We start from the raw sequence: 72,089 nt of genomic DNA, 5'->3' as shown, positions 1-72,089 counted from the left end.
TCTTGAGCGTCTCTAACTCAGTACTGTGAGACCTCAGCCAGCCCCAAATCTGCTCTCAGAGATTGCACATGCGGTTCACTGCTCAAGCCCCAAACCCTGCTCCAGATCCAGCGTTGGTGCCACAGGCTCCTCTTGTCTGAGAGGCAGCTGGTTCCCGGAGAGCGGAGAAGCACAGCCGGGCACAGGTTGCAGAGGTCTCAGCTGAACCAGGGACCTGGGACACCCAGCACTCCCAGACAGAAGAATCCTGCGCTGACTCCTTCCACCATTTAAAAGTGAAAGCTTATGAAACACAACCCTAGCAGACTCTGCTCTGCCCTCTGGATGGTGCACCCTAGTTATCAGGAAGCAAACAGCATGATCAGAGCCACAGAAACAGGGCAGGTACAGATACACAGACCCACTCTGCAGGGGGACACACAGAGACACAGACACCATATCTTTGTTGAACAACTGCCACTCTCCAGGCTGGCTAGCTTCTAGACCAGAAGCAAGGAGTGTGTGTAGCACAGCCAAGACAAATACCTAGCCCTTTGCACAGGGCAGTTCACTACCAAAATACTCTATGTCAGTTTCTGAATACTAATGGCAGGAGCCTTTGAAAAGCCCCCAGTGCAGCTGCTTTGCCTTTCTTCACCAGGAGATGACCCAGGTGCTCCCACAGCATGGCAACAGGAGGGTTAAGCCTGAGCTTCACAGAATCTTCCAGGACCAGCTCCAGGACACTGGCCCTGCCCCAAGCTGAATGGACAGCACCCTGTGGACAGCTTCTTAATACTATACTATCACACAAGGCCTGGGTGCACCATTCAGCCCCTCCTCACCAGGCCACAGTGTGCAGCAGGAAAGGCAGATTCCGTGGTCTCTGAAGGAACACCATGGAGCACTAGAGCTTCCTTTCCAGACCCTCCCTTCCTGCAGTTCCCCATCTCAGTAAAGGACACCTGGGGTCACCCAGTTATGCCTGCCAGACTCTGGAGGGTCATTCCACCACACACACCACTTTCCCACCCACTCTGCTGCCAGTGCACCAGAAAGTTCAAGACTTTTCTCTAATCCATATCCATGGCTACCTTCCAGCTCCACACCCATCTCACTTACCCCCTCACCCAGACACGGTGTCCCTGCTTCCCCATGGGCGTCCCCTGCCCACCTCCAGCCTCGCCCTCTCAAGTTCATTTTCCATCCAAGGTTGTAACCTCTCAAACCATCTTATATCAGCTCTGCTTCACCCCTTCCCTTGTTTGCTCCCTCAAGCCCACCCAGTGCTCGGGTGTTCATGTGTTAAGTGACTGGTGTTAAGACACCAGTTTGGGCTAGAGCCTCCCTGGCCCCACTTCTGCCAGGTTGTTGTCATTATTGTCTTCATTCTATGGGTGAGGAAACCAATGTCTCAGGGTTCCACAACCACACACCCAGCAAAGCCTCTCGCAGCCTGTGTTCACTCTCAATTGTTCTGAATGATCCACTCTATCTGTTTTCATGAAGCAAGGACTGACGGACCCGTTGGTGCATGGGAGTGATGGTTTCCACCCAGATGTCTGGTCTGAGATATTAAACTCTGAACAACCTGGGGCTTCTACATATACCTGAATACATCCCACATTATCATCCCCAAAGGTCTATTCTGCAATATCCACTTAGACTCAGGAATATTGGGAAAATCCATCTCAAGTGAATCAAAACAGACAAGGGACAATATCATCCTCCAGGTCCACCCTCCACTGCCACCACCAATCTCTGCCCAATGGGGAGATTCCTTAAGGCCCGAGAACATAGTGGAATTTTGCAAAAAGTCAGAGGGAAGGAAGCCAAATTTTATTGAGTACCTACTAAGTGCCAGGAACTGGACTACGCAAGTTGTACTTACGACACTTCAAGTGTCCTCAAGCCCAGCCCAGCCCCAGCTCCACACAACTCAGGGTGAAAGAGGAACAGGAAGGGGACCTTGGACTCAGACATGGCCCGGCATGATTGGGCCAGAAAGCTTATCTTCCCTGAATGCTGTCCCTGGATCTCATGTTGGGAGGGGAGGGGAGGGAATGACAAAGCACAGGGAAGGTTTTCCTGAAGGACGATGGCGGGACACCTGAAGACGTTGCAGGAAGAACACCAAACAGCAGACTTCACTGTCTTCCCCCCACTCAGCAGGCTCCAATTCCAACTGCTTTATCCACAAACACTGTTCATTCATTCACTTATTTGCGGAGCATAACAAGTAACATGGAGGACATAGGGAGATGGAGAGAAGGGAGTTGAGGGAAATTGGAAGGGGAGATGAACCATGAGAGACTATGGACTCTGAAAAACAACCTGAGGGTTTTGAAGGGGCGGGAGGTGGGAGGCTGGGGGAACCAGGTGGTGGGTATTGGGGAGGGCACGCATTTCATGGAGCACTGGGTGTGGTGCAAAAACAATGAATTCTGTTACTCTGAAAATAAATAAATAAATAAATAAAACACTGCTCATTGTCCATGAATGACTTTTCTTGCTCAAAATAAATTATGCTGATGGAAGTAGGATTAATATTATACTTTCTACTTCCACAGCCATATAATACATCTTATGTTTAGTTGCTTCAAGTTTTTTTGAGCAGTTCCAGAAAACATGCCATAAAACACGGGCTACACTAAAATGAAGTGTGATTTCATAATATGCCAGTTGGAGGAAAGGATTAAATCCACTTATTACAGACATCCAATAAAACGAAGTTTAATTTAGGTTTGGCGACTGGAGAACTGTCATTTTCTTTTAGCAAAACCATATTACCATGATTTTTCATGCTGTTTAATGAGATGTTTCTTGGCCAAATCACTTGAAGTAGCCAACACCTTTTTCACGTAGGTCAAGATTTATTAACTTGAATTCTAACAGTTCACAGATGGGCAGTTAGAGACCCTTCCTTAGTATTACAGCAGGTGGCAGAAGAGCACAAGTGTTTGGTTTCTCTTCCCAGAGCAGCCCTGGGGACTTAGACCAGGCTCAATATAAAAAACAAGTAGGGGTCTAGCAAATGACCACGGGCAGCATGTACTAAGCCCCTCAGCTCGGGGCGTGCCCCACACTCCAGGAGGAGGATCCTCAAGTTCAGGGGTCCCAGGGAGCTCAGAGTTCTCTTGTTGAACTCTCAGGGCAGACAGTGCATAAAGTGTTTCTTCTTCTCTGCCCCCTTCCCTTGCCTTTTCCTTCCCCCACTGTCCCTTCCTGGTCACAGATGTCCTACCTCAGAGGACCCTGCACTGTGGCTTCATAGCTATGGGGTCCTCCAGCCACAGCCCACAGGGCCAAGCAGCCTTTCACTCACCCCTTTCACCCCCACCATCTCGGCCACAGGAGTCACAGGTGAGCGTTACCACCACTGTAGAAGCAGGGTAACAGGCCCCACCAAGCTGCCTGGGCTCTGGTCTCCCTGAGAACCAATACACACCCCGTCAGATGCAAACATGGTTGGATCTCTTTGGCGTCTGGTGTGCTGTGCAGGGGAACCTTTGTTGGGTTTTGAAATCCTACTAACTTTAAACGGAAAGGGGGAGACAAATGGGAGAACTCATTCTGCCATGATGCTGACCTCATTCTTCCCAAGAATGATGGTTTTATCCATTCTTTCTGTAATTACATGGGCAGCTGGTCCACTACTTTCAAAAGATTCCTCTTTTTTGTGTGGATAATTCATATCACATCCATACCTTCCTTTCCTCTCCATTTCAAAGAAAATATACCCATAGCCCATCTAACAGTAATCCAGTGTCATAAAACCACAAGGTATACTGGAGGAAGAGATGAACATGTCAGAAAATATATTAACATTCAGAATATTTAAAATATATACAAAAAACCCAAGGAGTATATTTATGACTTTATTGTTGGGATAAACATTTTGATAAACTTGAAGATTCCTATATTAACCTTTCCCACGTACTGTGAGCAGTGCAGGGCCCTCCTCCAAGATACAGTTCAGTCTAGATGTTTGTATCACTCGGTGTCCGGTCAGGAGGGAGAAACCACATCACTCATTTTAACATGGAATTTTTGATATAAGGAATTATTAAACAAAGGTTTTAAAGAAGTAAAAGAAAGCTCTAAGGAAACCAGAAGTAGGAGATACAGGAAGTAGACGCTACCTCTAAAAACAGAAGACATTTGAGAGAATAAGTCTGATGCTCTGTTTATTGGAGAAGGTGGAACTGGGGTCCTCAGGTAGGGAAAGAAGTTCACCAACATGCCACAGACCAAGGCTGCTGGGCAGGAAAACTCTCACTAGAGTACTGGCAAGATTCCCTGGGAGGCAACCTTCTAGAACTGCTACAATGTACCGTTGTAGCCTGCTACAATGCCATAGTCATTTACCTAAAGTCAGAGAAGCTAGGTCTTCTCCAGGCCATTGGCAGTAGCATCATAAGATCAAGGAGTGAAAACACTGAGAGTGAGACGTCTGGGTGGCTCAGTGGGTTAAGCATCTGACTTCAGCTCAGGTCATGATCCCAGAGTCCTGGGAGCAAATCCCACATGGGGCTCCTTGCTCGATGGGGAGCCTGCTTTTCCCGCTGCCTGCCACTCCCCCTGCTTATGCTTGCTCTCTCTCTCTCTCTCTCTCTCTCTGACAAGTAAATTAATAAAATCTCTTTGAAAACACAGCAAAAGAAGAAAGCTTTTTCCCCAGCTATGTCTTGCTGTCTGTATTCCCTCTGGTGCCCCCTAGGAATTCACAGTGCTGACACAGCCAAAATCTGACTTGTATATGCCTCCGTGGATGAAACCAACTGAAAAACAAAGAAGGAAGGCCCAGAACGCTGGCCTCCTTTGAAGATTCTTGGGTGAAAGCGGTCAGATTCTTACTTCGACTCAAGGTCCTCATGTAGGAAGTAAATGTTTAAATTTCGAGGAGAAACAGGCACATGTGGTGCTCACGTACTTCGTGAACTCCTAGCCTCCTTGCCCTTATCACCCACTGCCCCATATATTATTGTCCTGACCATTAAGGCTACACTTTCCTCCTTGCTTTGTGCTTGTGCTTGGAGTATTGATATGACCCTAATTAAACTGGAGACAAAGCTTGGCATGAGGCCTTTCGCCACTAAAGTGTCTGGTCCCCAGGCCTCTCCTTTCACCTAGGAAGGTGTCTGGAGTAATTTTTTCATTTGCCATCTCGGGGTTTTCTAGCCAAACCCAACAGTGCACTGACTGACAAAGGCTGTGCCAAGTGTGCCACATATCAAAAATGAAACGTTTCTGACATCCAGTATCAGCAAATCTACAGGGTAGATTTGAATCAAAAGGCAAAGAACGGATAATGGGCAGATTTCACACCTTCAGATCCTCAGCTTCCCCATACACCATTTTACTCATATTGGAGCTTCTATGTGACAACACAACAACTCCACCTTTTCACCTATCTACATGGCTACACTTACAAGTGAAAAACTTCTCACTCTTTTCCCAAAATGGAAAAGACAGGCAGTCCCAAGCATTGAATTGAGCAGTTATATTTAGTTTCTTCAGTCCAGCCACAATCATTTGATTATTCTGTTACCTAGAGATTATATTTGAAATATTACCGTGGACAACTTGCATAAAATCACACTGGTAAGAAGAAGGAAGAAAGAAAATACATAATTAATACAAATGACATGACAAGAAACAAAAAATATACAAAACTACCACAGTCCTTGTCCTACTTTTGGTTACAGGCAGGAACTGAGATCTGTGACTTCCTTCTTCCACTTCAGATTCTGTGTATTCTCATCTCTCCCAGAAACACAGCAGGTCAGAGTTCTGTACCTTGGAAGTAGACACACATTCATTCCTGAAGGTCTGAGTCCTCAAGAGTCTGGCTTCATTGTGTTTCCTGTGGGTTCCATCCACCTTTGAAATTGGACTAGAAGTACTGAGAAGCTGTACATAGATCCTGGAACTGTGCTCATGGTCAAAGCTTTCTTCAATTCATCTGGGGTCTGAAAACGCTCTTCTTCATTCACATCTTTATTCTGATAGCAGTTCTGTTCTCTCCAACTGCTGTTGACTCACAAGGGAACCCAAATTCTCATCTTCCCTTCCCTGAATTAATGCAGCACTAGTATTTCAGAAATAATAGATATTTACTAAGGTACATCGAGATAAGTAGCTCTCGGGGCGCCTGAGTGGCTCAGTTGGTTAGGCATCTGCCTTTGGCTCAGGTCATGATCCCCGGTCCTGGGATCGAGCCCCACATTGGGCTTCCTGCTCAGTGGGGGACCTTCTTCTCCCTCTGCTCCTCCCCCTCCCTCTGCTCCTTTCCCTCCCTCTGCTCCTCCCCTGACTCATGCTCTCTTAAAAAAAAAAATAGATAAGTAGGTCTCGTCCATCCCAGAATAAGAAAGATATACAATAGAATATTACACTCCACTCCTCTTAAAGTCCATCAACCATACATTTCTTCAGAAATGTTTAGATAGACAACATCTCTAGTCAGACTACACATTTCCTAAAATAAAGCTGGTGACTCTCTCATAGACTCTGGGTTTATCTGCACAACACAAACTGCATAAAATAAACACCAGTTAATTCTTCAGAGTAATTCAGACCTCATCTCATTTCATATCAAAACAATGCAAGGACTCCATGAAATAATGTTCATGATCAAAAGAAACATGACTTCCAGTAGCAAAATTCAGTCTATCCCATATATGCTCAAACAGTCAACATTTATCTTCTAATACCTGAGCATAGGCATGAACTGACTATTCTCATAACCACACCCCAGCAGTCTACACCCAGAAGAGAAGGGCAAGACACCAGGTCTTCCAGGACTAACATCAGAGCCTATAACCTCAGGGATTCTGCAGCCACCATGAGGAACCCTGTTGGGACCCTATGGGGACAGAGCTTCACGGCCCCAGGGGAGTAATGGGGATTCAGCCCCTGGGAGATCACCATCAACACCACAGCCTGAACTGAACCCCTGCCCTGAGAGGCTCACAGGCTACTCTGAAGAACAAAGAGGGTTGTTAAGGGGTACAGGGGTCTGCACAGGCCCGCCCACCCCAGAGCAGATGGGCAGGGATACATCTCCTGACCTCAACCTGAAGTATGGAAACAGAGTCCCAGACGCTAGTGGGAAGGAGAAAATGTGGAGCCATCAGTCATGTTGTAGAATGAGATATCCCCTTCCTTCAGGTCCAGGAAAACCCCTACCCTGTGGGGAATTGGCACAAGGAGTCCTGAATTATCAGGCAGGGAATGGAGTTTATGTTCATACATCCCCACAACCCAGAACCCCTTTTCTGGGGATTCCTTGTACGAGCCCTTCCTCTCCTCTCCACATCTCTCTTACAGACCCCCAGAGCCCACTCACTTCTCCATTCCTGATCTCCACCACCCAGTAACAGCGCCCTGACTGATGCCCTCCTGAACTAAGATGCTACACTGTTTTTCTGGGTCCTTAGTTGTATACTTCCAGGTCACACAAGACTTTTCATCAGAAACAGCCAGGTTTGGATCTGCAGACCCTGGATCCAGAGTGACAGACACTGCAGAGAGAATTGCCAATCATTTGAGGTCTCGCCTTTCCCTACAATAAAGCACACATCAACCACCCCCACCACCAGACACCTAGATGCATGTGGGCAGGGTTAAGCCTCCTGAGATTAGAATCTTGTGACTCAAGCACACACCCCACCAACCAGGAGAAGGAACTAAAGACTGATCCGGGAGGACAAGACTGGACTCCAACACTGAAGGGTATCTCTTTAGCATCTGAAATCATCCACACCCACCAACCCACCTACATGACTTTCACCACCCCATCTGCACCTGCCACCACTGACGGGGCCAACATCTGTGTCACCACAGCAAGCTGAGGAGAGGTAAGCCACCCTGGAGCAGCAGTAGGAGGACCCAGAAAGAACTCAAAGTAACTCACAAGGCAGGAACTTCTCCTTCCGCCAATCTACAAAAGAACCACATGTTTCTTCTTAAGGCTTTGAGAAGTCTGAATACACTGGGGTCTGTATCTAGTCTTCTGAAATACACTGATGCAAGGGTTACAGGGAAATATCTTTTGGAAACATTCCCTGATGCATTTATTACACACACACACACACACACACACACACACACACACACACACACACGGGCATCACCCTACAGCCTTCCCATAAGAGCTAAGCCATAAAGCTTAACACCACTGAGAGGCTGTGTAACAACCTGAAAAGAAGAATCTATGCCCAGATTCCACTCAAATTATGTTTTCTCAATCCTTAGCCACATATCCATCATGAAACTTAGGTTTTCTTGAAAAGAATGGGGGAGATCAAAATACAAGTACACATGGCATACTTTAAAACACATACTTTAAAACACTGGCACCTGCAACAGTCAGTTGAGTATCTGGCTCCTGATTTGGGCTCAGGTCATAATCTCAGAGTGGTTGGATCCAGCCCCCCTATCAGGCTCCAGGTTCAGCATGGAATCTGCTTGAGATTTTCAACACTCCACCCACTCCAATGGCTCTAAATAAATAACTAAATAAATACAATCTTTGTTTTAAGATTTTATTTATTTGAGAGAGAGACAGTGATAGTGAGAGACAGCAAGAGCAGGGAGGAGAGGGAGAAGCAGTGTTCCCACTGAGCAGGGAGTCCAATGTGGGGTTCGATCCAACAACCTGGGGTCATGACCTGAGCCAAAGGCAGCTGCTTAAGAAACTGAGCCACCCAGGGGCCCCTAAAAAGCTTTTTTTTTATTCAAGAAAAAAATAGCCAAACTGTGGAAGGAACCGAGATGTCCTTCAGCAGATGAATATATAAAGCAGATGTGGTTCATATTTACAATGGAATATTATTCAGCCATCAGAAAGGATGAATACCCCCCCCCCATTTGCATTGACCTGGATGGAACTGGAGGGGATTATGCTAAGTGAAATAAGTCAAGCAGACAACGATCACATGGTTTCACTCATATGTGCAACATAAGGAATAGCATGGAAGACTTTAGAGGAAAGAAGGGAAAACTGAAGTGGGGGGAATGAGACAGGGGACAAACTATGAGAGACTATGGACTCCAAGAAACCATCTGAGGATTTCAGAAGGGTGGGGGTGGGAGGATGGGGTATCCTGGAGATAGATATTAAAGAGGGGACGTGTTGTAATGAGCACTGGGTGTTACATGCAAATAATGAATCACGGAACGCTAAACTAATGGTGTACTGCGCGATGACTAACATAACATAATAAAAAATGTTTTATCAGTATGCTTCATGGGAAAAATATTTTAAAATTAATTAATTAATTAAATCATGCACATCAATTCAGCAGAAAAGGGGAAATGCGAAATAGGATTCTTTGATCATCACTTTGCACATACATCCCAAGAATCAGCGAGGCCCTCTAAGGAGCCTCACACATCTGGACTCCTGGTTTCCTTCACCTCTGGCTTCCCTTTCTCTACATTGACAGTTTATATCCCTGATCGTAAATAGAAACAGGCAAAAAGAAAAAGCACATATTACACAGGTTCAAAGGGCCCAGATTCTTAATCTACCCCAGTACTAAAGGAACCTCTGGATAACTCTTCATTGCTTTAGGATCCCCAGACCACTCTCATGTCCCCACACCACTGGAAGATCAAGATGAGCTCATTATCAGAGGCAAATCTGGTTACATGATTACTTTCAAATAGCTTAAAACAAGTATAAGTCTTCTCAGAAAAATCTCAAACAGGTATCAGGAGTTTATTACTTTTCATACATGCAAATACCTTGCACGTCTTCTTGTATACTGCCTCTTGTATACTTCTACCACTCTTATCCCCCAATAATCTCTCCAAAGGAATCTCAAGCTCTCCACTTTCCTTCTCCACTCCTCCGCTTTTCCTAACACATTTTTTCTTTCCTGATTTTAACTCCACTTTTCCCTAGTAAAGAATTTTAGCTCTTCTAGTTTTCTCCTTTTGCATCTTCACACTTTGCCTCCAATAAACCCAACCAAGTTAAGCCCATCAGGTAAGAGCAATATTCTCCTAAAAAGAGAGATAATGGTTGTGAACAATTATCAGTAGCTGTTTTTAAAAACACATACATATCACATATCATAATGTTAAATATTTAATATATAATATATATTTAATAATTAATATGATTATAACATATATAAGTTATTGCTCTTCTTACACAACAATATACAAAAGATGTTGTATATAATTGCAGGTGGTTCACAGACCCCACCTCCAGGAATCCATAAATATCCTGGTGGTGCTGCATCATAGATTCAGATCACCTGCTCTAAAGTATTTAATTCCTCAACACCTAAGGAGGCTTAAAGGAAGAAACCCAGTTCCAACAGGGAGTCAGAGCATGAGGAAGCAAAATAAAGACCAACATACCAGAGGCTTAGCAAGAAACAGGAAAATCAAAACCGGAGACCCAAAAAGTAGGAATGTCAGGGTAAAATGGATTCAGAACCAAGAACCCACCTAGGAAGACCTGAGTCCTAAGCAGGCAAGCTTGGTTTCTGAAATCCTCTACACACAAGAGTTTCTGATTTATAAGGTCACTATCCTGTTTCAGACCTCTCTGTTGTCAATGCACCAATTAGAAGTATAAATTGAGCAGTGGGTTCAGAGGGTGTTGGTAACCCTAACAGTGACCTGCAGTAGAGAGTGGGTCAGAATGGAGGCAGATCCATGTTCCCAAGGACAGTCCTTACAGTGTTAAGAGAAGGAAGACAAAAGTGACAAGAGTAGCAGGACACCAACCCATCCTGGTATAGGGTCTGTGACATAGAAGGTGGCTGAGTTGAGCCTGGGGAGATAAGGTAACAGGAAACTGAGTAGCTTACCTGCATACAGATGTGCCTTCCTCCAGACTGAAAGGGAACACACCCTGGTGAGACCTCAGTCAGAACAAGTCTGCTCAGCATTCATCTACTGACACTTGCCTCCCCTCTGGGCTAAAGGTGACACTAACTGCAGAGTGGGGAGAGGCTGGAAAGGAAATGACCTCCTGCCATGTGCTGACAAACACTGTATAAAAAATTACAGAGATAAAATATATGAAATTCCATAATTATAAAAACATCATTACTACACCTGGTGATTTTGAACACAGAGATATTTGAGAAATAACCCAAAATGAGAGTATTTCAGGTAGGGATGTGATGTAAACTCTAGAGTAAAAGTGGCCAATCCTTCTCAGATAACACAATCACTATCTGGGGACATTGACAGCTCATTCCACCACATTCTCACACATAGTCTGTACAGTCCTTTACCCATCGCTTTGTGATCACAACTTCAAGGAACTGGAGAAAACACACTCTCCCTGGTTGGTGTTATGGAGCTAAGGTCACACTCCTATCCTTAGTGACCCCATTAATTTATATAGTTCTTTTCTTGAAATCTCAAGCAGCTGGCTTTTGGATTCAAGTGCTAACAGAACTAGTTGCACTAAAGGCTAAAGAGCTAGCAATATGGCACGCAGGTCAGCATTGGAATAAACCCAAGGTGCACGACAGACTCCAGGAACCACCATCACCCCCAGGTTTCCGGGAACTGGGTGGGAAACAGTGGCCCAGATTGGAGAAAGCTCATGGAACAGGGTTCTTCCTCCCACCAGCTTCTGCTTCTGCCCCAGAGAAGGGTCCACATGTTACTGCCTGAAACAAGGAAAGGGGACATCTTGACTTAGGTGGAACAAAAACGCAAGGACACCTGGACAGGTAAACAGATTTCCTCCAGTCTGAAAGGCAACACAGGAAACAGGCGAGCTAAGAACCAGAATGTCTCCTTCAAAGAAGACACAGAAACTTCTAGAGAAAAAGCAGAACTTACCAAGATCTGCTTGGAGTTCATCTGAAAGAGAGTGAGAAATAAGCATGAACCCCCATCGCTAAGAATACCAAAGATTGCACCTGACAAACCCACAAGTGCACATGTCAGTATCCTAGAAGTTATAGCTCCAGATCCATCGAGCCTCCACAGCTCCATGTCCTCTCTGGACCTCCTCAGCCACTTGCTCCAGGGCAAGGGCCCTCCGTCCACTTTTCCTCCGCACCGGCTGCCACACTCACAGACTGTGGCCACTTCACTGCTTTACCTCTGGCTTTCAATGCCTCCTCCTTTGCCCGCTGGTTCTCGTCCTTTTCCCTATGGAGTTTCTCCCATTCCTTCATCTCCTGGCACTTAGCAGTTTGTTCTCTCTTGGTGTAGTAGGCAGTCCCAAAGAGTAACAGTATCAACAAGGACAGGATCACCATGAAAGCTGACATCCAGGGAGAAGTCTGGGGAAAGAAGTCCTCCGTGTCCAGCCATATACACAGTCAGGACAGTCCAGTATACACAGTCCATATCCACAGCCCAGAACAGTCCACTCAGCACACCTAGAGACTCCCAGTCCCTCCCTATGGCCCTACTGGGAGAGGGAAACAGCACGCACCTGGGATAAAAATGGCCATTGCTTTCTCTTGGCTCAGGATTGGGCTAAGAAGGAAGCAGGTCACATTCTCCAAAGAGCTATGTTTCACCACCGGCGCAGCCTCCACACTGAACAGCCCTTCAGCATTTTGGACATGAGTCTCAGAAATGTCAAGAACTTCTCTCCACTGAGGGCTCTCCACTGTACCTGGGGCTTTGGGAACCACCCCGACGCCTTACACACCACCCGGACCCCTTCCTCCTCTGGCCCTGTGATGAGCACTGGAGCGTCAGAGACCATACCTGCAAGAGAGAAGTGGGAGAGTACAGGGAGGTCTCCCAGAGCCCAGGGATGCAAGCAAAGCCTTCCTGGGCACACCTTCAGGGGCAGCATTGCACTCTGGGGGCTCCACTAGGGAGTGATCACGGCAGGGAGCAAAGCAGGGGTCCTACCACAGAAAACAAACAGAAGGAGCATGGGGACCTATGGTAGGCAAAGAAGGCAGGTTTCTTCTCCCTAAACACGAGGGTGGGAAGTCCATTGTCCAGACTGACAGAAGGAGGAATTTGCTCTCAGATTCCATCCTTCTCTGCTCTTCTCACCTCACACACTCTCCAGGTCATCTGCACACACACTGCCACTTGGTACATCCATTCACCTTCATAAAATCTAACTACCTCCTGAGCATCCTCCCTAATATCCACATACCTGAGGGTTACCTCTGCCTGAATTCCTCACAGATGCTTTAAACTCAAATCCTGAACAGGTTCATACTTGGTCCCATCTTTGATAGCCTGATGATGAAAACATTCCAATCCTTCAGCCTTCCTCACAGCCAGTTCACCCTCAGCCACATACTGTTAGTGCCTTCACACACTGCTTCTAGGCTCCATCATGTGACTTGGTTCAGCCACTGAGAGTTCAGGGAATATGACTCCAGCAGTGGTTGGAAACTGCTTTTGCCATTTGCCTTGCCCTCTCCCATGAAAAGGACATGCTCAGGCCAGCACTACCTTTCTAGCTAAAGTTGTCCTAGACCAGCCAAGAGCCAGCTAAACAACACCCATGTGAGCAAACCCAGCCAAGGACCACTGTCAGGACAAATAAAAATTAAGGCAAAGAGGCTTAATTGTCCCTGTTGAAAATAAGGGAAGAGAGTCCTTTCCTTTTTTTTCTTTTTTTTTTTTCATTATTTATTGTGAAGTGGGTGCTTGTGACTGTGGGTGCTTTCTCTCCTCTTTGAAACATACATAAGTCCATTGAAAAACATGGATAGGCCTTTTGCCAGCTTTGTGATCCAGAATGTCTTTCTCAAAGATCTGGGAAACTTCTCTTTGAAAGGCTCACTCAAGGAAGACAATACCCCTCTCTCCTCCTTCCTGTGCCAGGGTAAGGACCTTACCTCAGTGGGCACCAGGATCCTCATGTAAAACCACTTCCTGTTATAAAAATGGGAGAATTTGTTTTTCTTCTGGATGAGGACAACTAGCTAACATAGATGGTCACCCTATTACTATGTAAATCTAGGGTGAACTGTTTGTGACAGATGGTGCTGTCATGTCCACTTACTTGAGAGCTAGTAACCATCTATCCTGAGAACATATGTGTAATGAGCTGTGTCTGCATGGCTATGGAAAAGAGTGATTTTCTTTGTCTTTGCATCTCTTCAAAGATTGCCTATGATACACATCACATTTTGGTAAATCTAATTCTACAATAAAAGGGTTTTCTTTCCCATTGTCTGTGTGAAGGAGATTTCTCTGAGATTTCCTTTTAATTATATTTCCCCAACATGACCAAAGATGCATGAGCAAGCCCAGTTAAGAGTAACTGAATACTGCTACAAATGGCTAACAAACACATGAAAAAATGTTCAACATCACTAGCCATCAGGGAAATAAATATCAAAACAACATTGAGGGGTGCCTGTGTGGATCACTGGGTTAAGCCTCTACCTTCAACACAGTTCATGATCTCAGGGTGCTAGGATCCAGTCCTGCTCCTGGATTTCTGCTCAGCTGGGAGCCTGCTCTCCCCCACCCCATCGCCTGCTGTTCTGCCTACCTGTGATCTGTCTCTCTCTGTCTAATAAGTAAATAAATAAAATCTTTTTAAAAATAACACATTGAGATACTACCTTATATCAGTTAGAATGGCAAAGATTAACAAGGCAGGAAACAACAAATCTTGGAGAGGATGTGGAGAAAGGGGAGCCCTCTGACACTGTTGGTGGGAATGCAAGTTGGAGAAGTCACTTGGGAAAGTAGTGTGCTAATTCCTCAAAAAATTAAAAATAGTACTACGGGACTTCATAAGCGTCTCTAACTCAACAGTGCAAGATCTCAGTTGAACCCAGGTCTGCTCTCAGATTGCCTCAGCAAGATGCTGCTCTGAGCCCCACACCCTGCTTCCAAGTCCAATATGGGTGATGCTGGCTTCTCTTGTCTGAGAGGTAGTGGTTCCCAGGTAAGTGGAGAAGGAGAGCCTGGCACAAGTTGCAGGGGTCTCTCCTGAAACAGGGACCTGGGGCACTAAGCACTTCCAGATTGCAGAATATGCCCTGTACCGACCCTTTCCACCATTTGAAAGCGAAAGCTTACAAAACACAATCCTAGCAGACTCTGCCCTCCCCACTGGATGGTGCACCCTAGTTATCAGGAAGGAAACAGCATGATCAGAGCCACAGAAACAGGACAAGTACAGGTACACTGACCCACTCTGCAAGAGGACACACAGAGACAGATTTAGCAACAATTTATTGAACAACTACTACTCTTCTGGTCACCTAACTGTTCACTACTAAGATGACACCATGTCTGTGGGTGTATCTCAGGTGCAAGAGCCTTTGTGGAATCACCAGTGTAGTTACTTTTCTCTTCTTCACCAGGAGACCACCCACATCATCCCACAACCTGTCAACAGACAATTTAGTATTGGGCATCAGGATCTTTCAGGAAACTGTCCCGGCAGAAGTAAATGCACAGTGCTGTGTGGCTGCTTAATACTTTACTATCACACATGGCCAGGATGCACCATTCAGCCGCTCCCTGTCAGGTCACAGTCTGCACCAGGAAATGTGGATTCTATGGCCTCTGAAGGAAAACCATGGAGCACTAGGGCTCTACTCCAGCCCCTCCCTTGCTGCACTTCCTCATCTCAGTAAAGGACACCTGGCTTCACCCGGTTATGTCTGCCAGAAACTTGAAGCACATTCCTGACACTCCACATTCTTAGGCTACTTCCAACATACTAGAAAGTTCAAGAGTTCCTCAAATTCATATTCACTGCCAGCACCTACCTACAGCACACTTATGTCCTCCCTGGTCCAAACTGGGGGTCCCTGCATCCTGCTGAGTTTCCCTACCACCTCCAGCCTTACCTCCTCAAGCTCATTTTCTTTTCTTCTCTTTTTTTTAATGAAGGCCCATAGAGTGTGCTTTCACCAACATCACAGATTTGATATATTCCAAGGCTTATACAACCATTATCTCAACTTAGGTTTACAACATTTTCATCACAACAAAATCAATTCCTGTACACATTAGCAGTTATTTCCTATTCTCTCCCCTTTCCTCATCCTCTCCTAGGGAACTAAGCAATCAGGAATTTACTCCTGTTCATTTTCACTCCAAGGTCATGATCCTCTCAAGTCAGCTTATGTCAGGTCACCTCATCCCTTCGAGGGATCCCCCTGCTAATGAGATGAAAGGCTTCCCCCTCTTATCTATAGGGATCCCCCTCTCATCTATAGCTCTCAGGTCCTGTCTTTGTCTCTGACATCATCCATCACTTACCCAGTTGGGTGCTCACTGGCCTGGGTGAATTTCTCCAGTTCATGGAGCTTCCCCAGCCTCAGGCCTTCTCACAAGCCACTGAATGTTTCTCTCTCTCACTCTCTCTCTCTCTCTTTCTCTCATCCCTCAAACTGGTTACCAATGCAATCTTGCCTAATGTTATATTCCTCAGCGGGGCCTTCACCAACATGCTCATCCCCACATGTGCCCCATACACGTGTTTGTTGGGGGTTTAGTGGCACCCTGTTCTCCTCCACAATCCTGATGTGTGTTCTTCTCTGAACTGTTTGAGGCATCCACAAAGGGAGGTACTGTGTGCCCTGGTCACGTGTCTAACACACAGCATTCAGGAAACTTTGCTTGAGCTCATGTGCAGAGGAGTCATTTCAGCAGCACATTGGCTACCCAGCCCTGTCCAAATTTGGAAAACATTTCAGTTCACTGAGAAACAAAAAGACTGTTAACTCTGACCTAAACAAGTCAGGCCCTGGGCGGATACAGCAATTCCACCATCTTCTCCACTCTTTTTTTCTTCCTACCCCAAACATATATGCAACACTGAAGCATCACCAGAATAGAAACTGAGATTTCACACCTGACCTTTGTTTGCTCCCTCAAGCCTACCCAGTGCTCAGGTGTTCATGTGTGACTGGTGTTAAAACACTAATTTGGGCCAGCACTCCATGGTCACACTTCTGCCAGTTTCCTGTCACTACTGTCTTCATTCTACAGATGAGGAAACCAAATCTCTCAGTTTCACAATCACGCACCCAGCAAAACCTCTCCCAGCCTTTTCACTCTCAACTGTTCTGAATGATCCACTGTATTTATTTTCAGGAAGCAAGAACTGAGAGACCCCTGATGCACGGGAGTGATAGTTTTCTGCCAGGATGTTTGGACTGAGATATTCTGGGCAGAACCAGGACTTCTGGATATATCTGAAAGTATCCCATGTTGTCATCTTCAAATATCCATTCTGACAATATATACTTAGACTCAGGAATACTGGGGAAATCCTTAATTTAAAAAAAAAAATGGGATGAACAGGAGCCAGTATTTACTTCCAGATCCATCCCCACTGTCCCCACCACACCCTGGCCCACAGAGAGACTCCTCAAGGCCTGAGAGACATTAGGGAAATATTATTAAAAGACACAGGGAATGGGCACCTGGGTGGCTCAGTCAGTTAAGTGTCTCCCTTTGTCTCGGGTCATGTTCCCAGGGCACTGTGTTCAAACCCAGCATTGGGCTCCCCACTGAGCCTCTCTACTTACTTGTGCTAGCTCTCTTTCTCAAATAAATAATTTTTTCAAAAAATTCTCCTATTAAAAAAAAAAGACAAAGGGAAGAAAGTCATATTTTATTGAGTACCTCCTAAATGCCAGGAACTAAACTACACAAGTTGTATTCACAAAACATGATTCTCACACATGCAAACAGAGATGAAGACGTCAGTCCTGCCATCTACTAACCTTTCATGCAGGAACTTCCGGGAGGAGGGAGGGCTAGAGCTGCAGAAACACTGCCACCCACACCCCTACACACCTCAGTTCTCAAGCCCAGCCCAGCCCCCAACTCTGTACAATGTAGGGTGAAAGAGGAGGAGGAGGGGACCTTGGACCCAGCAATGATGCAGATGATAGGGCCTGAAAGCTTATCCCCCTGCATACCCGCCCTTGGACCCTATGTTGAGAGGGGAGAGGAAGGAATGACAAAGCACAGGGAAGATTTTCCTGAAGGATAGTGGAAGGATATCTGAAGACATCATGGAAAGGAAACAAAACAAAAAAAGGAGCAAACTCTACTGCCTCCTCCAGTTTATCAGGCTTACGTTCTGGCTGTTTTATGTACAAACACTGTTCACTGACCATGAATGAGTTTTCTTGCTCTAAATATAGATTATTCTGATGATAATTGAGTTAATATTAGAAAGTATTATACTATCTACTTTCACAGCCTTATAACAATTCTTTTTTTTTTTTAATTTTTATTTACTTTTTAAATTTCTTTTCAGTGTTCCAGAATTCATTGTTTATGCACCACACCCCGTGCTCCATGCAATATGTGCCCTCCACAATTCCCACCACCAGGCTTACCCACACCCCCACCCTTGTCCCCTCCAAAACCCTCAGTTTGTTTCTCAGAGTCCACTGTCTCTCATGGTTCGTCTCCCCCTCCAATATTTGTTTTAATTCAATTATTGACATATAGTATATTATTAATTTCAAAGGTTGAATTAAATAATTCATCAATTGCATATAACACCCAGTGCTCATTACATCAAGTGTTACCCTTAATGCCCAACACTCAGTTACCTCTTCCCCCCCACTGCCCTCCCCTCCAGCAACCTTCAACTTGTTTCCTTTAGTTAAGAGTCTCTTATGGTTTCCCCACTCTCTGATGTTTAGTTGCTTCAAGTGCCTTTGAAGCAGTTTCAGAGAATACCTAAGCCAGAAAACTAGGGCTAAGATAAAATGAATTATGATTTTATAATGTGCCAGTTGGTGGAAAGGATTAAACCCACTTATTAAGAACATGAAATAAAGTTTAATTTATTCTAAATTTTTATTAATTTTTTAATTTGAGTATACTTGACAATGACACATTCATTTCAGGTGTAAAACATAGTGATTCACAAGTTAAACATTATGCTATGCTCACCATGAGTGTACCTCCCATCTAACCGGGAGCCTATCTCCCTCTCTCCACCATTTTGGCCCATCTGCCTACCCCACCTCCCTCCTGCAACCATGGGCTTGTTCTCTGTGTTTATAGACCTGATTCTTATTTTGTTTGTTTGTTTATTTGTTTGGTGTTTTAGATTTCACATATGAGTAAAATCATATGATATTTGTCTTCCCCAGTCTGACTTCTTTCACTTAGCTTAATACCTTCTAGGTCTATCCATGTTGTCACAAAAAACAAGATTTCATCATTTTCTTGGCTGCATACATAATATTCCATTGGTTATAGACCTCCTCCTCCTCCTTATCCATTCGTCTGTCAGTGGACTCCTAAGTTGCTTCCATATCTTGGCTATGATAAATAATGCTGCAGTAAACATAGGGATTCATACATATTTTCCAAATTAGTGTTTTCATTTCCTTTGGGTAAATACCTGATGAGAAAAAAACAGAACAAAGGCTCGACTTTGCTGCAGCTTGAAGTGTCCAGGCTTATAGATGGTAACACTCCTGCAGCTCCCTCAAGGACTTCCTTTCATGCTTTACCGCTATAGCTTTGTTCTTCTTAGTGTTGCTTCCCTGTGACAGTAGTAAATAATCTTATCTTAACAGTAGCAAGCCCCTCAAGGTCCTGGAAGTCTTGCTTCCAAATTCCTTAGAGACTTAACACTATTGCTAACCACCACTAAATAAAAATATATATAACCAGTTGCATCTCACAATACCCATGCAGGTCTTTCTGCCCATGGGTCCTGTCCCTGTGCTAAGCATCTTTTTGCACCAAAAACATTTCAAGAATTATTTCTTGACTGTTTGCTCACTGGCCCCACATCAATACCCATAGTAATATTATTGGATCACATGGTCTTTCCATTGTTAATTTTTTGAGGAACTTCCATACTCTTTTTCACACTGGCTGTACCAATTTACAATCCCACCATCAGTGTACAATTGTTCCTTTTTCTCCTCATCCTCACCAATACTTCTTATTTCTTGTATTTGTTTTTGCCATTCTGACAGGTGTGAGGTGATCATCTCCTGTGGTTTTGATTTGTATTTCCCTAATGATGAGTGATGTTGAGCATCTTTTCATGTAACTACTGGTGATCTGTATGTCTTCTTTGGTAAATATCTGTTTAGGTCCTCTGTCCATTGGTTAATCAGATTGACAGGGGGTTTTGAGGGGTTGACTTGTATGGGTTCTTTATATATTATGGATATTAATATCTTATGGGATAGATCATTTCCAAATATCTTCTCCCAAAGAGGGTTACCTTTGTTTTGTTGATGGTTTCCTTCGCTATGCAAAAGCATTTTATTTTCATGTTTTCCCAATACTTTGCATTTCTTACCATATCCCTTGTCTGAGGAGACATATCTAGAAAAATATTTCTATGGTTGATGTCAGAGAAATTATTCTCTATGTTTTCTTTTTCATTTATTTACTTGAGAGAATGAGAAAGCAGAGACAGAGCACAAGTGGAGGAGGAGGGGCTGAGGGAGACAGAGAAGCAGACTCATCCCTGAGCAAAGAGCCCAAAGCAGGGCTTGATCCCAGGACCATAAGATCATGACCTGAGCCAAAGGCAGACTCTGAACAGATTGAAACATGCAGGCACCCTTCCGTATTTCCTTCTAGGAGTTTTATTGTTTCAGGTCCACTGAAATATGTCTTTAACCCACTTTGACTTTATTCTTCTACACTGCACCACAAAGTGATCCAGTGTCATTCACTGATATGCAGCTGCCCACTTTTCCAAGCATCTTTTTGGAAGAGACTCTCTTTTCCCCACTGTATGTTCTTGCTTTCTTTGTCATAGATTCATGTGCCACAGATTTGTGAGTTTATTTCTGTGCTCTCTATTTTCTTGCATTAACCTAGGTGTCTATGTTTTTCAAAGTATTGTACTGCTTTCACTACTACAACCTTGTAGTATGTCTTGAGATCTGAAATTGTGATACCTCCAGCTTTGTTCTTCTTTTTCAAGAATGCTTTGGCTATCAGGGTCTTTTGTGGTTCCATAAAATTTTAGTATTGTTTGTTCTAGTTTTGAGAAGAATGCTATGGATATTTTTATAAGGATTGCCTTGAATCTATAGACTGCTTTGGGCAGTAGGTATGGACATTTTAACAATATTAATGCTTCCAATTCACAAGTGTGTATATCAGTGGGGAGTCTGCTTCTCCCTCTCCCACTCTCTCTGCTTGTACTCTCTCTCTCTTTCAAATAAAGAAATAAAATCTTTTTTAAAAGAATAAAAGGGGATGCCTGAGTGGCTCAGTCAGTTAAACAGCTGCCTTTGGCTCAGGTCATGATCCCAGGGTCCTGGGATAGAGTCCCACATCGGGCTCCTTGTTCAGTGGGGAGCCTGCTTCTCTCTCTGCCTCTGCCTGCCACTCTGCCTGCTTGTGAGCACTCTCTCTCTTTCTGAAAAATTTAAAAAAAAAAAAGAATAAAAGGATGTTGAATTTTGCCAAATGAGTTCTTTCTATATCTTTTGACATGATCATACAATGTTTTCCTTCATTATGTAGCTGAAATTTGTCACATTGATTGACTTGCAAATATTGAACTATCCTTGTGTCCCCAAACTAAATTTCACTTCATAATGGTGAACAGTCATTTTAATGTATTGCTAAATGTGGTTTACTAATATTTTCTTGAGGATTTTGCCTCTATGTTCATTTGGGATTTTGGCCTGTGTATTCTTTTTCTATGATGTTTTTCCCTGGATTCAATATCAGATTAATTTTGCCCTCATAGAATTTATTTGGAGTTTTTTCCTCTTCTGTGGTTTGGAATAATTTGAGGAGAATTGTTGATAGCTCTTCTGTAAATGTTTGGTAGAACTCACCCATGAAACTACCTGTCTCAGACTCTTGTTTTTGGTAGTTTTTTTTTTTTTTATTACTATTTCAATTTCAATTGTAATAGGACTGTTCAAAATTTTATTTCTTCCTGATTCTATTTTGGAGGATTGTATGCTTCTAGGAATTTATCCATTTCTTCTAGGTTGTCCAACTGTTGGCAGATAGCTTATTATAGTGTTCTTTTATAATCCCTTGCATTCTGTGCTGTCAGGTGTTCCTTCTCCTCTCTCATTGCTGACTTATTTATTTGGATCCTTTCTCTTCTTGAAGAGTCTGGCTAACAGATTTTTCAATTTTTGTGTATCTTCTCAGACAACCATCTCTTGGTTTCATTGATTTTTAGACTGTACCATTTATTTCTGCTTTGATCTTTATTAATTCATTCCTTCTAGTCACCTTGAGCTTCATGTGTACTTCTTTTTCTAGTTCCTTTATGTGAACAGTTGGATTGTTTATTAGAGCTTTTTCTTGTTTCTTGAAGTAGCCTGTATCCATCAGTATTTTCCACCTAGAACAGCTTTCCCTATTTCAAAGACTTTTAGTATTGTGTTTTAATTTTCATTTGTTTCCATGTACTTTTTTTCCTCCTCTCTGATTTCTTTTTTGACCCACTAGTTGTTTTGTATCATGTTGTTTTGCCTCCACATGTTTCTTTGGTTTCCAGGTTTTTTTTTTTTCTTGTGATTAAATTCTAGTTCCGTCAAAAAGAAAACCTTGTATGATATACTTTCAGATATTTTATTTTATTTTATTTTATTTTTTGGAGACAGAGTACATGAGCAGGGAAGGTTGAGGGGCAGAGCAGATAGAGAGGGAGACAGAGAATCCCATGCTAACTCCATGCCCAGTGCAGCGCTGAAAGGGGGCTGAATCTAATGACCCTGAGATATGTCTTGTGCCAAAATCGAAGACTTGGAAACTTAACAGACTGAGGCACTCAAGTGCCCCACTTTCGATCTTTTTAAATTAATTAAGGCTTATTTTGTGCCCTAACAAGTGATATGTTCTAGACAATGTTGCATATGTACTTGAAAAGAATATGTATCCTCTTTTGGTGGACTGGACAATTCTCTATACATCTCTTATGTCCATCTGGTCTAATTTATCATTCAAAGACACTATTTCTTTATTGATTTTCTGCCTTGATAATCTATCAGTTGCTGTGGGGGGGGTTAAGGTCCCCTCCTATTTTTGTGTTACAGTGCTTTTCACCTTATGTCCATTAATATTTGCTTTATGTATTTAGTGCTTCAGTGTTGGGGGGCAGATGTTTAGGATTGTTATATACTTTTGTAGGATTGATCCCTTTGTATTAAATAATGTCTTTCTTTGTCTCTTGTTAAAGTCTTTGTTTTAAACTCTATTTTGTCTGATTTAAGTATTCCTACTCCAGGTTGCTTTGTATTTTTTTTTTGTTTGTTTTTGTTTGTTTGTGTATTGTTTTTGGTTTTTTCTTCCAATTGCATGGTGTATGTTTTCAATCCCTTAACTTTTAGTCTGTAAGTGTCTCTACATCTGAGATGAGTCTCTTATAGACCCCATACAGATTGATCTTGTTTATTCAATCATTCTCTACACTTGTCTTTTGATTGCAACATTTAGGCCATTTAACAGTTAAAGTAATTAATGATAGGTAGGTATTTACTACCATTTTATTACTTGTTTTGTGGTTGTTTTTGTTATTCTTCTCTGTTCTTTCTCCATGTCGTCCTCTCTTTCTTCATGATAGATGAGTTTATATAGTGTTAAGTTTGGCTTTCTTTTTATTTAATTTCATCTATTCATTATAGGTTTTAGGTTTATAGTTACCATGAGGTTTTTATATAATATCCTAGGTTACAGCAGTCTATATTAATTGGATGGTCACTTCAGTCAAGCACAGTCTTTTTTTTTCTTCCTTTATTGTTATGTAAGTTCCTTATTCTTTTTTTTTTTATGTTATGTTAGTCACCATACAGTACTTCATTAGTTTTTGATCTAGTGTTCCATGATTCATTGTTTGCATATAATACCCAGTGATCATTGCAATATGTGCCCTCTTTAATACCCATCATCAGGCTACCCCATGCCCCACTTCCTCCCCTCTGAAACCCTCAGTATGCTTCCCAGAGTCCATAGTCTCTCATAGTTCATCTCTCCCTCTGATTCCCCCCATTCATTTTTCCTTTCCTTCTCCTAATGTCCTCCATGCTATCTTTCAAAAAAAAAAACTTTTTAAATCCCTCCTTCATGTTCTATGTATATGCTATTGTATTTCACATCTTTTCTTTGTATTTTACAACTTTTACTCATTATACCGAGCTAAATTTATGAACATTTTTTCCAGTTAAAAAAGTCCCATTAACATTTATTGTAAGGTTGTTTTGTTGGTAATAGCCTCCTTTGTCCTTTGTTTATCTAAAAAAATATTTATCTCTCTCTCAATTCTGAATGATAATCTTCCTGGGTAGATTATTCTTGGTTGTAGGGTTTTTGTTTTTCCCTTTCAACATTGTGTATATATTATGTCACTTGCTTCTGACTTGCAAAGAACTTCATTTCTTTTGACCCTGTGAAGATGAAGGATTCACTGGATTATCTTCCACTGCACGCAAATGTTTAAAGAACTGTTTCCTGCTTGTTTGCTCTTGGAAACAGGTGGAATATGACAGGATACACACACACACACACACACACACACACACACACACACACACACACACACAGTGATAGTATCTGTTTGGACATTCAGATTTATCCTCCTCTTAACCAGCATGACCCTTGTTGGCAAGCTGAATTCTACCCTTGCAGCCTTCTAAGGAGAATCTCAAGGGTACAATAGGAAGAGTCAGGATCCCCTGAACCCACAAATCTGCCCCTCAGGTGTGCACAGACACTCTCAATGGAGATTGTCTTCCCATAACTGAAATACCCAACCAAAGGTACCTTAAGATCCTTATCACTCCCAAGGGTAGGGGCCTGCCCAGACCCACCTAGAGATAGGCTACAGGTGCACAAGGCCAGGGGCTCCTGCCCCAGCACTCCTCTTTAAGTGGGCAATCCACTCTGCTTCCAAAGTCTCAGTTTCCAGAGGAAGTGAGGATACAACATTCTCACTGAAGCCCTGAGTTTATGAAGGCAAAGGACTTAGACCAAGGATAAAGTCATTGTGATAGAATCTTCAATAAATTTATTATACTCATTAGTCAGGAATAGGTAAATAAGAAATTACCCGAAAAAGAATCAGAGAGAAAGATGATGTAAGAATGGAAATAGGAGGAGGAAGGAGGAAGGGAGGGATTAAGGGAGAATGAAGAGAGGGAGGTAGAAAGAACAGAGGGAGGGAGGGGAGAAGAGGGAAAAAAGAAGTAGCATTCATCCCTGATATATCTGGGGACAAGACACCTGGATCAGACTCAGGTCTGCTCAAGTGTCTCAAGCACATTCCCCAGGTGCTACGATGTCAGTAAATGATTTGCTGAGAATGAGTGCACCTATTGCCCATGTGGGTGACCAAGTCAGTGACCTGGGATGAATTTACTCACTCTCCCTTTGTTAAGACTGAAGCAAGCAAGTCCTGGTGGGAAGGATGTGAGTGCCGAGTTATGGGAAAGGGTTTGGAGGACTGGCACTTTGGTATTTCATCTTGAAAGAATGAGAGGAGGGAGGCCTTGGGCAGAAAAGGCAGGAGATTCCCTGACCAACCCTGAGAGGTTGATACCAACAGTCCCCAGGATGTCCCACACCTTGTTCCTCCATGTCAGGGAGACTCCATAGGCTGAGCTGTAGGTAAAGTCCTGAGACCAGGCTCCCACTTGCTACTGACCTTCACCAAATATTCAGACCCACTATATGCCAGTGCTATTTTAATCTGAACTTTAGCTAATTTATTTCAGCAAATTACTTCCTTGAATCTTGAGAGGAGAGTCTCTCCTCATTCGAAAGTTGTGAGACAGAAGCTCAACAATAGGAGGGGACTTGCCTAGGGTCACATGGTTAGGTGGCCAACACCTGCAGGAGCGAGGTCCATGCCACAGCTCAGCTGAGCTCTAATCAAATGGCACCAGACGGGGTTACCAACACTAAGACTGCTCCAGAAGTCTGGGGCACAGGAGGATAGAAAGAAATCATATTAGAACTTCTTTTTTTTTTTTAAATGTTATGTTAGAACTTCTATTATATAAGCTTTTAATGTTATCTCTTTTACACATGCTGGTTGTGTTTCTTTTTATAATCTGTACAATGTTATAACAAATGTGTTTGTTAATCCCTCCCTGATGTTTTATGTATATGCTCTTGCATTTTATATCTTTTCCAAAGGTGTGCATGATCCAACGAGTCCATGGTTCTACTTGTGTTTTTCCAGTTTTCTGAGCACCATTTCTTGAAGAGACTATTCTTTTCCCATTGGGCATTCTTGGCTTCTTTATCCAATATTGGTTGACCATATATGTTGGGATTTAATTCTGGACTCTCTATTCTGTTTTATTTGTTGATATGTCTCTTTTTGTGCCACTGCTACACTGTATTTTGTTACTATGATTTGGAATCAGCTAGAAATCAAGAAGTACAAAACCTCCAGCTTCAATCTCTTTTTGCAGGATTTCTTTGGTTATTTGGAATCTCCTGCAGTTCCACACAAATTTCAGAATTATTTCTTCTATGTCCATCTAGAATGCCTTTGTGTTTTGGATTGAGATCACATTAACCGTAAATGGCTTTGGGTAATATCATCATTTTAACAATACAATTTCTTTCAACCCAAAACATGAGCTGTCTGTCCATTTGCTTGTGGCTTCAACTTCTTTTCACAAAGTGTTGTGGTTTTAATTGTACAGATCTTTGAACCCCTTGGTTACATATATTTCTAAGGATGGTATTTTGATGCTGTTATGAGTAGAATAGTTTTTTCTATTTCCTTTTCTCATGCTCCATCATTAGTGTAAAGGAATGTCACGGATTTGTGTAAGTTTATTTTGTAACATTTCACTTTATCAAATCTCTGATTACAATAGAATTTGATTGACGTCTTAAGTTTTTCTATACTCAAAATGGCATCATATGCAAAAAGTGACAATGTTACTTCTTCCTTCTTGATGTGGATGTTTTTTATTTCTCTCTCCTGCCTAATTGTTCTAGCTAGGACTTCCACTACTATATTGAATAAGGGTGCTGTGAGTAGCCTTCTCTGTTATGTTCCTGTTCTTTGAGGAAAGGTTTTCACTTTTTCTTCATTGAGTACAATGTTAGTTGTAGATTTCTCATAATGGTCTTTATTATGATGAGATACAGTCTTTTTTATTTTATTTAAGTTCAATTAATATATAATGTGTTATTTATTGGTTTCAGAGGTAGAGGTCAGTGATTCATCAGTCTTACATAATACCCAGTGCTCACTACATCACCTGCCCTCACTCTCTATACCCAATCCATCAAGAGTTTTTATCATGAAAGAATGGTGTATTTTATCAAATTTCTTTAGGCAACTATTGAGAGGATCATGTGATTTTTATCTCTCATCTTATTGGTGTATTGAATTATACTTGCTGATTTTATATGTTGAACTATCTTTGCATCCCATGGATAAATCCCATCTGGTCACAGTGTACAGTCCTTTTAATGTGTTTCAATTTGGTTTGCTAACATGTTGCTGAGAATATTTGCATCTATAGTTGTCAAACATATTGCTTTAAAGTATCATTATCTTGTTTGCTATCAAGGTAATACTCATTTTGTGGAATGGTTTAGAAACATTGCCTCTTCCTCAATATTTTGGAAGAGATTGGGTAATTTGTTTGATGCTGAAGGAGGTACCACAAAGTATTTTAAGCAGCAGAACAGAAAATCAGTACATTTAGAGGTCTGCTACAGTGACTGGGATTGTCCATGGCTTAAAGACGCTAAGGTCAAGGACGCTTGGGAAATCCCAGGTGGGACAGTTTGGCCTCAGGATACCTGGGGTTACAAGTACTGGGGTGCCTGAGTGCAGCAGAGTTCCCAGGCATCACAGCAGAGAAAATGACTGAAAACAACACGTCTAGGCACTGGCTTTCTGCTCAGTTTTGTCATAAATTACAAACTGCTACATGGTCCCACTATTGCTCTCTGGCCCAGCAAAGGCGGAAGTGTGCCAAGATGCACCTCCTTCCCCTGAGAGGAACAGCACAGGTCTGCACCACAGGAGCCTGTAAAGTTTGAGACTTAAAGTGGGATTTCATGCCTGAGATAAAAATGTTCAGTCACAGGCTGGGTAAACACAAAGTTTGTAAGGAAACCAGGGAGACAAAAGTGATTGACTACTCATCTGTGAGGGCTCACTGAAGAGTGGGGGAGGGTGTGAACTTTCAACTCCAGGTATAGATTGGGGCGCCATCATATTCATCTCCCCCCGCCCCCATTGGTGCTGAAAGCCTTCGAGGAGCACATACTGCAATCTGGAGCCACGGGTACTGAGCCCAGACCCTGGCAAGGGAGGGGAAATTCCTCCCCCAGAAGTTCACTAAGAATCAGCACAAGAAGCTTCTCCCCCAGTAGACTAGCAGGAACATCCAGCTAAGACCAAGGTTATGGATCATAGAGAACTCCAAAACTTCAGCCTGGGTAAAAACAGTTCATAGCATCTGTGAGTATTTGATGACAATGATGATGATGATGATGATGTAGTCTTGGGGATTTGTTTATCCATTCTCTTATTTTATCAGTTCTTTTAAAATTATTTTTAAAATTTTATTTTATATATAATATATGTATATGTAATTTTTCATTTCCTTTTACTATTTTCTACTTTACATATATATATTTTTTTAAATTTAATTTTATTTTTTTCAGTGTTCCATGATTCACTGTTTATGCACCACATCCAGTGCTCCATGCAATACATACCCTCCTTAATACCCACCACGAGACTCACCCAACCTTCCACTCCCTCCCCTCCAAAACCCTCAGTTTGTTTCTCAGAGTCCACAATCTCTCATGGTTTGTCTCCCCTTTCTATATATATATATGTGTGTGTGTGTATATATATATACACACACACATAAAATGTATACATATACACACACACATATAAAAGTAAAACAGAATACAGTGAGAGGAAATAAAAATATTTTTTTTCTTTCTTTCCTCTTTTGGGACCTTGTATCTTTTAACAAACACACCAAACACCCAGAATCTAGTGTATTGTTTTGTTATGTTTTACTGCTTGTATGCTTCTTTCTTATTTTGTTTTGTTTCTGTTTCCCTCTGTTTTGTTTTGTTTATATTTTTCCCGTGTTGTTGTTGCTATTTTTAATTTTTTTTTATTTTCAATTTCTTTTTAGTGTTCCAGAATTCATTGTTTATGCACCACACCCAGTGCTCCATGCAATATGTGCCCTCCACAATACCCACCAGGCTCACCCAACTTCCCAACCCCCTCCCCTCCAAAACCCTCAGTTAGTTCCTCAGAGTCCACAGTCTCTCATGGCTCATTTCCCCCTCTAATTTCCCCCAACTCTCTTCTCCTCTCCATCTCCCCATGTCCTCCGTGTAATTCTTTATGCTCCACAAATAAGCAAAACCATATGAAAATTCACTCTCTCTGCTTGACTTAATGCTATTTTTGTCTTTTCTCTGTCTTTCATCTATTCTTCCCTGGACATAATGACTAGACAGAGAAATTCACCCAAAAGAAAGATCAGGAGACAGTAATCACTGCCAGGGATTGAATCAATATGAATACAAGTGAGGTGTCAGAACTAGAATCAAGGGGCGCCTGGGTGGCTCAGTGGATTAAGCCACTGCCTTCGGCTCAGGTCATGATCTCAGTGTCCTGGGATCGAGCCCCGCATCAGGCTCTCTGCTCAGCAGGGAGCCTGCTTCCACCCCCACCTGACTCTCTGCCTACTTGTGATCTCTCTCTGTGTCAAATAAATAAATAAAATCTTAAAAAAAAAAAAGAACTAGAATCAACACAACAATTATAAAGATAATAACATAGAAGACAGTAGAGAATCTCTTACTGGGGGAATAAAACAACAAAAATATAATCAGGCTGAAATTTAAAAAGCTATTACTGAGATGCAGTCTCAAGAGAGATGTATAAACTACCAAAACTAAAACTGGAAGAAAAAGAAAACCTAACACACCCATAACCAGCAAGGAAATTGAAGCAGTAATAAAAAATCTAGCAATAAACAAGAGTCCAGCCCAGATGCACCCAGAATTCTAACAAACATTTAAAGAAGAATTAATACTTATTCTTCTGAAACTTAAAAAAAAAAAAAAAGAAATGGAAGGAAATTTTCCAAAATAATTCTAGAAGGCCAGCATTACCTTGATCCCAAAACCAGACAAAGACACCACCACGAAGGACAATTACCGACAAATATCCCTGATGAATGTGATGCAAAAATTCTCACCAAGATACTAGCCAACAGGATCCAATAGTACATTAAAAGGACTATTCACCATGACCAAGTGGGATTTATTCCTGGGTTACAAGAGTAGTCCAACACCTGCAAATTAATCAATGTAATACAGTACATTAATAAAAGTAAGGGCAGGAAATGATATGATTTTCTCAATAGATGCAAAAAAAGTATTTGACAATATACAGCATCTTTGCCTGATTAAAATTCTCCACAGTGGTGAGATAGAGGGAACATACCTCAATATCATAAAAGCCATCTAGGAAAAATCCACAGCAAATATCATTCTCAATGTGTGAAAACTGAGAGCTTTTCCCTTGAGGTCGGGAATATGACAGAGATGTCCCCTCTCACCACTGCTGTTCAACATAGTACTGGAAATCCTAGCCTCAGCAATCTGACAAGAAAAACATAAAATAATTAAAATAAATAAATCCATAGTTTTTTTTTAAGTTTTAAAGTTAAAAAATAAATAAATAAAAGGCATCCATATTGACAAAGAAGTCAAACTCTCATTCTTCACAGATGATATGATCCTCTATGTGGAAAACCCAAAGAACTCCACTCCAAAATCATGACAACTCATACAGCAAATCAGCAAAATGGGAGGATATAAAATCATGACACAGCAGTCATTTGCATTTCTACACACTAAAAATGAGAAATAAGAAAAAGAAATCAAGGAATCAATCCACTTACAATTGCACCAAAACCCAAAAATCATTTTACCTAAGTAGCCTAACCAAAGTGGTAAATAATCTGTACTCTGAAAATGATAGAACTCTCATGAAAGAAATTGAGACTGACACCAAAAAATGGAAAAACATTCCATGTTCATGGACTGGAAGAACAAATATTGGTTTTTACTTTGTCTTTTTAAAAATCTTTTTAAAAATTCTATTTATTTAATTATGAGAGAGAGAGAGAGAGAGAGAGAGCAAGCACAGGCAGGGGAAGTGGCAGGCAGAGGAAGAAGAAGACTCCCCACTGAGCAAGGAGCCTGATGCGGAACTCAATCGCAGGACCCTGAGCCAAAGGGAGATGCTTAACGGACTGAGCCACCTAGGCATCACAGAACAAATATCATTGATATGTCTATCCTACCCAAAGCAATCTACATATTCCGTGTAATCCTTATTAAAAACACCATCAACATTTTTCACAGCACTGGAACAAATAATGCTAAAATTTGTATGGAACCAGAAAAGAACCTGAATAGCCAAATGAATGCTGTAAAAGAAAACCAAAGCTGGTGGCATCCATCACAACTCCATACTTCAAGCTGTATTGCAAAGCTGTCATCATCCAGACAGCATGGTATTGGCACAAAAACAGAAACATAGACCAATGGAACAGAATAGAGAACCCAGAAATGGACACTCAACTCTGTGGCCAACTAATCTTTGACAAAACAGGAAGGAATATCCAATGGAAAAAAGATAGTCTCTATGGTGCAGGGAAAATTGAACAGCCACATTGGAAGAATGAAACTGGACCATTTTCTTACACCATACACAAAAATAAACTCAAAATGGGTGAAAGTGCTAAATGTAAGACAGGATTTCATAAAAATCCTAGAGGAGAACACAGGCAGGATCCTCTTTATACTCAGTCATAGCAACAACCTGCTAGACATGTCTTCAAAGGCAAGGGAAACAAAAGCAAAAATAAACTATTGAGACATCATCAAGACAAAAAGTTTTTGCACAGCAAAGGAAAAGGTTGAGAAAACTAAAAGACAGCATACAGAATGGGAGCAGATATTTGCAAATGTCTTATCAGATATAAGGCTAGTATCTAAATCAATGCACAGAAATCAGCTGCATTTCTTTACACCTGCAACAAGACAGAAGAAAGAGAAATTAAGGAGTCAATCCCATTTACAACTGCACCCAAAACCATATGATACCTAGGAATAAACCTAACCAAACAGGGAATGAATGTATACTCAGAAAACTATAAAGTACTCATGAAAGAAATTGAGGAAGACACAAAGAAATGGAAAAATATTCCATGCTTATGGATTGGAAGAACAAATATTGTGAAAATGTCTGTGCTACCTAAAGCAGATATAAGGCTAGTATCCAAAATCCATAAAGAACTATCAAACTCGGGCACCTGGGTGGCTCAGTGGGTTAAGCCGCTGCCTTCGGCTCAGGTCATGATCTCAGGGTCCTGGGATCGAGGCCCACATCGGGCTCTCTGCTCAGCAGGGAGCCTGCTTCCCTCTCTCTCTCTCTCTGCCTGCCTCTCCATCTACTTGTGATCTCTCTCTGTCAAATAAATAAATAAAATCTTTAAAAAAAAAAAAAAAAAAAAAAAAAGAACTATCAAACTCAACACCCCAAAACCAAAATATCCAGTCAAGAAATGGGCAAGAGACATGGACAGACATTTCTGCAAAGAAGACATACAAATGGACAACAGACATGTGAAAAATTGCGCCATATCCTTTGGCATCGGGGAAATACACATCAAAACCACAATGAGACACCACCTCACACCAGCAAGAATGGCTACCATTAACACCTCTGGAAACAACAGATGTTGGTGAGGATGCAGAGAAAGGGGAAATCTCTTAAACTGTTGGTGGCAATGCAAATTAGTATAGCCACTCTGGAAAACAGCATGGAGGTTCCACAAAAAGTTAAAAATATAGCTACCCTACCCTACCCAGAAGTTGTACTGCTAGGTATTTCTCCAAAGGTTACAAACATGGTGATCTGAAAGGGAACATGTACCCCAATGTTTATAGCAGTGATGTCTACAATAACCAAACTATGGAAAGAGCCCAGATGTCCATCAACAGATGAGTGGATAAAGAAGAGGTGGTTATAGATAAAAGAACAGAATATTACTCAGCCATTAAAAGAATGAAATCTTGCTATTTGCAATGATGTGGATGGAACTAGAGGGTTTATGCTAAGTGAAATAAGTCATATGATTTCAATCATATGTGTAACTTAAGAATCAAAACAGATGAATGTAGGGAAAGGAAGGAAAAACAAAATAAGACAAAATTAGAGAGGGAGACAAACCATACGGCTCTCTTAACTATAGGAAACAAACAGTGTTGCCGGAGGCAAGGTGAGTGGGGATATGGGGTAAGGAGGCATTGGACATTAAGGAGGGCACTTGATGTAATGAGCACTGGGTGTCACATGCAACTGATGAGTCACTAAACTCTATATCTGAAACTAATACACTACATGTGTATTAACTGATTTTATATAAAAATAAAACTATTGTTATTATTAAAAATAAATAAAAATAAATAGATATAAATGTTTGTTAGAATTCACTAGTGAAGCGAATTGACTATGAGGTTTTATGTTTGTTTGCTTGTTACTGACTCAAATCTTGAATTACAAGTTAAAAGTGCATTAGGCCCTCCCTTGAGCTCCCCAGGCCCATCCCTTGTGTGGAATTTAGGTGCCACCTGGACAAACCCCTTGCTTTTTCTCATTCTTGGGATCCCTCGTTCATGTTAGAAAGAGGATCTAGAGGCAGAGTGGAGTCTCTACTGACCAGGGGAAAGGGATAAAAGGGACAGTGATGGGATAGGTCCAAGAAGAATGATGCTGAGAAACCCCTCACTGCAGCTACTCACTGCAGAATGAATCCTACACAACAGGATCACAGAGCAGGGCACAAGGTTAGCTCAGCATGTGGAGCCCATCCAGGCCCAGTTGTTCCATGCCCAGCTCCTCCTCCATCCCCAAACCAGCCACAGCCAGGCTGTGGACACCTCACGTCAGGCACTCTAGCCAACTCTGCCACAGTCTCCTTAGAGAAACCTAGGGAGGACTTTCCTGGGAGGATCATGTTGGGTCCTGAGCAATGGGACAAGTTCTGGTGGTTGAGAGCATGGGAGTCCTGGAGGCCATTCACTACTCCCTCACCCCATAAAAGTCCAGGCCCTTCGGAAAACATGGAAGATCCTGCACAAGGCTAGTTGCTGGGCTCTTCCTGCTGAACTGCTCCAGCTGCTGGGACCAAGTTGTGCATGCCAGGAAGAGTTTGAGTCAGAGCAGCAGTCATCAAAGAGCATTCTATATGGAAACAGTCCCCAGGCTGAAGTCACTCATTGGCCAGTGGTAAGATTGTTCCTTACACCCATGGAGCTGTGTGGGTAGTGCACCATAGTGCCATGGCTGCTCAGGGGCTGCTCACTAGAGAGCTGCATTGAGCAGGCTTGAGGAGACAGCCCTAGCTGAGGTAGAAGTTTCAGGGTGAGTCGCTGGGTGGGCAGAACCATACTCAGGGGCCAAATGGGTATAGAGGCAGCCATTGGTCAGTGGGTAGTTTGTAGGTATCCAGGGAGCATCCTGAGTGAAAGAGGATGATGTAGGTGACATTATTGGCAACAACTGTTTGGGCAGCTACTGTTGGGACTTTCTGGTGCCAGGTGGGCCCATGAGCAAACTGAGGGGGCTGAGGGGCACATGATGGTGGAGGTAGGTCCCAGTTGTAGAACCCGGGTAAGGGGAAGAACCCAGTATAGGAGATGAAGAAGGGGAGGAGGAATTGGTGGAGGAGACAGCCAGTCCACTGAATGAGAGGGAAGAGTCAGATAGTGATCAGTAGTTATAGGAGCTTGAACCTGTGGTGGGAGACTGGTCAAGAAAGTCTAGAGGTCAGGATTGCTGGCAAAGTGTTCCAGGATGAGTCGCTGCTTGGGGAATAAAGTCATGGATCATCATAGTCCAAGCTCAGGCCCAGACACTGGCCCCCACTGATGCCAAGGGGGATCACGTTGTGGTTCAAATTGGAGGTACTGGTGCCCCACTCCAGGCTTGTGTAGGCCATCTCCTCAGGGTCCAGTCAGGTGGAAAGTGCCAGGGGAAAGCACAGTTTGGTGAGATCAGGTAGGGAGCCTCCTGTGGTCATGGCAGGTGGGAGGACAGGCACACTGGCAAGCTGGTCAGGAGATGGAAAGATGTTAATTCCACGAAGTTCCAGAGGGAGCAAGATGGTGGAGAAGTAGGAGACCCTGTTTCAACAGGTCCCCTGAATTGAGCTAAATATCTACCAGAACACTCTGAACACCCATGAAATCAGCCTGAGATGGAAGATTATACACTTCTGGATCTCTACGGGGGCAGAAGAGCATCAGTGGAGAGGTCAGTGGATTGGGAACGCTGGGAGTGATATCAGAGGATAAACAGAAGGGGAGGGAGCCACCAGAAGCAATGCATTAGAAAGTAATACCCCAATATGAAAGTGCCCTGTGCTTGGAGACCAGCTTTTACCTGGAGTCTGGTTAAAAGCGCTCAAAAAGAACAAAGGGTCTTAAGGGGCAATTGGTGGAATTGGGCAGCCACAGGCACGGACATAAGGTCACAGCCAGTGCCCACTCATGTCTGAGAGAGTCCGGCAGGGGCCCGAGTTGGTGGTCCCTGAGCCTGCTGCTTTCCGCTGCTTGCACCACTGCACAGGCTGGGCACACCCTCATCCGTGCCTGAGAGAGCCTGGCTCAGGCTCCTGCCATAGGTCCCTGGACCCACACCCTTCTGTGACCTGCACTGCTGCTGGGTGTGAGTGCACCCAGTGTGGGCATGGACCCCAGACAGCAGTCCCAACCACAGCAGCCACCAGGATTGGGCTTGCCCAGACCAATATCACCTGTGGTTCTACTGGCACAGGGATGCAGAGATAAGCAGGGGCCTTGGGCAACCACAGAGATGATGGCTGGGGGTGAGCACCACCTGTGGGAGGTTGCGCTGTTCAGCGGAGTTTGCAGAAGGGGAGCCTGTTTGTTTTGGACCACACAGAGGGGAGCAGACTGAGGCTTCTCTCTGATGCCAAGGACTAGGTGCAGACCATTTATTTGCACTAACCCTCTGAAAAGCCACAAAAAACTGCCAAAGAACAAAAACCTCCAGAGAACCAAAGCCTGAAAAACTGGTTTCCACAGCCCAGCCCAAGCAAGACTGACTGAAAAACAAGGAGGCAGGTCCCTTCCCCAGAAGACAAGCCCAAAGAATAAGAGAACAATAACCACAGGGTCTCCATTAAACTATAAAACCCCAACATCGGGGGAAAACAATATATTAAGCCTCTGGTATTGTCACAAAACCTGTACATTTCATAGATACAACTTTTTTTTTTTTAATTCATTCTCACGATTCTTCTTCTTTTATTTTTTAACCTATTTACCATTACAACTAGATGTTTAATACAACATATTACAAAATAACTTGAACTTGAACATTTTTCATACATACACCCATGTTTCTTTTTCTTTTTCTTTATAGATAGAGAGATAGATACATGATAGATATAGATATAAGCGTCAAGGTAATCCTTTTTCCCTGTTCAATACCACCCATATATGTACAACAGTTTTAATTTCCATATATCTCTGGAAAGTTGAATCCTTTAACAAACATAACAAGATACACCCAGGAAATACTGAAATAACCTTCCTCACCCACATCAAAGCTTTATAAACACCTTCCTATTTATTTCTCTGTCACTGTTTCTGTGTATTTGTGGGGTTTTTTTTTTTTTGTATTATATAAATCTTATTCTTTGCTTTCATTTTGGCTGTATTTTCCCTTTTTTTTTTCTTTCTTGTCTTTTACTTTTATCGATCTTTTCGTCTGTTTGTTTTTCTTTATGTATTTTATAAATCCAGGAAATTCACAGGACTGAGGTCAGGAGGAGCATGAAGATAGATTCCTAGCATCCTATGGCTTCAGCAAATGTTTGTCTCTAGCAAGTTTCCCTACAAAGCAGAGAGTTTTGAGTCCACTTCACCGTTCAGAAAACCTCCACAGTGGCTGGGCATGTGCAGGGAGGATTTGGGCCTGGATAAGTGTCCTGAGGGCTGGTTTTGTCACACTGGTGTGAAGGGCAGAGTGACAGGATTCCTGTTCAGTGCAGATGGTAGTCAAAACAATCAATCCTTCTGTGTATGGAAATTGCCCCAGGGCACCATCCTCCACCAGCTGCATTCCAGGGGAAGCAACAAATAGGCAGGACTACAGAGACAGCTATCATTGTGTTGGGCATAGCAGGAAGTGGGGACACCATTCTTTGGGGATCTTGCTGTACCTGTTTCACAGGCCTGGTGTCCAGTGCTCCAGGATGAATACGGGGGCAAGTGGAAGGGGCTCTGGAACTCAGCCAGGCCAAAGCCAATCTCATTATCACTGGGCAGAAAACCACCATAATCAAAGATCCTTGTGTATGCCTGTCACAATTTGGGGACATGTAGGCCCCCACATGTCATAACCCGAGGCTGTCATCTCCATCTACCTCAGCAAGCCTGTCTTCCTGCCCCTCAGCTTCCACCTGCACCTTACAGATGGTGGAACTGATCTGTTCTGATTTTGTACATCTTCCTAATTCAGTCTTGGTTGGTGCATGTTTCTAGAAATACACTCACTTCCTCTAGGTATGAAGTTATTGGTATTTAATTGTTCATAGTCTCCTATGATTCTATATATTTCTGTCTCCTCAATTGTAATAGCTCCCTTTTATTTCTAATTTTATTCAAATCTTTCTTTTTTCTTAGACTAAGTAAAAGTTTGCCATTTTCTTCATCGTTTAGAAGAACGACCTTGGATTTCATTAATCCTTCCTGTTATTTTTCTGGTCTCTATTTCTTTTACTTCCACTCTGATGATGATGATGATGATGATGATGATGATGATGATGATATTTCCTTCCTTTTGTTGACTTGGGTTTAATTTTCTCCCCTTTTTCTAGTTACTTGAGTTGTAAAGTTAAATATTTTATTTGAGATCTTTCTAATTTTTATTGCTATAAACATCCTCTCAGAACTGCTTTTGCTAAAACCCACAGAATTTGGTATGTTGCATTTTCATTTTCACTTCCTTGAGATAATTATTTATTTCACTTTTATTTATTTATTTTTTATTACATTATGTTAGTCACAATAACATACATCATTAGTTTTTGATGTAGTGTTCAATGATTCATTAATTCCATATAACACCCAGTGCTTGTTCCAACCTGTGCCTCCTTAATTTAATACCTATCACCCAATTACCTCTTTGACATATTGGTTGTGTCACCAATATCACATTATTCAAGCACCCAAATGCCCAGTAAATCAATGTCTGAAATGCTGATTTTGAAGCCAAGAAAGCTTCTTTATCACAAGGATAGCCCAATGAGAAGGCTTGGGATCCTTCCCAAAGTTGCCTTGCCCCTGTGGAGACAAGGGACACCTTCTATATGTTTGGAGAAGGAGGTGAATACATGAGAGGTGTGTGAGGTGTTTCTAGAAACCTTAAGAACGTGGGTCTTGAAACATCTGGAGCTCTCTGTTCTTCCAGAAAATGAGGCACCTTCAGGACTTGGTATGATTAGGGATGTCGCATAGTTTCCAGACAAATGTTTCCATCTGGTTCCCATTTAGTTTCTATAACCAGTAAGTGAATGGGAGCAGAGGTAAAAAAAGAAAAGTTAATGATTGATCCTGTGTAAGGTTGAGAGGTACATAAAACATAATTAAGGACAGAATAAAACACAATGTGAAGCTAAAGTGATAATGCAACTAATACAACTATAGTTCTACGTATGCTTACAAAACAGGTCCAGGAACCATGGGTCCACGCTCAGTTGTTTAGAATTATTTTCCACATAGTTTTAGGTCTACTCACTTTCCTCTTGTTCATTTCTTTTTTTTTTTTAACATCTTAATTTAATTTTATTTTTTTCAGTGTTCCAAGATTCATTGTTTATGCACCACACCCTGGGTTCCATGCAATACGTGCCCTCCTTAATACCACCACCAAACTCACCCAACCTCCCAACCCCTCCCCTCTGAAATCCTCAGATTGTTTCTCAGAGTCCACAGTCTCTCGTATTTTGCCTCCTCCTCTGATTTCCCCCAATTCACTTTTCCATTTCTTCTCCTAATGTCCTCCATGTCATTCCTTACGCTCCACAGGTAAGTGAAACCATAGGATAATTGACTTTCTCTGCCTGACTTATTTCATTCAGCATAATTCCAGTCCCGTCCATGTTGATACAAAAGATGGGTATTCATCCTTTCTGATGGAGGCATAATATTTCATTTTATATATGGACCATATTTCCTATATCCATTCTTCTGTTGAAGGACATTTTGACTCCTTCCACAGGTTGGTGATTGTGGCCATTGCTGCTATGAACATTGGGGTACAGGTGCCCCTTCTTTTCACTACATCTATATCTTTGGGGTAAATACCCAGTAATGCAATTGCAGGGTTATAGGGTACCTCTATTTTTAATTTTTTGAGGAATCTCCACACTGTTTTCCAAAGTGGCTGCACTGACTCGCATTTTCACCAACAGAGTAAGAGGGTTCTCCTTTCTCCATATCCTCTCCAACACTTAATGCTTCCTATCTTGTTAATTTTTACCATTCTAACTGGTGTAAGGTGGGGGTATCTCAATGGGTTTCTTTTTTTTTTTCTTTAAAGATTTCATTTATTTATTTGACAGAGAGAGAGAGAGAGAAAACAAGTAGGCAGAGAGGCAGATGGAGACAGAGGGGGAAGCAGGCTCCCTGCTGAGCAGAGAGCCAGATGCAGAACTGGATTCCAGGACCCTGGGATCATGACCTGAGCAGAAGGCAGAGGCTTTAACCCACTGAGCCACCAGGCGCCCCATGTCAATATGGTTTTGATTTCAATTTCCCTGATGGCTAATGATGGAACAGAATAAAGAGTCCATATATGAGCCCTCAATCTATGGTCAAATAATCTTAAACAAAGCAGGAAAAAATATCCAGTGGAAAAAAGACAGTCTCTTCAATAAATAGTGCTGGGAAAATTGGACAGCTATTCTTCCACACCATACACAAAGATAAACTTGAAATGGACAAAAGACCTCAACATGGCGCAGGAAGCTGTCAAAATCCTAGAGAAGAACATAGGCAAGTAACCTCTTCGACATTGGCCACAGGAACTTACTTCAAGACATGTCTCCAAAGTCAAAGGAAACAAAAGTGAAAATGAACTTTTGACATTTCATCAAGGTAAAAAGCTTCTGCAAAACAAAGGGAACAGCCAACAAAACAAAGTGGCAATCCACGGAATGGGAGAAGATATTCGCAAATGATACTACAGACAAAGGGTTGATATCCTCTTCTTCATTTCTACCTTCATACCGTCGTGGTCAAAGAAGTTGGTTGATATGATTTCAATCTTTTTAAATTTGTTATGATTTCTGTGCTCCATCATATGATCTAACATGGAGAATATTTCATGTGCGTGTAAGAGGAGTATACATCTGTTGTTGGACAGAATGTTCTGTAAATATGTCTTTTGTTCTAAAGGGTGGTTTCATTCCAATGTTTCCTTGTTGGTTTTCTGTTTGTTTGTTTGTTTTTTTGTTGTTTGTCTGGACAATCCATCCATTGTTGACAGTGGAGTGTTGAGGTCCCATACTATTTCTTCTGCTATGTCCTGCTGTTTACCCTCTGGTGCACTATACTGACCAAGGCTAACAGTATTATTCCACGTGACAAAAATGAAATTGTTATGGGATCCAGCACCAGTATCAACAAGTGGGGCAAATACAGGGTAGATTTGAATCCAGAAGGCAATAAGTTGATAATGGGCACAGTCCGTACCTTTAGTTCCTCAGCTTCCACATGCACCATTTACCCACATTGGAAGTTTCATATAACAACACAACAAATCCACATTTTCACCCATCTACAAAGCTACCATTACAAATGAAGAAGCTCTCTCTTTCTCCAAAGTGAAACACACATCGAATCCAACACTGTTATATTATTTATTCCTCAATTTCAGTCAAAATCTCTTTGACTATTCTGTTACGTAGAGACAATATTTTAAGTATCACCAACAGAAACCTGAATAAAATCACATTCCTAAGAGGAAGAGACAGGAAGAAAGTAGATAATAAAGACAAATAACACATCTACATGATAAGAAGGAGAAAATATGCAACGCTTCTACAGTTCTTATTTTGTTATCGGTCACATGCAGGAACTGGTATCTGTGACTTCCATCTTCCACTTCTAATTCTGTGTCTTCTCATTTCTCCCAGAACCACAGCAGGTCAGCGTTCTCTACCTTGGAAGTGAACACACCTTCACCTGAAAGTCTGAGTCCTCAATAGTCTGGTTTCCTTTTCTTTGCTGTAGTTTTCTATGCACCTATACCATTGGAATTGGAAATACTGAGAAACAGTACAGTGTTCAAGGTCAAAACTTTCAGCAGTTCACCAAGGGTTTAAAATTCTCTTCTTCATATACGTCTTAATTCTTGTAGCAGTTCTGTTCTTTCCAACTGGTGTGGCACACCAGGGAATTCAGACCCACATCCTTCATTCCCTGAAGTAACTAGCACAAGTTTCACAAGTAACAGACAGGTAAGTTGTTTCATCCATCCCAGCATAGGAAGTATATAAAGTAGAATATTAGACTGTTCTCCTCTTAAACACCCAACAACCATCATTTCTCCAGAAATTTTTGGATGACTAATGGCTCTGGTCAGAGTGCACATTTGCAAAATAGAGCTAGTGACCCACCCATAGGTCCTCTGCACAACTCAAGCTGTGTTTAATTTGCAGAGTCATTCAGCCCTCATCTCCTTCATATCAAACAGTATAAAGTCTCCATGAAAAAACAAACACACACACATGCACTAAAAAGGAAAAAAAGAGACAAACACAAAAGACTCAACTATAGGGAACAAACTGGTGGTTGGTGGGTGACGGATGGGTGAAATATTTGAGGGGGATTATGGTGTACTTACACTTACCATGATGTGAACTGAGACATGTATAGAATTGTTGAATCACTATATGGTACACTTGAAACTAATCTAACCCTGTACATTAACTCTACTGGAATTTAGAGAACAATTTTTTAAAAATAATTATAAGCAAATAAGAAATAAGAAACTCTAGGACACTTTATAAATTCATTTTTTGCTGAATTTACATAGGGACACTGATAATATAAATGAAATATAAATGATGATTAAAATTTTTTTTAAAAGAAGTAATTTTCATTACCAAAAGAAACATGATTTCCTATAGTAAAATTCAGCCTACCCCAAATCAGCTCAAACAAGAGTCAACTTTTATCTACTGCTACCTGAGCATAAGGTATGAACTAACTATTCTCATAACCACACCAGAGTCTGTATCCAGAGCAGGAGGGCAGGACACCAGCTCACCCAGGACAAGCCTCAATCCTTTTGCTTCAGGGAGTCTGCAGTTCCAATAAGAACCACCATGAGGGGTCTGAGACTATGTTGGGGCCCTAAGGGGGATATAACATTGGGCTACAAGAAAGTAATGAAGATTTGGCTCCTTGGGAAGCACCATCAACACCAGAGCCTGGGCTGAACCCCTGCCCTGAAAGGTTCACAGTCTCTTCCAAAGAAGGAGAAAGCACAGGGTCCTCCCCAGGCCCACCCACCACAGAGAAAATGGTCAGGGATACATCTCCTGACCTAGACATGATGTATAGAAACAGAGAGCCAGTGGAGGAAGCTAAAGGGAAGGAGAAAATGTGGAAGCTATCAGTCATGTTATAACAGCAGACATCACGTTTGTTGATGACCCCTTCCCTGTGGAGAACTTGCACAAGGATTAGTTGAGTCACAGTGATGGTGCAGGCATAATATATATTGGCAAAGTGCCCACAGTCCAGAACCCCTTTTCTGGGAACTCTTGTGCCAGTCCTACTTCTTCACATCTTCCCTGCAGACCCCCAGAGCCCACTCATTTCGGTTTCCATAGTTGATATTCACCTTGCAATAACATCACAGTGATGTTTTGAGCTCACAGTCCAGGATACTGTGTCTCTCCTGTATCCTCAAATGTGTTCATCCAGATCATATTAGTCTTTTTATCAGAGACATCAAGGTCAGGATGTGCAGACTCTGGATCTACAGTGCCAGACACTGCAGAGAGTGTTGCCAATCATGCAAGGCCTTCCCCTACCCTATAAGAAGGCACACCACCACCACCGCCACCACCCAAGACACCTAGCTGCAGGGAGGGCTAAACCTTCTGAGATTAGAGCCTTGTGATTCAAGCCCATAGCCCTCCAAACAAGAGAAGTAACCATGAGAGTGATTAGGGGGTTAGAGATATCACAGGACACTTAAGGATCAGACGATACTCCATGGACTGAGGGATATCTCTTCAGCATCCAATATCACTCACACCCACCAATCCCAGCTACATGACTTTCACTGCCCCATCCGAGCCCACCACCATTGATGGTGTCAGCATCTGTATCATCACAGCAAGCTGAAGGAGATGTCAGCAGCCATCAGGCAGCAGTAGAAACACCCAGAAAGAAATCAAAGTAACTCACAGGCCTGGAACTTCTCCTTCTTCCAATCTACAAGGGAAACACATTTCCCAAAAGTGAACAAAAACTAGAGATTTGAGGAGACTGTACACAACAATGTCAATATCTAGGCATCTGAAATACAGTGATGCAAAACTTATAGGGAAATATACTTTGGAAACATTCAACAATAAATTTATTTCTTTTACACACACACACACACACACACACACACACACACACACACGTACGTAGCCATCCTACTACACCCTTCCCAGGAAAGAGGCCATAAAACTTAACACCACTGAGAGGTTGGGTAACAATCTGAAAATAAGATTCTATTCCCAGATTTCACTATCAAATTATTCTTTCTTAAGCCCTAGATACACATCCACCCTGAAAGCTAAGTTTTCTTAAGAAAGAATTGGAGGGATCAAAATTTCTGAGTTCTCTGTGGCGTTTGGGTGGTTCAGTCAGTTAAGCAGCTGACTCTTGATTTCTGCTCAGGTAATGATCTCAAACAGTCATGGGATCAAGCTCTGTGTTGGGCTCTGCACTTGGTGGGGAGTCTGCTTGAGAATTCTCTCTCTCTCTCTGTCTCCTTCTGCCTCTCCTCCCACTCATTTTGTCTGTCTCTCTAAAATAAATAAATAAATTTCTTTAAAAATTCTTGAGGCCTCCATTTATTTAACTGATTGAACGGATCTTGTAGGCTGACAACGTAGAGACAATGCTCCTTGGTGGAGCTGCACTTGGAGGATGACTATCAGCCATGGGTGAGGAGAACTCAGGATACTACATTAGAGAAATCTGGCCCAGTCAGGAGGCAACAGAGAGAGTTCAAGGAAGGTAGAGAAAGAATTTCAAAGAAAGAATGACATACACCCAGTGAGAGGTCAGACAATAATGAATATGCTTCCCTTTTCAATGGAGTATTGGGAGGAATATCATCACTATATGTATGGGGAATCCTGAAATTATTGGATTTACTCATCTACTTCTCTCTGTAATTAATTCACAGTTGTCAAAAGCACCAGGAGACACATTATGTGGTAGGTTCCAACGATGGTCATGTCCAATGCCCCAGAAAGTATGAAATTGTTGCAACAGAGAGAACATTACAGATGTGATTAAGATTAAGAAACTTGAGATGGGGTTGGGACAGAGGGAGAAAACAATGTCCCCAAACACCTAAATGGAACCCCAAACCCAAGTGTCCTATGCACCAGATCAAGTTACCCTCTGTAGCCGGAGGTCCTGAATTGAGCAAGAGGAGAGCACAGGGCCCTCCTCCCGCAATGGCCCAAGGACACATAAACTCTTTCAACCCTCATACACCCTTTTAGGAAGACAAAGGACGCTAACTGATAAAGCAAAACTTACATATGTCAGAAGACTGAAATGTCTGCAGTGGGAGAGCTGTTACCTCCAATAGGGCAGAGACTCTGGAACAAAATTAGAACACTCATAAAAATAAGGAAATGACATTTTCTTGAACATTTGGGATGTAATTCTGTGACCACCACTCCCACTTACACAGATTTATTCAGATAAATGGGTTTTTCTGTCTGCGTTGATTTGCTTGATGGAAACAGATCACTTAAAATGGGCTGACCCCTGTGACCCTTTGAGAAAAAGAAACTTTGTTTACTTGTTCTTCACTGACAGATTAGTTGACTCCCAACAAACACATTTCTATATAAATACTGATACGCATTAGCAAAGAAGAGGAATCAGAATGAGAAGGAGAAGGAAGAGAAAAAAGCAGTTGGCATTCCATTCTGAGACTCTACAATGCATCCAGAGCTATGCTATGCATTTCAGAGGCTTAAGTGCATTCTTCACTTCATTTCTACAGCAAGTCTTTCATTATGATTTATTTTTCCAATTTCGTGAATAAGATGAGGTAAGACATTAATCCACCTCACACTATGAGCCCATCAATGTGAAAATGTTGATTCTACTGCAAGGGTGTCTGTCCTGACAAAATAAACAGGTATACAGAGTTCACATTATTTTCCCACATAGGCTTCTTTTTCTTTCCAAGTTTTTATTTAAATTCCAGTTAGTTACCATACAGTGTAGTATTAGTTTCAAGTGGAGGATTTGGTGACTCATCAGTTACATACAACACCCAGCGCTCATCACAAGTGCCCTCCTTAATCCCTGTCCCTCATCTAGCCCACCCCCACCCATGCCCTCCAGTAATCCTCAATTTCTTCTCTAGTGTTAAGAGTCTGTTACAAGGTATACTTTGACACACATGCACTTCAGTTCGATAGAGAAGGGAGAGATGCTAAAAGAAGAATAGTTGATCCCCATTTTTAACAGATAAGTCCCAAGAATCAGTGAAGCTCTCTAAGGGATTTCCTCATACATCTAGCCCCCAGGCCTCCTTCACCCATGGCTCCCCCTTCTCTGCTGTCACAGTCATTATCCCCGATCATGAACACAAACAGCCAAACACAAAAGACCACATATTACACAGGTTCAAAGGGCCCAGGTCTTAACCAATCCCACTGTTAAAGGATGCTCTGGATAAACTTTCATTGCATTAGGATCACCCTGATCACACTCTGGTCCCAATTCCACTAGAAGGTTGAGATGGTCTCATTATCAGAAGCAAACTCAATTAGATGATTAAAATAAATATAAGTCTTTTTAGAAATGACTCAGACAGATGTCAGGAGTTTATTACTTTTCATGCACCCAAATACCTTGCACACCCTTGGTGTACCTACCACTTTAACCACTGTGACTGTGATTTCTGGTCTCTCTTCCACTGCTCTGAGCTGCCCAAAATCTCTCCAAGAGGAATCACGGGTTCTCTACTTTCTTTCGTATCTCTTCCTCTCTTCCCTACCAGCTTGCCTTTCCCTAATTTGCTCCCCACCTTTCTGTGATAAACAATTCTCATTCCTCTAGATGTGTCCTTCTACAAACTTCACACGTTGCCCCCAATAAACCCAAACAAGGTGGAGCCCATCAGGCAAGTGCAATATTCTCCTAAAAGGAATGACAATGGTTGGGAACAATCATTAGTGGCTGTTTTTTGAAATCTATACATATCATCTATCATAATGTTATATATTAAACATACACTATAGATTACAGTGCAATATATTTTAATATATGTTATTCCTCTGCTACACAAACATATATACAAGATTTTGTACATAATGAGGGTGGGTCACAGACCCCACCCCCAGGAATCCATAACTGTCCTGAAGGTTCTGGATCTCAGATTCAGATCACCTGCTCAAAAGCATTTAATTACTCAGCAACTAAGACGTTCAAAGGAAGAAACCCAGCTTGGACAAGGACACAGAGCATGAGGAAGCGAAATGAAGAACATACCAGGGGACCAGCAAGAAGGAGGCAAATCAAATTTAGATCTATGAAAAGTAGGAATTTCAGGGTAAAATGGATTCAGGCCCAAGAATCCACTTAGGAATATCTAAGTACTAAGCAGGCAAACATGATTTCTGAAATCTTATAGACATGGGAATTTCTAATCTATACAATCGCTACCCTTTTCCAGACTCTCCTTAGAAATGACCCCTTTAGGGACGCCTGGGTGGCTCAGTTGGTTGGACGACTGCCTTCGGCTCAGGTCATGATCCCAGAGTCCTGGGATCGAGTCCCGCATCGGGCTCCCAGCTCCATGGGGAGTCTGCTTCTCCCTTTGACCTTCTCCTCGCTCATGCTCTCTCTCACTACCTCTCTCTCAAATAAATAAAATCTTAAAAAAAAAAAAAACAAGAAATGACCCCTTTATTGACATTGAACAAACCAAAACAATCAGGTGTTCAGAGGGTGTTGCTAACCCCAATAGCCACCTATGGTAGAGAATGGGTCAGAATGGAGGCAGATCTGTGTTCCCAAGGACAGTCCCTGCAGTCTTCCAGAGGGAGAAGACAGAAGTAACAAGGACAGCATGTACACCAACCCTGTCCCGATGTGGGGTACATGACACAGAATGGGGCAAAGTTGAGGCTAGGGAGGTAAGGCCACCAGGAACCCCAGAGTCACTTACCTGCATACAGCTGTGCCTTCCTCCTGGCTGAAAGGGAGCACACCTGGTGAGAACTCAGTCAGAACAAGCCTGCTCAGCGTTCATCTACTGACCCTTGGCTGCCCTCTGGAACACAGGTGACACTAGCTGCAGAGCAGGGAAAATCTGGAGAGGAGATGACCTCCTGTCACGTGCTGACAGCAGGGTACTGTGGGAAAGTCCCTGGACCACAGGTCAGGAAATCTGCATCTAAGGCTGAGTTTCACTCCTGCCCACAGATATTTTGAGTTCTTTGACAAGTCATTTAGCTGTCATTTGCCTCAAAACCTTAAAAAAACCTTATTCTACCTGCATTGGATTTTGGACCTATTAATTGAAAATTATACAATATGGGAAAATATTTTAGGGAATAAAATATATGTTATTCCACAATTGTAAAAAAAAATGTTACTAAATTCTGTGATTTTGATAACAGAGATATTTAAGAAAGAATTCAAAAGGGAGGATGACTTCAGGACAGGGATGTGAGCTGAGCTCTGGGGTAAAGGTGGCCAATCTTTCTCAGATAACACATCCCTATTTTGGGGCATTGACAGTTCATCCCACTGCATTCTGACACATAGTCTTTCCAGTCCTCTACCCACCACTTTGTGACCACAACTTCCAGGAACTGGAGAAAACACACTCTCCCCGGTTGGTATTATGTGGTCAGAACCACGCCTTTGTTTAATGAACTCCATTTATTTTTATACCTTCTTTAATGAAATTTCAGAGCAGCTGGCTTTAGGATTCCAAGTGCTAACAGAACTAGTTATATTAAAGGCTAAAAAGCAAGCAATGTGGTGGGTAGGTCAGCAGTAGAATAAAGCCAAGATGCACAACAGACTCCAGGGACCACTATCACCCCCAGATTCCCAAGCACTGGTTAGGAAACAGTGGCATAGATCAGGGAAAGTTCACGGAGCGGGGTTTGCCTCTCACCAGCTTCCACTTCTGCCCCAGGGAAGGGTCCACATGCCTCTGCATGACACAAGGAGAAGGGATACCTCTTGGCTTAATTAAGACAGAAGACACAAGGATATCTGGAAAGTCACTCACCAGCCAGGTAAACGGATTCCTTCCAGTCTGAAAGGCAACACAGGAAACAGTGAGCTGAGAACCAGAACGTCTCCTACAAAGGGGTTGCAGAAAGTTCTGGAGAAAGAACAGACCTTACCAAGATCTGCTTGCAGAGCATCTGAAAGAAAGTGAAAGATAGGCATGAAATCCCATCACTAAAAACAGCAATGACTACAGCTGGAAAACCCACCAAAAGATCTCTCTGTATCCTATAAGAAGATCTAACCCCAGACCCCTTGAGCCTCCATAGCTCCAACTGTCCTCTCTGAAACTACTTGGCCACCTTCCCAGGACAAGGGCCTTCCTGTCCACTTTTCCTCCACACCAGCTTCCACATTCACAGGCCTTGGCCCCTGCCCTGCCTTACCTCTGGCATTCAGCACATTTTCCTTTGTGTTCTAGTCCTTTTGCTTGTCCTTGTGCAGTTTCTCCTGTTCCTGCATCTCCTGCCACTTTGTGGTATGATCTATCTTGCTATGGTAGGCAGCCCCAAGGGTTAAGAGCATCAGCAAGTTCAGGTTCACCATGAAAGCTGGCTTCCAAGGACAGGCCCTAGGAAAGAAGGCCTCTGTGCCCAGCCAGAGACCCTGTCAGGGGCACAGACCAGAACAGACCAGCCAAGTACACCCAGGAACACCCGCCCCTCCCTCCCAGAAAGAGCACTGACTTGAAATGGAAAAAGCCATTGCCTTTCCCTGGCCCAGGATGAGGTTGAAGACACGCAGGTCACATCGCCTGAAGAGCTGTTCCTCACCACCAGAGCAGCCTCCACACTAAACAGCCTCCCACTGTCTTGGGTGGATATCTCAGAGAATACCAGGAACTTCTCCCCTCTAGGAGTTCTCCACTATACCTGAGGCTTCAGGAACCACCCCAAGGCCATGCACAGCACTTGGACCCCATCCTCCTCTGCTGCTTGGATGTGCACTTGAGGGGTAGAGCCCATACCTGCAAGAGAGAAGCTGGAGAATCCAGGAATCCCAGCAGAGTCTTCCTGTGCACAACTCCAGGGACAGCATTGCATTCTGGGGCCTCTTTGAGGAGGGGACTCTACAGGGAGCAAAACAGTAGCCCTGCCTCAGGGAACAGAAGAAAAGAGCACAGGGACTGCTGCAGGCACAGAGTGTGGGCTCTTCTCCCCAACCATGAGGGTAGAGGTCCATCGCCCAGAGTGACAGTCCCAGGATCCATCCTTCTCTGCTTTTCTCACCTCAAACACTCTCTAGGGCATCTGCTAGCACACCCACTGCCACTTGGTCATCATTTCCACCATTGACAACCCTACATACCTCCTGAGCTCCTTCCCTAACATCCACATCCCTGGGGTTTAGCTCTGCCATTTCTCACAGATACTTCAAACTCAAACCCTGAACTAATTCATGATGGCCCCATCTGTGATAGGACGATGATTAAAATATCCCCAATCCTTCAGCCATCTTTACATCCAGCGAGCCCTCTGCCACATATTGTTAATGCCTTCACACTCTGCTTCTGGGCTCCAACCTGTGACTTGACTCAGCCACTGAGAGTTCAGGGAATGTGACTCTAACAGAGGTTGGAAACTGCTTATGTCATTGCCTTGCCCTCTGCCACAGGAGGCCCATGCTCAAGCTAACACAGCCTTTCAGATGTAGCTGTTCTAGACCAGCCACCAGCCAACTGGACAACACCCATGTGAACAACCCCAGCCAAGATCCACTGTCAGGACAAATAAAAATTAAAGGTATGAACTCACTGTCCATATTGAAAATAAGGACAGAGAGTCCCATCCTTTTCTTGCAGCATTTACTCGAGGAAACTTGTGTTGTGAATGCTTTCTAATCTTTTTGAAATGTGAAAACTACACAGGACTTTTGCCAGCTTTGTGATCCTGGAATGTCTTTCTCAAGAACCTGGGAACCCTCTCTTTGAACTGTTAACAACAAAGAAGACAGCACCCTTCTCTCCCCCTTTCTGTGCCAGGGTAGGAACCTAAACTTAGTGGGTACCAGGATCCACATGGAAAATCACCTCCTGTCGTAAACATGGGAGAATTTCGTTTCCTTCCAGATAAAGCCAATTAGCTAACACAATGATCACCCTGACTGCCAAGTAAACATAGCATGAACTGCTTGTGACAAATGGTGCTGACTTCAGAGCTAGTAACTGTCTATCCTGAGAGTATGTAATGAGTTGTGACTGCATGGTCATGGAAAAGGGTGACATTTATTTGTCTCTGCATCTCTTAAAAGAATCTCTTTGATGCACATCACATTGTAGTTAATGCTAATAAATAAAAAATAGAAATAATAAAAATTATTTCTTTTCCTACTATCCTTGTGAAGAAGATTTCTGGTTTGGGAGATGTGTGTTTAGTAACATTTTCCCGAAATGAACAAAGATGGTTAAGGAAGCCCAGTTAAGAGTAGAGAAATACAGCCTAGATGAGCTAAACTCCCTAAATACCCAAGTTAAATAAATGGCTATATGCCACTAAGATTTCTGTGACTGTGTGTTACACAGCAACATGACAACAATTGGCAAATAACACATATTTATCAATATTTCTACTACTATTAAACAAATAGCCAAAGAGAAACCCTGGGACTCTCTGTAGTCTTCTATTGCACCTCTAAATTCTGTCCCCAAACCTACACACTCAGTTGAGTCTACTTTCCAAATCTCTCTGAAGCCAGACGCCTCCTCTTCCATCCAGCTGCTCCTATATGGAGTCAGACAGACAAACTTCTTCTGTGTATCTACATCCGGCCTCCAGTCTCCATCCTTCATGCTGTTAAAGCAAACCCCTGCACAGTTCTGTTTAAAATTTCCTTAGGTCTGCATCCAAACTCCATTACACAGCACACAAACACTTCTCTACGCTGACATCTGCCTCCACCCCGCCCCCAAAATCCCTGTCCACTTCCACCCCAAATTCCATACCTGTGCCCCACAGAGCACACACATTCCAGTCTCTGTACTATTTGGTTAACTGTCATAACCAAAGTAACCATGCTCTCTGTGCTCCTGATGGTCCAGGCCGTCAACCTGCACGACTATTTGGAACACTATGTGCTTCACTCAGGTACCTGCTCAAGTGTGTCCTCCTCATGAGCTTTTCATGATCAATTTCTTCTCTGTGCCCATGGACCAGGAGCACCTCTTTATTCCAAGATTGTCACTTCTCCCCACCCTCCCATTCACCTCTCTCACCACCTATGTGGACTCCCTGTGTGACCAGACTCACCAGCCACCCTCCTTCCTCAAGTGTTTCATATGAGTGTTCCTCTTCTTGGAACTCTCGCCTGCAGATATCCTCTCTTCAAAATGCCTACTTCACTAACATCTAACATCCTCTATCCCCCATCCATCTATCTATTTTTTGCCTCTAGAATATAAATGCTGCAGTGCAGGGATCTTTCTTTGGTTCACTGATGTCCAGGTATCTAAAAGGGAACCTGGTTCTTAGTACAGGTTCTATATATTTATACTGAATAACTAAAGCTTCCTTGTCTGAAGAAGTAGGAATACAGCCTGTTGCCAAAAGCCTGAACATTACGGATGTGCAGGATGGCCTCCTCCCAGGTGAGGAAGGTCTTTGCCAGTGAGGCCATGAACTCCATTGTGGACACAGACATAGGAGTGAGAAAGGCCAGGGCAGGGAACACACTATCAGTTGGGAGTCCCAGGCAGGAGGAGGTAAGTGTCAGGCAGGAGGCCCTGACCTGAGGACTCAGCTCTGACCATTCTGAATCAGGGCAAGACCATCTTATCACAATTTTTGAGACCCAGAAATCGTGTCAAAGAGACTCCCTCAGCAGCCTGTGCTCCCTGCTCCAGGTCTTTCCACGACGAACTCTCTAACTCAGTGGTTCTAACCTTCCACAGGCATCACAATCACCAGGAAGGCCTCTGAAACACAGACTGCTGGGCTCCACCCCCAGAGCTCCTGATTCAGTAGGTCTGGAGTGAGTCCAAGAACGTGCATTTCTAAGGAGGTGGTGGGGATGCGGATACTGATGTTCCAGGGGCCACACTCTGAGAACCACAGCTCTAACCTGCCTCCTCTTAGGACAGGACTGAAAATGCACCAAAGAACACTACTGTGGCCTAGGTGGGAACTCTCTGCTCATGGGTCCACACCCAGCAATTTCCCACACCTGCTTCTAAGTTTATTATTTCTGTACATGTGTTTTTCCTCTGCTGAATTCCATGTGCACTGAAAACTGGAGCCCACAGCTGCTTCCACTAAAATCTTCTCCTATTCTGTAGGTCACAGGAATCAAAACAGTACTAGCTACAGAAGAAGGTTTACTCCACCACCACTCCCGACAGCCCTTGGCCTTCTGAGGACATGGACAAGCCATGAAACAATCTTCTGCAAGACCAGCCCTGCTGGACCTCTGAAGAGCGATTTATCACCTCCTGTGCTATTCAAATGTGGCTGAGTTATCAGTCTCACCTGGAGGATGACAGTGACTAGTCTCCCTGGGACTATCCTCTCCCCAACCCCATGTATGTGACCTTTTTAAACATGTAAGTAAAACCATGTCCTTACTTGGCTCAAAGCCCTGCAATGGCTCCCCAGTTCCCCACATGGTCTGAAATCGCAAGAGGAAGACCTCACAGAGCTCTCCGACTCTCAACTCCTGCTTCTCTCCTTCTGATTCAGTCCTCCCCAGCCAATACTCGCCTCCTCTGCTCCTTGATCACCCAAACATTCAGCTAGGTTTGCCCTGGCTTTTCATCCCTGTGGAGACACTCTTTCCACTGGGATCCTCACAGGCTGGTACCCCACCTCCTCCACATCTTCGTTTCCATCTCACTGCCTACACTGGTCACCTTATGGAGCACCACTGCCTGCCCACAGCAATTCCTGCCCCAACAACTGCCCCACCTGCTCTACTTCCTTGTCCCATGCTCTCCACTCCTCTAACAGATGTAAACTATATGGCATTGTGGTTTGCTGTCTCTTGACAGAATGTAAACTCTTTGAAGATAGGGATTCTGTCAGCTTTGTACATAGACTACTACCAAACACATACTCCATACCCTCTAAATAGCTGTGGGTGCATTGAATTAATTAGAGAATAACTGCTTAGATACCAACAAAGCCAGGAAACAAGAAATTGAGGCAAATTTATATTCACACTTTTCATGGTGAAATTCACATTTTTCGTTTTTAAGACATAAACTCCTCATTAGACAAGCGTCATGGTCCCTGGTCCTTGTTTAAATTTTGCGAATCTTTTTAAAATTTAGATACTACTGGGGTGCCTGGGTGGCTCAGTTGGTTAAGCAACTGCCTTCGGCTCAGGTCACGATCCCGCATTCCGGGATTGAGTCCCACATCGGGCTCCCAGCTCCATGGGGAGTCTGCTTCTCCCTCTGACCTCGCCTCTCATGCTCTCTCTCACTGTTTCTCTCTCAAATAAATAAATAAAATCCTTAAGAAAAAAAATTTAGATACTACTAGCAGTTGGAAGTTCACGAGAATCTTTCTAGAGCCAGGGCCTCCACCAATAGCCATCTGTCCTGCTGGAAACACCAGCAGAGCTCCCTGGTGCTCTCACCAACTCCATGGAGACACAGTGGGGGGGACACACTCATCTGCAGAGTCCCCAGCAGGCAGCTGGAAGAGGAAGAGCAGGGAGGGGAGATGGGAGAGCAAAGAGCCCCTGCAGCAATCCTCCATTTCCTCAGAGCTGGGGAGACAAAGGGCAGGAGGCATGTGAACACCTCCAGAGAGGAAGCAGGGCCAGCCCACAGGTCTGGGCCTCAGAGCAGACAGCATGGCTCAGGGCTGGCAACAGTCCCCAGCAGGAGCACAGCCTTTCCTACTGCTCAGTATGCTGATGGGGTTGGGGGCCCCCCAACCCTGATGCCAGAAAAGTCCTCCCAGCCCTTTGGAAACTTTCCCAGCCAGCTCTGCCCACAGGTCCAGACCCTTTCCACCTCAGCACAGGGGCCTCCTCCAGGTCTGCATGAGTCACAGGCCACCACAGAGGATCAGGGGCACAGGGCCCAGACTCAGGTCCCTCCCCTGAATGACATTACAGCTTCTGTATGCTTTTCTTCTCATGATCCCTCAATATGACCAGGGAATCACTGAGAAACATAAGAGTCAGATTACATTCTCCTGAAGGACACTGTGGCTCCCATCACACACACCCTGTCCTGTTGTTCCCCTGCATTTTCCTGCTTGGGCGCAACGACATGGCCTTGTTCCCAGCAAAGCCTCTCTCAGCCTGTGTTCATTCTTGATTATTCTGAATGATCTGCTACATTTGTTTTAATGAAACAAAAACTGACCCATCAAGGCATGGGAATTTCTGCCCAGATGTCTGGTTGGACATATAAAAACTCTGGGCAAACCCAGGACTTCTAGATATACCTGAACACATCCCAAGCTGTTATCCCCAAATGTGCATTTCTGCCAATATCCACTTAGAGTCAGGAGTATTGGGAAAACCCATCTTAACTGAAAAATAATGAATGAACAAGGACCAATGTTAATCTCCAGGTCCATCCCCTACTCCCACCAACATTCCCTGCCCAACAGGGATACTCCTCAAGGCCTGAGAGACATTAGGGGAATTTCACTGAAGAACGGGGAGCGGGGGAGCAAATTTATTGAGTACCTAGTAAGTACCAGGACCTGGGCTACACAAGTTGTTCCTATGACACTTCATTCTCACACATGCAACAGAGATGAAGGAAAACATGAGCCCTGGCATCTAATAAGTCTTCATCCAGGAACTTTCTAGAAGAAGGAGGGCTGGAGCTGCACCAACACTGCCCCCACACACACCCCAGTCCTCAAGCCCAGCCCAGCCCCCAGCTCCACACAACTCACGATGAGAGAGGAGAAGGAAGGGGAGGTTGGATTCAACAATGGCCCAGCATTTTTGGGCCAGAAAGCTTATCTCCCTTGAATGCTGACCCTTGGATCCCATGTTGGAAGAGGAGGGGAAAGAATGACAAAGCACAGGGAGGATTTTCCTGAAAGACACTGGAAAGACACCTGGAGACATTGCAGGAAAGACACCAAAGAGCAAACTTCACTCCCCCCACCCACACACTGCCAGTTCATCAGACTCACGGTCCAGCTATTTGTTAATAAACACTATTCACTGGCCATGAGCGATTTTTCTTGCTCAAAATAAATTATCTAGTGGGGTGTTAAGATTGCATTTTCTACTTAAACAGCCATATAATACCTGTTAGCACCATAATATAATAGCATATAATAGCTTCAAGTGCTTTTGAAACACTTCCAGATAACTACCTAGGCTTTAAAACAATGGCTAAGGTAAAAATAATTATGAATTTGTAATGTGCCACTTGGTAGAAAGTATTAAACCCACCCTTTAAAAACCTCTAATAAGGTAAAGCTTAATTTATTTTAATTTTTTATGGCTCATTTTTACCTGAGTGTAATTGACAGACAATGTTGTGGGTTTTTTTTTTTTTTTTTCAGATGGCAACACGTTAATTCAACAAGTTTAACATTATTCCATGCTCTCCACAGGTGTACCTATCATCTAACTGGGAGCCTATCTCTCATTCTCTTCACCCACTTTGGCCCACACCACACTCCATCTCCCCTCTGGCAAGCAGGGGTTTGTACTCTGTGTTCACAGGTCTGATTCTGCCTTTCGTTTGTTTGCTAATTCATTTGGTCTTTTTGTATTCCACATATGAGTAAAATCATGCAGTATGTCTTTCCCAGTCTGACTTCTTTCACTTAGTATAAAACCTTCTAGATCAATCCATGTTATCACAAATAGCACAATCTCATCCTTTCTTCTGGCTGCATACAATTCTGTTGTGTTTATACATACTACCTCCCCTTGTCCATCTGTCAATGGACTGGTAGATGGCTTCCATATCTTCGCTATTATAAATAATGTTACCATAAATATGGGGGCATTTATGCCTATCAAATTTGTATTTTCATTATATTTGGGTAAATACATGATGAGAGAAAACAGAACAAAACCTAGAATTTTCTGTGGCTCATAGATTACAGGCTTACAGATTACAACACTTCAGCAGCTCCCTCAAGGACTTCTTTTCATGTTTGACCACTATAGCTTTGTTCTTTTTAGTTTTACTTCCCTGTGATAACCATAAACAGCCCCACCCAAAATATGATTGCATTACCTTATGAACATTGGTCCGCCAATATACATCTGAAGGATCTCAGGATTGATGTTTTACTAGAAAGTAGTAAATAACTTTATCTTAAGAGCAGCTGCCTCCTCAAAGTCCTAGGAGCCTTGCTTCCAAATTTCTTTAAGACTTGCACTATCCCTTATCCCCACTAATTAAAAAGTATAAGAACAGTCATAGCTCACAATCTCTGTGCAGCTCTTTCTGCCCATGGGTCCTGTCCTTGTGCTCTATCTAATATGACTACCTTTTGCATGGAAAACTCTTAAAAATTATATCTTGACCATTTGCTCACCAGTCTCACATCATTTTGGTGCCCAACATGGGGCCTTTCTTTTTTTTTTTTTAATTTTTTATTTCTTTTCAGCGTAACAGTATTCATTGTTTTTGCACCACACCCAGTGCTCCATGCAATCCGTGTCCTCCTTAACCCACCACCTGGTTCCCCCAACCTCCCACCCCCAGCCCCTTCAAAACCCTCAGATTGTTTTTCAGAGTCCATAGTCTCTCATGGTTCACCTCCCCTTCCAATTTCCCTCAACTCCCTTCTCCTCTCCATCTCCCCTTGTCCTCCATGTTATTTGTTATGCTCCACAAATAAGTGAAACCATATGATAATTGACTCTCTCTGCTTGACTTATTTCACTCAGCATAATCTCTTCCAGTCCCAACCCTGCTGCTACAAAAGTTGGGTATTCATCCTTTCTGATGGAGGCATAATACTCCATAGTGTATATGGACCACATCTTCCTTATCCATTCGTCCGTTGAGGGGCATCTTGGTTCTTTCCACAGTTTGGCGACCATGGCCATTGCTGCTATAAACATTGGGGTACAGATGTCCCTTCTTTTCCCTACATCTGTATCTTTGGGGTAAATACCCAGTAGTGCAATTGCAGGGTCCTAGGGAAGCTCTAGTTTTAATTTCTTGAGGAATCTCCACACTGTTCTCCAAAGTGACTGCACCAACTTGCATTCCCACCAACAGTGGAAGAGGGTTCCCCTTTCTCCACATCCTCTCCAACACACGTTGTTTCCTGTCTTGCTAATTTTGGCCATTCTAACTGGTGTAAGGTGATATCTCAATGTGCTTTTAATTTGAATCTCCCTGATGGCTAGTGATGATGAACATTTTTTCATGTGTCTGATAGCCATTTGTATGTCTTCACTGGAGAAGTGTCTGTTCATATCTTCTGGCCATTTTTTGATATGCTTATCTGTTTTGTGTGTGTTGAGTTTGAGGAGCTCTTTATAGATCCTGGATATCAACCTTTTGTCTGTACTGTCATTTGCAAATATCTTCTCCCATTCCGTGGGTTGCCTCTTTGTTTTGTTGACTGTTTCCATTGCTGTGCAGAAGCTATTGATCTTGATGAAGTCCCAAAAGTTCATTTTTGCTTTTGTTTCCTTTGCCTTTGGAGACATGTCTTGAAAGAAGTTGCTATGGCTGATATCGAAGAGGTTACTGCCTATGTTCTCCTCTAGGATTCTGATGGATTCCTGTCTCACATTGAGGTCTTTTATCCATTTTGAGTTTATCTTTGTGTACGGTGTAAGAAAATGGTTGAGTTTCATTCTTCTACATATAGCTGTCCAGTTTTCCCAGCACCTTTTATTGAAGAGACTGTCTTTTTTCCACTGTATATTTTTTCCTGTTTTGTCAAAGATTAACATAGAGTTGAGGGTCCATATCTGGGCTCTCTACTCTGTTCCACTGGTCTATGTGTCTGTTTTTATGCCAGTATCATGCTGTCTTGGTAATCACAACTTTGTAGTAAAGCTTGAAATCAGGTAACATTATGCTCCCACTTTTATTTTTGTTTTTCAACATTTCCTTAGTGATTTGGGGTCTCTTCTGATTCCATACAAATTTTAGGATTATTTGCTCCAGCTCTTTGAAAAATACTGGTGGAATTTTGAGCAGAATGGCATTAAAAGTATAGATTGCTCTAGGCAGTATAGACATTTTAACAATGTTTATTCTTCCAATTCAAGAGCATGGAATGGTCTTCCATCTTTTTGTGTCTTCTTCAATTTCTTTCATGAGTGTTCTGTAGTTCCTCGAGTACAGATGCTTTACCTCTTTGGTTAGGTTTATTCCCAGGTATCTTAGGGTTCTTGGTGCTATAGTAAATGGAATCGATTCTCTAATTTCCCTTTCTGTATTTCATTGTTAGTGTATAAGAAACCACTGATTTCTGTACATTGACTTTGTATCTTCCCACATTACTGAATTGCTGTATGAGTTCTAGTATTTTGGGGGTGGAGTCTTTTGGGTTTTCCATATAAAGAATCATGTCATCTGCGAAGAGAGAGAGTTTGACTTCTTCCTTGCCAATCTAGATACCTTTTATTTCCCTTTGTTGTCTAATTGCTGTTGCTAGGGGGCCTTTCTTCTTATCTGGACTTCAACCTCAGTGCAAAGTTCGCTTCCTGTGTGCTTCCATTTCAGGGGCTATTCCGGGAGTAAGGTGTTATCGGAACACCTTCATGTCAGTTGCTCAAACTGCAACCCTCTAGCCCATGGCTTCTCTAAGGGGAGGGAAAAAGGCTGCATGTTGACTAGAAGCTGGTACCCTAGCTGAAATGGTAATAAGACCCAGAAACTTGATGCCTTCTCTTTATTCCTATCTTTTTTTTTAAGATTTTTATTTATTTATTTGACAGGCAGAGATCACAAGCAGGCAGAGAGGCGGGCAGAAGGAGAGAGAGAAGTGGAAGCAGGCTCCCTGCTGAGCAGAGAGCCTGATGTGGGGCTCGATCCCAGAATCCTGGGATCATGACCCGAGCCGAAAGCAGAGGCTTTAACCCACTGAGCAACCCAGGTGCCCCTCTTTATTCCTATCTTAATACAAAGCTGTCTTTCTTGGGCACAGGACAGCCATCTAAGTTACTAGGATGCCTGCCAACCTTAAATCTCTCCTGTTAAGTTTCCTCCTCATCGGTCCAATGTGGTCTCTTCCACATCACTTATCTATCCACTTCTGGCCAAAAGACCTCCACTGAGAGCCAGCCAAAACTGGATTAAAACCCAGCAAAGGGCTGTTTCCTAGGGAAGCTGGCTCTAAAGACTACATGCGTTGGGATGTTACTTAGACCATGATGGATTTCTATCTTTACAACTTTTCATCAGTGTCCTCTAATCACAGCTTGAATCACACTGTTGGATAATTTCTCCTCGTAAAACTTTTCTAGTGTTTTCCACAGGTTAAAAATGGCAGGTTCTTCGTGGCATGTCGTGGGATTTCAGCTAATTCACCAGCACCAATTTGTAGTTTAGAATGCTATGGGGAGGTGGGGGGCAACAGTATCTATCCTACATCCCTCCTACAAGGCTGGAAGTGTTCACAGCAGTTTTGTTCTAGGCACACCACCAGTCACTTTGATACTGGGAACCTCTGACATATCCTGCATAGGACGTCACAGGGGAGTATGGGGGATTTTTTTGCTAATGGACCTTCTCTGCTTCTGTAGGAACATGGGATCTTCTCCTTTAGTCCCAAGGGCTCTCCCTTGGGGTGTCTTTTAACCCACTAGCATCAATTCAGATCACAAGATTTAAGAAAGACAAGACTGATTTTCTCTGTAACCATTTATGGCCTCAGTACTCCTTATTAGATGAGGAAAAATGGCCAATTAATGAGACGCTGAGTTTCAGTACGATCTACCATTTAGACCTCTTATGCAGAAAATAGAGCAAATGGACTGAGGTACCCTATGTCCAGGCCTTCGTGACCCTAAATCAGGATCTGACCTTGACAGAATATGTTTGGCCACTCACTGGGCTAATAGTCCCCCTTCTGACATGTTGGATGATGATGTCTAAAGAAGCCTATTCCTCCTAAAAACACAGCTTGCCAGAGGAAGCTAATGAAGGGGACACTGACTCTTTCACTGTTCTTCCTCTTAATAGATCCAGGTTATTCTTCTTGTATGTGGGGCCTTCTTCCTCATTCATTTACTGGTTAATGGTTATGATAATTGGAGCCAATTATTGGTTAGTTTACCTCAGAACAGGGCCCTGAAGGAATTTTCCCATGCAGGTGTCAAAACTCCTTTTGTTTCAAGGACATTCCCTGTCTTCTCTGGTCTGAAATGGACTCCCTAATTTCACTTTGTGTTGATAGGGGGGAAATACATCTGCTCCTCTGTCTGAGCTGATGAGCTTTAAGAATGGGAGTCCTCTTTCTTTTGTCTTTTTTTTTTTTACCATGTGTTAGCCACTCTACTATAAAGAGTGATCAAAACTCAATTATGAGAGCTCAAAAAGACATTAAAAAAACCATACATTTCAATTTTATTACAAGCTTTAAAATCTGGGAGTAGTTTGCACAAAATGCATCTGCTAATTTCAGCCCAAGGTGAATATTTTACAAACAAACAAAGAATCACTACAGGCAAACATCAATGCAATAAGCAAGTACAATTTACAAACCCAGGTCACATACTTACTAACTAACTCACTAATCATGATAAGGGACAGTGCCAAAGTTCAGCTGATGCCCCAGTTAAATCAGAAAGAAACCTTTCTTAATATTCATTTGTTAATCCATTCATTAGCTAATGAGTATTTTTTAAACTTTTCTTAACTTTTTATTGAAATATAACACACATTATATAAATGTATATAAGTCACAAGTTTTACAGCTCACTGAATTATCACAAAATAAACACAACTTGGTGACCACCATCTAGACCAAGTACCTTTGAAGTACACTACTTCTCCCCAAAGTCATCACTGTCCTGATTAGTATTTCTTGATTTTTAACTTTCATACAAATGGAATTACACAATATGTAATATTTTGTGTCATGCTTGCTTTATGGTAGTCCATTGTTTGAATATACTACATTTCTTTGTCCTACTGCTTTTGGAATTTGGAATGTGTCCAGTTTGAGACAATTATGAATAATGTTATTGCAGGAATTCTTGTAAGTGTCTTCTGGTGCACATACAAATGCACTTTCTGGGGGCACGCCTAGTCCTGGAATCGCTGGGTATGCCGGTGTTTAGCTGTACAGCAAATGCGGACAGTGCTCAGAAATGGTCTTCCATTCACACCCCATCAAGGCTTCAGACCACATCCTGGTCAGCTTTGTAGTTTTGACCACTCTGGTGGTGCTCAGGGCCTTCTCCTCATGCTTCCAGTATGTTTCCCTAAAAAGGAGGTGGAGCATCTGTCCACCTGTCAGTAAGCCTTTCTGCTGCCCTCATTAGTACTTTCTAGCCTCTTGGCCATTTTTTAAAGTTTGGGTTGCCAATCTTTATTTCTCACTGATTTGGATCTTTCTTTATATATCTGGATGTGAGTCCTTTGCCAGTTATATGTATTACAACCATCATCTCCCACTCTGGACCTGGCCTTCTCATTGTCTTAATGTGCTTTTTTATGAAAGAAGTTTTTAATTTCAGTGTTGCCCACCTCCTCAGTCTTTTTTTATGGTTGGTGCTTTTTGTGTCCTGTTTAAGAAATCTGCTCCTATCCTAAAATTTTAATCCCCTTCTATTTTGCCCATTCCTCCTACCTTCTCCCTCTTGACAACCATCAAATTCTTCTCTGTGCTTATGAAGTCTGTTTATCTTTCAATGAACAGATATTCTTGAGTGGTGATTATAAGCCAGACACTGATCTAGTGCTGGGAATATAATGATGAATGAGAAATACATAAACGCTGCCCACATATACTGTGGAGGACATGAAATAAATAACTGAATGCCTATTTTGATATTAAAAAAAAGAAAAGGAAAGAAAAGAAAAAGAAAAAGAAAAGAAACTTTGCCTTACCTGAAGGCAGAAAAACATGCAAAAAATTCTGCTTTAAGAAATTTGCATAGAAGTAGAAAATGCTAGAGCCTTAACAAATCAAATTGAAAACATTCAACATATTAAATTGAATCCAAGGAGCGCCAAATATTAAATTGAAGCAAAGGGAGGGCTCAAACATTTAATTTCCAGGTATGCAACTAACAGAGTCCAAGAATTTCAGGTGTGGAAATTAGCCGTAGGCAAACTCTTTAAAAACATTAGTGTATACTCTTTAATTTTAATACAAGGCAAGTATTTCTGCAATGGTTAGATTTTACAAGGACACCATAAGGTCTCAGGGTCTCTTTTCAAAGTCATTCTCAAATACTCTTGATTTTTGGTTGGCAGCAATGACATCTTTACAAGTTAATACCTTTTCAGATACACAGGTGACAAAATCCCACTTTCTGTCTGGTCCAATTTAATGTCTGTTTGTAGAATGACTTGACATAAAATCAATCCATGGCCTAACTGGCACAGAAGTTACTATTTCTCAGGCATGTCCACATTTTGTTCCCATCTCCTCAGCATGAACTGTCTCTCAATCATTTCTCCTTCACTTTCCATCCCCCGTCAAAGTCTCCAGTGGATCCCCGAAAGTTGCACACATGTCCACGCTGGAAGCTCTACTATTGCTTATCTCCAGCTTCCCCTGCTGGGAGCCAAAGCAACAGTTTGTTGTGAAGAATTGTACAAACAGTAATTATTTATAAATTCATTTTTGTGCACTTTCACGTATTTTAAAACCTGGTGTAGAGGGCACTTTCAGGCACATCAGGAAACCCATCTCGAAACAGCCAGAAGCCCTAGCTTCTGACCAATGGGCTACTTATGGCTGGGCAGAGGTACCAAAAAAGAAAAATTCCATACATTTCCATACCTCCTCACTCCCCTACTTCCCTATAGCCCCACCACCACTGCCCCCTGGCCAACAGTATCTCCTTTGCTGTCCTGCCCCCTGCTCCCTTGCACCATATTCATAAACTTGTATTTCCTGTGTCCTGCCTCAGCCAAATTCATTCACTGAAGGGTCTGTGGACAAAAGGACGAGACTGATACAAATCAAAGGTCAAGCAAAGCTTTATTTTGCGCCAAGCATCAAGAATCAAATCAAACGGCCGGGGCTGCCTCTCACAGAGAAGGCGACCCCTCCCAGCCTCAGAGACTAACTTTTATAGAGTAAAGGCCATGGGTTTGATCCTGGCCACACACAGGTGGCCAATTGAATTACAATTCACCCTATAGTAGCTATTTGAACTAGTCTATCACTCTGGTCAGAATTGGCACCCAAAAGGCACCCAAAAGGCAGGGCCCACATTCTTTGGTGGTTAGTGAGGTGGTTTTCTGATTGGATGTCTCCACCTGGCTTGACTCATCCTTGCATTCTGGGCTCTGTTGCCTCCCCCTGACCTGACACGTCCTGGTATATGGGCTCTGTTATCAGGGGCTGGTCTGCCATATTTTACTGGTTTCCCACACTTGTTTCTAAGTAAGTTCCTCGGGGGAAGTGGGGGCAGGGTCAATCTAAGTTTACTGCATAAACAACAAAAAGGCTCACTCTGGCTAAGTAGGCCCTTACATTCACCACCAGAGCAGCCAGTCCCATACCTGGGACTTCTACAACTGCTCTCGAGAGTCTTTTCTGGAGGGTAGTAGAATATACAGCAGCACAAAACAACACTTTATTTCCACAGGAAGAAAAATTTTGAGCATACATAATAATTGTGTGCATCGAGTAAATTGTAATAAAAAATTGAAATGTCCCAGAGGCCTGAATTTTTTCAACCCTGCATTTTCCTGCAAGAAGAGAACCTCAGAGAAGTCACTGGTTTTGCTTTCAGTCCATTAGCAATCGACATGGTTGTATAACTGATTCTCTGAGAAAAGCACCTGATGAAACTCAAGTGTTTTAAAGTAAAATAGTGACTAACTACAGAGCACACAGTTCCACACCGTTATGCATCTGCTCAAAGTCAATTCTCTAGAAGGACTCTACTAATATTTTGGTATTATTACCACAATAGCTAAAATTTTCAAGCAGGAAAAAAAATATGTAATCACAAATAAGAGAATGGCAGCCTGAATAAAGTTCTCTTTTCTTTCCGTCTTTCCTTTTTTTTTTTTTTCCTGAGTAAAGTTCTATTACCACAAGGTCCAATATTCTGGTAAACCCACACTGCAGAGACAGAAGGAAAACCACCATTTTGGTTCCCAAATTATAGTGACCTAGAAGACAAACTGCTAGGAAAGAAGGGTCAGGAGGCCTGGAACAAACACCTTAGAAGCCATGAAAACAGAATTAGGGAAATAAATAATGCCATGAAATGTTCCAATGTCAGAATTGTTGGGATTCCTGAGCAGGTGGACAGAGAGAGGACTAGAAGATATGGTTGAGCAAATCCTAGCTGAGAATTTCTCTATTTGGGGAATGGAACAAGTGTTCATGTCCTACAGGCAGAGAGGATACCCCCCAGATCAATGAGAGTAGAAAGACCTCCAGGCATGTGATAGTAAAATTTGCAAATTGTAAATTTGGAGAAAATGTCTTTTTTTTTTTCAGCCTCCCAGGAAGGTTCATTGTTTATGCACCACACCCAGTGCTTCATGCAATACGTGCCCTCCTTAATACCCACCACCAAACTCACCCATCTCCCCACCCCCTCCCTTCCAAAACCCTCTTTAATTCTCAGAGTCCACCATCTCTTATGCTTCATCTCCTCCTCTGATTTAACCCAATTCACTTTTCCTTTCCTTCTCCTAATGTCCTCCACGTTATTCCTTATGCTCCACAAGTGAGTGAAACCATATGATAATTGACTTTCTCTGCTTGACTTATTTCACTTAGCATAATCTCCTCCAGTCCCATCCATGTTGATACAAAAGATGGGTATTCATCCTTTCTGATGGAGGCATAATACTCCATTGTATATATGGACCATATCTTCTTAAACCATTCGTCTATTGAAGGGCATCTTGTCTCTTTCCACAGTTTGGCGACTGCAGCCATGGCCACTATGAACATTGGGGTACATATGGTCCTTCTTTTCACTACATCAGTATTTTGGTGGTAAATACCCAGTAATGTAATTGCAGGGTCATAGGGAAGCTCTATTTTTGATTTCTTAAAGAATCTCCACACTGTTTTCCAAAATGTCTGCACCAACTTGCATTCCCACCAACAGTGTGAGAGGGTTCCCCTTTCTCCACATCCCCTCCAACACACTTTTTGATTCCTGTCTTGTTAATTTTGGCCATTCTAACTGGTGTAAGGTGGTATCTCAATGTGGTTTTGATTTGAATCTCCCAGATGGTTAATGATGATGAAAATTTTTTTTCAACTGTTTGTTAGCCATTTTTATGTCTTCTTTGGAGAAGTGTCTGTTCATGTGTTCTGCCCATTTTTTTACATGATTACCTGTTTTTTGAGTGTTGAGTTTGAGGAGTTCTTTATAGATCTTGGGTATTAGCCCTTTGTCTGGAGTGTCATTTGCTCATATCTTCTCCCATTCTGTGGGTTGACTTTTTGTTTGGTTGACTGTTTCCTTTGCTGTGTAGAAGCTTTTAATTTTGATGAAGTCCCAAAAGTTCATTTTCACTTTTGTTTCCTTTGCCTTTGGAGACATGACTTGAAAGAAGTTGCTGTCAAACCTGTTGTCAAAGAGGCTTATCGAAGAGGTCCTGCTGGGTAATCTTTTTAATGTACTCTTGGATCCTATTAGCTAGGACCTTGTTGAGAATCTTGGCATCTATATTCATCAGGGATATGGGTCTGAAATTCTCCTTTTTGATAGAGTCTTTGCCTGATTTGGGGGTCCAGGTAATGCTGGCCTCACACAATGAGTCTGGAAGTTTTCCTTCTGTTTCTATTTTTTGAAACAGCTTCAGGAGAATAGGTATTATTTCTTCTTTGAAATTCCCCAGGGAATCCATCAGGTCCTGGACTTTTGTTTTGGGGGAGGTTTTTGATCACTGCTTCAGTCTCATTGCTAGATATTGGTCTATTCAAGTTGTTGATTTCTTCCTGTTACAGACTTGAAAGTTAATAGGTTTCCAGAATGCATCCATTTCTTCTAGGTTGCATAACTCTTTGGCATACAGCTGTTGATAATTTCTCATGTTTGTTTCTATTTCCTGGTGTTAGTCATGATCTCTCCCCTTTCATTCAGAATTTTATTAATTTGGGCCCTCTCTCTTTTCTTTTGGATTAGTTTGTCCAGTGGTTTATTGATCTTATCAATTCTTTCAAAGAACCAGCTTCTAGTTTCATTGATGTGTTCTACTGTACCTCTAGTTCCTAACTCATTGATCTCTGCTCTAATCCTGATTATTTCCCCTCTCTGTGCATGGGGTTGGCTTAATTTGTTGTTCATTTTCCAGTTCTTTAAGGTGTAAAGAGAGCTGGTGAATTCTTTTTTTTTTTTTTTTTTTTTTTGAGGGAGGCTTGGATGGCTATGTATTTCCCCCTTAGGACCGCCTTTGCTATATCCCATAGATTTTGGACTGATGAGTCTTCATTCTCATTGGTTTCCATGAATTGTTTAAGTTCTTCTTAGATTTCCTGGTTGACCCAAACATTCTTGAGCAGGATAGTCTTTAGCTTCCAAGTGTTTGAATTCCTTCCAAACTTTTTCTTGTGGTTGAGTTCCAGTTTCAAAGCATCATGGTCTGAGAATATGCAGGAAATAATCTCAGTCTTTTGGTATCAGTCACCCACTGATTTGTCACCCACTGTGTGGTCTATTCTGGAGGAAGTTCCATGTGCACTCGAGAAGAATGAGTATTCTGTTGTTTTAGGGTGGAATGTTCTGTATATATCTATGAGGTCCATCTGGTCCAATGTGTCGTTCAAAGCTCTTCTTTGTTGATTTTCTGCTTAGATGATATGTCTATTGCTGAGAGTGGCATGTGAAGATCCCCTACAATTAATGTATTTTTATCAATATGTCTCTTTATTTTGATTAACAGTTGGCTTAGGCAGTTGGCTGCTCCCATATTGGGGGCAGAGATATTTACCATTGTTAGATCTTCTATCTAACAATCTATCCATCCCACCTGCCCTATATAGACCAGCTGAGGGTTCACAGCAGAAGGTGAGTGGGTCCTAGGTGCACCAACTGTGCCATGGCCTTTCATTCCCTTCCTCTACCACTGCGTCTTGGGTGAAATTTCTGCAACATCAGCCCTTGGAGAGAAAAAAGCCCTGTCTGGAAAACAAAGCAAAACAACTACTCCAATGAGACTAGTGCTTAGGGAATTTTATGGTCATCAACAAAACACTTCCAGAGTTCTGATTAGCCTTTGTCTTGATTAGGTCTTGAGATAGTGTCTTACTTCACTAAAATGTTGAAATTAGAACATATACTATGAAAAATTATGTATTTAGGGAGTAAATACACATATAATTATTTATATGTATTTAGTTCCAATACTAGTTAACTCCTGACTTAATACTGTGGTGCTGGGCAAAATAATGTCCCCTCCCTAGCAGGTCCCCATTCTAATCCCTGGAAATGTGAATATGTTACATCACAGAGCAAAAGGGACTTTGCCAATGTGCTTATGTTAAGGACGTGGAGATGGGAACTCTATCCTGGATCGTCCAGGTGACCCCATGGAATTACACAGGAGCCTTAATATTGGAACAGGGAGAAAAGGAGGTCAGAATGATGCTATGTGAAAGAACTCTACCTGCTGTTTCTAGTGCTGAAGATGGAGGGAAGTGTCCACTGGCCAAGGAATATGGGGAACCTATAAAAGCTGGAAAAGTCAAAGAAACAGATTGTCCCCTGAAGCCTCAGGAAGGAAGACAGCCCTGTTGACACCTTGATTTTCGTCCAGGGAGATCCTGGTTGGACTCCTAGCCCATAGAACTGTGAGATAATAAAGTGTGTCCTTTGAAGCCACTGTGCTTGTGGTGACCTGTCATGGCAGCAGTAGAAACCTATACACCTATCTCTCCCACTCACTTCAATAGTGATAAGATCTGTGGGAGACAATAAACCCTGGATAAACTCTGTAGTTTGTTTGTCTTAGGTAGTCAGGTCAAGAGCTAGCTTTACATGTTTCAATGTTACATTAGATCTCTGCCATCCTTTTCCTTCTCATTCTCTTCTGTAGGATGTGTACCCCATCCTCTGCACAGAGCTCAACATAGTCCTTATGTGAATTATGCGAATTGTAAGACATTGGTGGTCACAAAGATGGATTTTTTTTAAGCAATGGGCTCTGTTTCTGTCCCATAGAGGGAAAGAACATAACTTACAAAAAATTAAATATTGGAAAATCCTTTTCTCAAAGGTATATTTTTTTTTATTTTATAAACATATATTTTTATCCCCAGGGGTACAGGTCTGCGAATCGCCAGGTTTACACACTTCACAGCACTCACCATAGCACATACCCTCCCCAATATCCATAAACCCACCCCCCCTCTCCCAAACCCCCTCCCCCCATCAACCCTCAGTTTGTTTTGTGAGATTAAGAGTCACTTATGGTTTCTCTCCCTCCCAATCCCATCTTGTTTCATTTATTCTTCTCCTACCCTCTCAACCCCCCATGTTGCATCTCCTCTCCCTCATATCAGGGAGACAATATGATAGTTGTCTTTCTCTGATTGACTTATTTCGCTAAGCATGATACCCTCTAGTTCCATCCACGTCGTCGCAAATGGCAAGATTTCATTTCTTTTGATGGCTGCATAGTATTCCATTGTGTATATATACCACATCTTCTTTATCCATTCGTCTGTTGATGGACATCTAGGTTCTTTCCATAGTTTGGCTATTGTAGACATTGCTGCTATAAACATTCGGGTGCACGTGCCCCTTCGGATCACTACATTTGTATCTTTAGGGTAAATACCCAGTAGTGCAATTGCTGGGTCATAGGGTAGTTCTATTTTCAACATTTTGAGGAACCTCCATGCTGTTTTCCAGAGTGGTTGCACCAGCTTGCATTCCCACCAACAGTGTAGGAGGGTTCCCCTTTCTCCGCATCCTCGCCAGCATCTGTCATTTCCTGACTTGTTAATTTTAGCCATTCTGACTGGTGTGAGGTGATATCTCATGGTGGTTTTGATTTGTATTTCCCTGATGCCGAGTGATCTGGAGCACTTTTTCATGTGTCTGTTGGCCATCTGGATGTCTTCTTTGCAGAAATGTCTGTTCATGTCCTCTGCCCATTTCTTGATTGGATTATTTGTTCTTTGGGTGTTGAGTTTGCTAAGTTCTTTATAGATTTTGGACACTAGCCCTTTATCTGATATGTCATTTGCAAATATCTTCTCCCATTCTGTCAGTTGTCTTTTGGTTTTGTTCACTGTTTCCTTTGCTGTGCAAAAGCTTTTGATCTTGATAAAATCCCAAAAGTTCATTTTTGCCCTTGCTTCCCTTGCCTTTGGTGATGTTCCTAGGAAGATGTTGCTGCGGCTGACGTCGAAGAGGTTGCTGCCTGTGTTCTCCTCGAGGATTTGGATGGATTCCTTTCTCACATTGAGATCCTTCATCCATTTTGAGTCTATTTTCGTGTGTGGTGTAAGGAAATGATCCAATTTCATTTTTCTGCATGTGGCTGTCCAATTTTCCCAACACCATTTATTGAAGAGGCTGTCTTTGTTCCATTGGACATTCTTTCCTGCTTTGTCGAAGATGAGTTGACCATAGAGTTGAGGGTCCATTTCTGGGCTCTCTATTCTGTTCCATTGATCTATGTGTCTGTTTTTGTGCCAGTACCATGCTGTCTTGATGATGACAGCTTTGTAATAGAGCTTGAAGTCCGGAATTGTGATGCCACCAACTTTGGCTTTCTTTTTCAATATTCCTTTGGCTATTCGAGGTCTTTTCTGGTTCCATATAAATTTTAGGATTCTTTGTTCCATTTCTTTGAAAAAAATGGATAGTACTTTGATAGGAATTGCATTAAATGTGTAGATTGCTTTAGGTAGCATAGACATTTTCACAATATTTATTCTTCCAATCCAGGAGCATGAAACATTTTTCCATTTCTTTGTGTCTTCCTCAATTTCTTTCATGAGTACTTTATAGTTTTCTGTGTATAGATTCTTAGTCTCTTTGGTTAGGTTTATTCCTAGGTATCTTATAGTTTTGGGTGCAATTGTAAATGGGATGGACTCCTTAATTTCTCTTTCTTCTGTCTTGTTGTTGGTGTAGAGAAATGCAACTGATTTCTGTGCATTGATTTTATATCCTGACACTTTACTGAATTCCTGTACAAGTTCAAGCAGTTTTGGAGTGGAGTCTTTTGGGTTTTCCACATACAGTATCATGTCATCTGCAAAGAGTGATAGTTTGACTTCTTCTTTGCCGATTTGGATGCCTTTAATTTCCTTTTGTTGTCTGATTGCTGAGGCTAGGACTTCTAGTACTATGTTGAATAGCAGTGGTGATAACGGACATCCCTGCCATGTTCCTGACCTTAGCGGAAAAGCTTTCAGTTTTTCTCCATGGAGAATGATATTTGTGGTGGGTTTTTCATAGATGGCTTTGATAATATTGAGGTATGTACCGTCTATCCCTACACTTTGAAGAGTTTTGATCAGGAAGGGATGCTGTACTTTGTCAAATGCTTTTTCAGCATCTATGGAGAGTATCATATGATTCTTGTTCTTTCTTTTATTAATGTGTTGTATCACATTGATTGATTTGCGGATGTTGAACCAGCCTTGCAGCCCTGGAATAAATCCCGCTTGGTCGTGGTGAATAATCCTTTTAATGTACTGTTGAATCCTATTGGCTAGTATTTTGGTGAGAATTTTTGCGTCTGTGTTCATCAACGATATTGGTCTGTAATTCTCTTTTTTGATGGGATCCTTGTCTGGTTTTGGGATCAAGGTGATGCTGGCCTCATAAAATGAGTGTGGAAGTTTTCCTTCCATTTCTATTTTTGGAACAGTTTCAGGAGAATAGGAATTAGTTCTTCTTTAAATGTTTGGTAGAATTCCCCCGGGAAGCCGTCTGGCCCTGGGCTTTTGTTTGTTTGGAGATTTTTGATGACTGTTTCAATCTCCTTACTGGTTATGGGTCTGTTCAGGCTTTCTATTTCTTCCTGGTTCAGTTGTGGTAGTTTATATGTCTCTAGGAATGCATCCATTTCTTCCAGATTGTCAAATTTGTTGGCGTAGAGTTGCTCATAGTATGTTCTTATAATTGTCTGTATTTCTTTGGTGTTCGTTGTGATCTCTCCTCTTTCATTCATGATTTTATTTATTTGGGTCCTTTCTCTTTTCTTTTTGATAAGTCTGGCCAGGGGTTTATCAATCTTATTAATTCGTTCAAAGAACCAGCTCCTAGTTTCATTGATTTGTTCTATTGTTTTTTCGGTTTCTATTTCATTGATTTCTGCTCTAATCTTTATGATTTCTCTTCTCCTGCTGGGTTTAGGGTTTCTTTCTTGTTCTTTCTCCAGCTCCTTTAGGTGTAGGGTTAGGTTGTGTACCTGAGACCTTTCTTGTTTCTTGAGAAAGGCTTGTACCGCTATATATTTTCCTCCCAGGACTGCCTTTGTTGTGTCCCACAGATTCTGAACCGTTGTGTTTTCATTATCATTTGTTTCCATA

The 72,089-nt window shown here is 42.4% G+C and overlaps 1 protein-coding gene and 3 pseudogenes across 1 annotated transcript in view; all 4 read right to left on the bottom strand.

The window, feature by feature from the left end:
- The window catches only part of LOC125103319 (butyrophilin-like protein 1), a 16,180-nt gene extending 15,866 nt beyond the window's left edge, over nt 1-314 (bottom strand). The window contains exon 1 of the mRNA XM_047735267.1: nt 1-314. This exon is cut by the window's left edge and continues 20 nt beyond it. The gene's annotated coding sequence lies outside the window, so the exon portion shown is untranslated.
- A 6,533-nt stretch (nt 315-6,847) lies between these two features.
- LOC125103323 (butyrophilin subfamily 3 member A3-like) lies at nt 6,848-12,926 on the bottom strand (annotated as a pseudogene).
- A 21,832-nt stretch (nt 12,927-34,758) lies between these two features.
- Nucleotides 34,759-40,746, bottom strand: LOC125101558 (CREB-regulated transcription coactivator 2-like; annotated as a pseudogene).
- A 1,635-nt stretch (nt 40,747-42,381) lies between these two features.
- LOC125101557 (butyrophilin-like protein 1) lies at nt 42,382-49,580 on the bottom strand (annotated as a pseudogene).
- Between the last annotated feature and the right edge of the window lie 22,509 nt (nt 49,581-72,089).

This window comes from Lutra lutra, chromosome 6 (assembly GCF_902655055.1).
Source record: "Lutra lutra chromosome 6, mLutLut1.2, whole genome shotgun sequence".
In the NCBI taxonomy this organism is placed as follows: domain Eukaryota; kingdom Metazoa; phylum Chordata; class Mammalia; order Carnivora; family Mustelidae; genus Lutra; species Lutra lutra.
The sequence above is the reverse complement of the archived record's forward strand: the minus strand, read 5'-3'. Positions and strand labels throughout refer to the sequence as shown.